General features: G+C 40.4%; 1 long non-coding RNA gene across 1 annotated transcript; it reads left to right on the plus strand.

The window, feature by feature from the left end:
* The first annotated feature begins 2,183 nt into the window (after positions 1-2,183).
* On the plus strand, positions 2,184-42,449 carry LOC110148710 (uncharacterized). The gene is made up of 3 exons (XR_011490523.1): positions 2,184-3,328; positions 35,664-35,744; positions 42,209-42,449. It is a non-coding gene; the product is annotated as an uncharacterized lncRNA (long non-coding RNA).
* Positions 42,450-72,089: the final 29,640 nt, after the last annotated feature.

Here is a 72,089-nt window from a genome sequence, read left to right on the forward strand (position 1 = left end):
CTAAAGGTAGCACAGATTGATATCTAAACTCTAGAACTCTCTCTCTTTCTGATGTTGGGGAGGAAGACATTTTCCTCTCCCCTTCTAGGTTCCTCTGACCAGGCTAAGAATTAAATTGACCTGAGACAGATTAACAGAAGAAAAATCACACAAAAGCTTAATGACTGGTAAACATGGGAGAGACCCAGAAGCACTGAGTAACTCACCAAAATGGCCAAAGTCCTCATCTCAAATAGTATCGTCAGCTGAAGATGTTACAGGATATTGTGGCTAGTGTTTTCCTCACAGTTGAGGAAGACGATTCATTTGGAGGTGGAAAAGCAAATGTTTGCTGGGTCCTGCGGAGACAGGTGGACACAGAATAGATGCTGGACTCTAGGCCCTGTTTCTCCCACAATGCCCAGCCCATGTTCTTGGCAGATCTCTGGTGGTAACTCCATTCTGTGAACAGGACCTCTAAATTCTTTTAAACAGTTAGCGGGAAGGCCAAGGTTCTCCCTGAGTCTTTGAGTCCTTGATTATTTTCATCTGGAAATAATTTGCATGCCAGAGAGACATTTTGTGGAGGTGAATTTTGCTCTCCTGCAGTACCATTTGGCTTCCCAGCTTCCCAGCATTTCTCAGTCTCCCCAGGAGGTAGATAGAGCCAAGGGACTGAGTTCTTTCATGGAATAGAAGGAGGGACATATGCTGCCTCCAAGCCTTGTTGAAAAAATATCCCATGTGCTTTATGTTCTGTCTTCTCTCCTCTTAGAAGCTGAATTGGCCTTTACAGTGATGGCCAGAGTGACTTGAAAAGCAATGTATTAAAGATGGTGGAGACTCATCCTGGATCCCTGAATAACTGAGAATCAGAGCCCTAGGCAACTTGGAATTGATGTCGAAAGCTCAGCCTCTGTGTACCAGTGCCAAATCAAATCTTGGAGACAGAGTTTTGAGTGAAATAGGAATAGCTTTATTGCTTTGCCAGGCAAAGGGGAACACAGCATGCTCCTGGCACTGAAAAACTGTGCGTCCTAACCTGGGAGGGTTTGGTGAGGAGTTTTACAGCAATGACTCAAGGGTGGGGTTGCTGATGAGGATTAGGGTGTGTGTAGGGTCTCAAGGTGTGAAGAGCTTCTCTGGTTCTTTTAAAATGAAATGAAGAATGCTAACATCTTCCATTTGTTGGGAGTTTTAGTTCTCTAAAGACCTAAAAGATGGTGTTATGTGTATTCCTTGAGGCACAACCAGGACCCTGCCCCAAAGTTGCACTGTTGGTTCTGGGCTTTCCCTGTCTGTCTCTGCATTCCTTCCATTCCCTGACTAGCAACTCTCTGAAAGGCTTCCATGCCCAGGAGCTTCACAGGTTCCTGCTCGGTTTCAGCAAAAACTATAGCACTCAGCCTTGGATTTTAGATTGTAATGATATTGTTTTTGGGGTTTTGTTTCAGTTCAGTTCAGTTCAGTTGCTCAGTCGTGTCTGACTCTTTGCGACCCCATGAATCACAGCACGCCAGGCCTCCCTGTCCATCACCAACTCCTGGAGTTTAAGTTCATCAAGTCAGTGATGCCATCCAGCCATCTCATTCTCTGTCATCCCCTTCTTCTCCTGCCCCCAATCCTTCCCAGCATCAGGGTCTTTTCCAATGAGTCAACTCTTCGCGTGAGGTGGCCAAAGTATTGGAGTTTCAGTTTTAGCATCAGTCCTTCCGATGAACACCCAGGACTGATCTCCTTTAGGATGGACTGGTTGGATCTCCTTGCAGTCCAAGGGACTCTCGAGTCTTCTCCAACACCACAGTTTAAAAGCATCAATTTTTCGGGGTTTTGTTTACCTACCTATAAACTTGACTGGAACCTGAATTTTTCTATTGAAATATTTGGCTGTAACTCTTCAAACTAATATTTCCAATTTTTCTCCCACTGTTGACTTGGAATCTTTGAGAACTAAAGCGGTCCCTTTTTTGAAGCCCTGCAAACTGAAGCTGAATAGCTGATATACATTTAAGAGAGATCACCACAATGTAACAGAGACTGGTTGATCACAGCCCTTAGCATGGGACTGTTGCTACGCACTATTACGTTCACACACCAGCCCCCCTTACCAGGCAACAGTTACTGTGTGGACCGTTAGTGGTCCTGCTCAGCTATTGGTTGGCACTGCAGTGGGCTCCTCCCCCAAGTGACCAACTGTCACTGAGTGACTGTTAGTGGTCCTGCTCTGCCATTGGTTAGCACTGCAGTGGGCCCCTCCCATGAGTGACCAACGGTCAGTGAGCAACTGTTCGTGGGGGATTCACCCACGGATTGAAAAAGTTGTGGCCGTCAGGTGGAGAGTGAGGTAAGAGGCAGATCCTGGGCCTCAGGTCAGCAGGTGATACGGGGGGGCCTCAGGTCAGCAGGCTGGAGGCTGTGCCTGCAGGGTTCCAGAGCCCTCATCAGGGCCCCCCGGCTGGTGAGGTCTAGGCCTTGAGGTGGCGGTGAACCTCTCCACTCTCCCCACCTCTGTGACCTAATGGCAGCAGCGGCCTCTGCCTGGGAGACAGTATATGGAACCTTCCTCCCACCCATGTTTGAGTGGCCTGAGGAGCCACAGGGCCAGCTGGGTCCTGGGCGCCCGACTTCCTCCGTGATGACCGCTGGACAAGGTCTGGGGACCTATCCCTAAGGGAGCCACCAACTGAGATCCATTTCCTCTTAGCCAGGATGGACCTTGGAGAGTGAGGGTTGAGCCTTGGGAGCTTGCCCTTCCTTGTCAGAACAGAGAAGATTTGTTTGGTGGCGATTTATAGGCACTGCGTTACCTGACCATGAAGTGACCTCAAGAACAAAGGGTCTGACACCAAGAAGTTTACAACAGCCAACCACACCCCTCCCTCACCTTTCCTAGGAAAGGGCTTTGTTGAAGGCTTTCAGGAGTTTGGGCCATCTCCTTCCATAGTCCTGCAATAAATCTTTCTCTGTTCCAAACTACAATGTTTTGATACTGTTTGACCTCACTGTGCCTTGGGTACACAAACTTGTGTTTTGGTAACAGTAGGTCATGTTTAGATGATCGTTCTGTCTGTTGCTAGAAAGTCCACCTGCACATCAATGATATCATCAGAGACATTGCAACCTGCAAAGCTGGCAGCTCTCAGGACTCAGACCCTGAGTTTATAATTGCTCCAGCTACTAGCATTTGTTTTTCTTTTGTCGCCATAGAAATGCCTTAGTAAATACCTGACTTCTTGCACAACATAGGACTAATTTTAAGAGTCCGGCAACATCACCACTTCCTGAGATGAGACACAACTGTTTAGCTGAATTGACCTATTCTTAGGACTGAGTAACTACTTCAAAAAAGGTATGGAGTAATGTATCAACTTAGCTTCTAAACCGTGAAACTTCCTGGAAAAGTTTCAAAGGCAGGACTGTAGTGGAACAGAATTTGGTGCCCCAAAATATGTCTCTTTAAAATATTTTAAGTTGGTTATTTTCTAAGAAACAGCAGATATGGGAAAAAATGTGAAAATCAAGTAGGGCTTAACCTTTTGTAAGAGATATTTACATAATTTCTGTAAGAGAAATACCCAGTTGTAAGGGTGTCTCCGGGGATGTACCAAGAAGAGGAGGATGACCAAATCTCTGAACACTCTCATGAATGGAGGAGGCAAAGACTTGATTCTGTGTAAGAACCTTAACCCCCCCCCCTTTTTTTTTAGAACCTTAACCCTTATTTACTGTGCTTCTGCTGGTAACCCCCTGCCCATGCCTGACCCTCCCATCTTCAACATCCTCTTTTTTCTTTAGCAAGGATGGTACTCCAGGTAAAGGCTTTAGCCATTTTGGCAAGTTACTCAGTTTTCCTGGGTCTCTCTCATCTTATTAAAATTTTGTTTGATTTTCTACTGTTAATGTGTCTCATGTCAATTTAATTTTTAGACCAACCAGAAGAACCTTAAAGTGTAGAAGAAATTTTCTTCCTCCCTGAAAAAAGATAAGCTGTTGTCTTAAAAATAATATTGTTTTCTCTTTTTATTATAAGTAATACATGAATTCATTCTTACTTTAAGACATTAAGTCAGGGAATTCTCTGATGATCTAGTGGTTAGGACTCCCTGCTTTCACTGCCAAGGGCATGTGTTCAATTCCTTGTTGGGGAGCTAAGATCCTGCAAGTCACACAGCAAGGCCAAAAAATAAGTAAATAAGGAATTTAAAAAAGAAAAAAGAATATTTTAAAAAAAGCAAAAAAAAAAAAAAAAATTAAAAAGACATTAAATCATTCACACCCCTGAAGAGCAGCTTCACTTCTAGTTCCTCCTATAAGCAGGTAGGTTGGGGGAGGTCCCCAGAGAAAAAGAACCAGGCATGGCTTTCTTGACATAAAAGAAGCCATTTTGAACTAAGTCATTTTGTGATCTAAGACTGGCCACAATGCTTACCCTTGGACAGGTCTCAGTAATCAATGATCTTAAGGGAACAAAGGAATGCAGAAACAGAGGAAAGGCAGTCAAACAATAGTGCAGTGATAAAGCAGAGTCTTAGTTCCTTATCAAGGGATAGACATAATAATATACCTTTGAGTTCTGCAGGCGCTATGGCCAGCCTGTCCCAAGTGGAGGGTGGAATGATGTTGTTCATCTTCCTGACTTGAATGAACTAAAGCTTGGACTCCTGGATGTTTGCCTCAGTTCTATGCTGACTTCTTTTCTGCTCAAGCCCCATCATGAATATGTACATACTCTTAGCTTAACACTTTCCCAATTTTGCTGTTCAGAGAGACACTGCTTTGGGAAAGATCCCTGGTGTTCTTACTTGCTGTAAGTAATAATAAATCCTTCCTTCTCCCAATCTTTGGCTTGGTTGATCTATTGTCTTAACACCTACTGTGAACCAGTTTTCAGGTAACACTACCCTTCTCCCTCAGGTAATTTTTTTTTTTTTCATTTTATTAGTTGGAGGCTAATTACTCTACAATATTGTAGTGGTTTTGCCATACATTGACATGAATCAGCCATGGATTTACATGTATTCCCCATCCCGATCCCCCCTCCCACCTTCCTCCCCATCCCATCCCTCTGGGTGTTCCCAGTGAACCAGCCCCGAGCACTTGTCTCATGCATCCAACCTGGGCTGGTGATCTATCACCCTTGATATACTATCTATACTATAGTATAGTATAGATATCTATACTATAGTATAGTATATCTATATAGTATAGATATAGACATATATACTATAGTATACTATCACCCGTGATAGTATACTTGTTTCAATGCTATTCTCTCAGAACATCCCACCCTCGCCTTCTCCCACAGAGTCCAAAAGTCTGTTCTGTACGTCTGTGTCTCTTTTTCTGTTTGCATATAGGGTTAGTTACCATCTTTTACAATTCCATATATATGTGTAAGTATACTGTATTGGTGTTTATCTTTCTGGCTTACTTCACTCTGTATAATGGGCTCCAGTTTCATCCATCTCATTAGAATGAATTCTTTTTAATGGCTGAGTAATATTCCGTGGTGTATATGTACCACAGCTTCCTCATCCATTCGTCTGCTGATGGGCATCTAGGTTGCTTCCATGTCCTGGTTATTATAAACAGTGCTGTGATGAACATTGGGGTGCACATGTCTCTTTCAGATCTGGTTTCCTTGGTGTGTATGCTCAGGAGTGGGATTGCTGGGTCATATGGAAGTTCTATTTCCAGTTTTTAAAGAAATATCCACACTGTTCTCCATAGTGGCTGTACTAGTTTGCATTCCCACCTACAGTGTAAGAGGGCTCCCTTTTCTCCACACCCTCTCCAGCATTTGTTGTTTGTAGACTTTTGGATAGCAGCCATCCTGACTGGCATGTAATGGTACCTCATTGTGGTTTTGATTTGCATTTCTCTGATAATGAGTGATGTTGAGCATCTTTTCATGTGTTTGTTAGCCATCTGTATGTCTTCTTTGGAGAAATGTCTGTTGAGTTCTTTGGCCCATTTTTTGATTGGATCATTTATTTTTCTGGAATTGAGCTGCAGGAGTTGCTTGTATATTTTTGAGATTAATCCTTTGTCTGTTGCTTCACTTACTATTATTTTCTCCCATTCTGAAGGCTGTCTTTTCACCTTGCGTATAGTTTCCTTTGTTGTACAAAAGCTTTTAAGTTTAATTAGGTCCCATTAATATCCATTTATGATAAAGACTCTCCAGAAAGCAGAAATAGAAGGAACATACCTCAACATAATAAAAGCTATATATGACAAACCCACAGCAAACATTATCCTCAATGGTGAAAAATTGAAAGCATTTCCCCTAAAATCAGGAACAAGACAAGGGTGCCCACTCTCACCACTACTATTCAACATAGTTTTGGAAGTGTTGGCCACAGCAATCAGAGCAGAAAAAGAAATAAAAGAATCCAGATAGGAAAAGAAGTGAAACTCTCACTGTTTGCAGATGACATGATCCTCTACATAGAAAACCCTAAAGAATCTACCAGAAAATTACTAGAGCTAATCAATGAATACAGTAATGTTGCAGGATATAAAATTAACACACAGAAACCCCTTGCATTTCTATACACTAACAATGAGAAAACAGAAAGAGAAATTAAGGAAACAATACCATTCACCACTGCAACAAAAAGAATAAAATACTTAGGAGTATATCTACCTAAATAAACAAAAGACCTCTACATAGAAAACTATAAAACACTGATGAAAGAAATCAAAGAGGACACAAATAGATGGAGAAATATACCATGTTCATGGATTGGAAGAATCAATATTGTCAAAATGACTATACTACCCAAAGCAATCTATAGATTCAAAGCAATCCCTATCAAGCTACCAATGGTATTCTTCACAGAACTAGAACAAATAATTTCACAACTTGTATGGAAATACAAAAAACCTCAAGTAGCCAAAGCAATCTTGAGAAAGAAGAATGGAACTGGAGGAATCAACCTGCCTGACTTCAGGCTCTACTACAAAGCCACAGTCATCAAGACAGTATGGTACTGGCACAAAGACAGAAATATAGATCAATGCAACAGAATAGAAAGCCCAGAGATAAATCCATGTACCTATGGACACCTTTTCTTTGGCAAAGGAGGCAAGGATATTCAATGGAAAAAAGACAACCTCTTTAACAAGTGGTGCTGGGAAAACAGGTCAACAACTTATGAAAGAATGAAACTAGAACACTTTCTAACACCATACACAAAGATAAACTCAAAATGAATTAAAGATCTAAATGTAAGACCAGAAACTATAAAACTCCTAGAGGAGAACATAGGCAAAACACTCTCTGAGATAAATCACAGCAGGATCCTCTATGACCCACCTCCCAGAATATTGGAAATAAAAGCAAAAATAAATAAACAGGTAATTCTTACTACTGTTTTCCTCAGAAGGAACCTGCCTAAGACCCCTAGGAGGAACTTGAGCTGCAGTGCTTGGGCCAGCAAAACAGAAGGGAGAGGAGGTGCCTGAGATGGGAACAGCCCTAGGCTTGCTAGCTATAAAAAGATTGCTTTTTTGCTTTTGGGGAGCAGTCATCTTTATTATGGCTGTTCTTTACTTACATTCTTTCCCCTAGAGTATACAATGTTGGAGAAACACAGGTAAATTCCCCTGATATTCATTATTTCTAGACTAGGTTTAACCACAGCCCTCTGGGTACAACTCAGAAGAAGTTTCTTAGCATCTCTGCATACCTGTTACATCATGGATTCCTGAGGCTGTTGGGGTCCTTCAATGGACCGGAACCTGGTGGTACAGAGTCAACGATAAGAAAGTGAAAGAGAGAAAGAGGCTGATATCCCTTGGCTTACGCAGAGGACCAATAAAGTCCTTGACACAGGACTTGCGTCGCTCACGAAGGCACCAGGTGCCCTCTCGAGGGGGTCTTAGAAGCCCGGGCAGAAAAGTGAGCACCACGGGTCTCCATGCTCCAGAGAGTCAGCCAGAAAAAGAGAGAGAGAGAGAGAAAGAGAGAGAGACACACACACACACAAAAGACCCGGGGACCTAAGCTTGATGAAGCAAAGGTGCTTTAATGAATTTTCTATGAGTATATATAGGCTGCAGTACAAGAAACTTCTTTCGGGAATGATAGAGTTCAGCAAACCAAACGTACTGCAACGGTTCCCAAGGGAACAAGGAATAATGTTAGTCACAAGGTCAGGAGACAATCCATATCTCAAGAAAGGGGAAGGGGACTAAGCAGTTTTGTCTTAAAGAGAATGTTTACTAAAGGAGACCCAAGCCTGCCTCACACAATGACCTCAGTCCCTGGGAGCAGCGTGCTGTTCCGCTTGAAGAGGGACAGAGGACTCATGGGAGACAGCACGTAGGAATCCTCCCGTCAAACATTCCCCGACATGAGGCTACACTTGGTGGAGATTTAGCAAACATCTGGTCTTTTCTAGAGAACCTGAAAGATGTGGGTACCAGATATTATGTATTCTAATATCAAATGGTAAATTCATCCTGATTTTTTTTTTTTAATTCCAAGGGTAGGACAGAGACACCTTAATTGTAATTCTTATTACACTGAGTATTTGCTAAGAATACTCAATGAATTGCAGTATACTTTTTTTCCCACAAGATGGTATACATTGGGCATCTCAGTTTCATGGTCACTAACCGACTGGGGCAGAGGGTAAAGGGATCTTTAAGCACTCATTCTTTTTTTTTTTTCTCCATTTATTTTTATTAGTTGGAGGCTAATTACTTTACATCATTGCAGTGGTTTTTGTCATACATTGAAATGAATTAGCCATGGATTTACATGTATTCCCCATCCCGGTCCCCCCTCCCACCTCCCTCTCCACCCGATCCCTCTGGGTCTTCCCAGTGCACCAGGCCCAAGCACTTGTCTCATGCACCCAACCTGGGCTGGTGATCTGTTTTCCCCTAGATAATATACATGTTTCGATGCTGTTCTCTTGAAACATCCCACCCTCGCCTTCTCCCAGAGTCCACAAGTCTGTTCTATACAACTGAGTCTCTTTTTCTGTTTTGCATATAGGGTTATCGTTACTGTCTTTTTAATAACATATTTATGTGTTAGTATACTGTAACAGTCTTTATCTTTCTGGCTTACTTCGCTCTGTATAATGGGCTCCAGTTTCATCCATCTCATTAGAACTGATTCAAATGAATTCTTTTTAATGGCTGAGTAATATTCCATGGTGTATATGTACCACAGCTTCCTCATCCATTCGTCTGCTGATGGGCATCTAGGTTGCTTCCATGTCCTGGCTATTATAAACAGTGCTGCGATGAACATTGGGGTGCACGTGTCTCTTTCAGATCTGGTTTCCTCGGTGTGTATGCCCAGAAGTGGGATTGCTGGGTCATATAGCAGTTCTATTTCCAGCTTTTTAAGAAATCTCCACACTGTTTTCCATAGTGGCTGTACTAGTTTGCATTCCCACCAACAGTGTCAGAGGGTTCCCTCTTCTCCACACCCTCTCCAGCATTTATTGCTTGTAGACTTTTGGATAGCAGCCATCCTGACTGGCGTAAGCACTCATTCTTGTCTGTTCCGTGACACTTATATTGACCCCTGCCTAATCCAGGCACTCTTCTAAGTGCTGGGCATGTTACCCAAGAAACTAGGTGCACGACATTGTGGGTGTCGAGCCAAAAGACATAAACCAAAATACGAGAGGAGGAAGGATTTATAATTTGCAGCAAGTAGGAGAACACTGGGGGCCTTTTCCAAAGCTAGTGTCTTCCTGAACAGCAAAATTGGGGAAGTTTTAAGCTAAGGGTACATGCATGTTAATGATGGGACTTGAGCAGAGGAGAATTCAGCATTGAACTGGGGCAAAGGTCCAGGAGTCCAGACTTTCATTGACTGAAGTCAGGAAGGTGAAAAAAGTTCAGTATCACCATCCCTAAAGTTCAAGTTGATCTAGTGGTGGCGTGTTTGAGGGGTGTTTAAATTCTGCAAAACAGCTAGTCTTTACACCTGAAACAGAACAGGGAGTCTTTGCAAAGGATCTGTTATCTTCACTGTTACTTCTCTGGCCTGATGATAATTTGTTTGTTGTTTCCTTAAGATCATTATTACTTAAAAAAAACCATTGATTACTGAGTCCTGTTCCAGGGAAAGCATTGTAGTCAGGATTAGATCACAAAATGGCTTAATAAAAAATGGCATTTCTTATGTTAAGAAAGCTATGCCTGGTTCTCTTTCTCCTATCCTCTACCCAAGTGGACCCCAACCTTTTTGGCATCAGGGATCAGTTTCATAAAAAATAATTTTTTCACAGACCTGTGTGTGGGGGAGATGGTTTCAGGACTGATTCAAGTGGATTACATTTATTGTGTACTTTGCTTCTATTATTATTGCATTGTAATATATAAGGAAATAATTATACAACTCACCATAATGTAGAATCAGTGAGAGCCCTGAGCTTGTTTTCCTGCAGCTAGAGTGGTTGTAAATGTAGATGAAGCTTCACTCATTTGCCCCTGCTCACCTGCTATGCAGCCCTTTCCTAACGGGCCATGGATGGGCACCAGTCTGTGGCCTGGGGATTGGGGACCCCTGCTCTACCCTGTCTACTTATAGGCATACAACAGTGAATGAGATGGACAAGGGTACCCTGATGGAGCTTACATTCTAGCTGAGGGAGAAGACAGATAATAGGCCAGGAAAATAAATAGGGTAATTATACAATGTGGTCAGTGTTATGAAGGAAGTAAATGTGATAGAGAGTGAGTAACAACTGAATTGAGACTGAAGGATGAGGAAGAGCCCCACTCTGGGAAGAACTAGGGCAGAGAATTGCCAGGGTAATGGCCTTCAATTGGAAATAATCATTTGTTGATGATCAGGTACAAAAGGAGCCAGTGTGACAGGAGTCAGATTACAGCTGTCAAAGAATTTGTTTTTTTGTTTTTACTTAAAAATACACAGCATGAGAGTTGTGAATTTTGGGAATTCCCTGGCAATCTAGTAGTAAGGACTCCATGCTTTCATTGTTGAGGGTCCTGGTTGGGGAATTAAAATCACGCAAGCCATATGGAACACCAAAAAAAAAAAAAAAAAAAAAAAGTTTTATTCCAGGTCTTACTGAGGACTATAGTCCAGGAGACAGCCTTTTAGTAGCTCCAAAAGGAGAAGGTAGAGACTGAGAAGTTAGTTTGTATATAATTTCTGGCTAGGAAATATGTGTGGTCAAACATATATCTTTGTGAAAGGTTACTGCTGTTCTCAAAACCAGCTCTCTCCAGTTAATGATTTTAATGCTTTTCTCTGTATGAGAAAATACAAGAGTCTGGGTTTATTGAAATTGTTCTTGATGTATACCTCAATCTAAAGAGTCTACTTTTCCAAAACACAGGATAACTCATCCTGTCATCATCTAAATTTCCTCTTAGTGCAGTGTTGGTCAGTGACTGTAGTTGTTTGGGACTTAATCCTTGTAGAACTGGGTGGTGAGCAATGCTCTGAGTTGTTCTTTGTTTATAGTTTTATTCTAAGAACAATGGAAAGCTATTGAAGGGCGAATGCATTGGTGCTAAGTTACTTCCATTGTGTCTGACTGATTGAGACCCTATGGACTGTAGCCCACTAGGCTCCTCTGTCCATGGGATTCTCCAGGCAAGAATACTGGAGTGGGTTGCAGTGCCCTCCTCCAGGGGATCTTCCTGACCCAGGGATCGAACCCAGGTCTCTTTTGTCTCCTGCATTGGCGGGTGGGTTCCTTACCACTAGTGCCACCTGGGAAACCAATGAAGTCTTCTGGAATGACTGGGTTTTTTAAACTCCCTTTATATGTTTCCCTTCATACAGACTGAAACCACAATCACAGAAAACTAGCCAATCTGATCACATGGACCACAGCCTTGTTTAACTCAATGAAACTAGGCCATGCCATGTAGGGCCACCCAAGATGGACGGGTCATGGTGGAGAGGTCTGAGGGAATGTGGTCCACAGGAGAAGGGAATGGCAAACCACTTCAGTATTCTTGCCTTGAGAACCCCATGAACAGTACAAAAAGAGAAGAAGATAGGACACTGAAAGTTGAACTCCCCAGGTCGATAGGTGCCCATTATGCTACTGGAGATCAGTGGAGAACTAACTCCAGAAAGAATGATGAGATGGAGCCAAAGCAAAAACGACACCCAGTTGTGGACGTGGCTGGTGATGAAAGCAAGGTCTGATGCTGTAAAGTGCAATATTGCATAGGAAACTGTAATGTTAGGTCCATGAATCAAGGCAAATTGGAAGTGATCAAACAGGAGATGGCAAGAGTGAACGTCAACATGTTAGGAATCAGTGAACTAAAATGGACTGGAATGGGTGAATTTAACTCAGATGACCATTATATCTACTATTGTGGGCAAGAATCCCTTAGAAGAAATGGAGTAGCCATCATAGTTAACAAAGAGTCCAAAATGCAGTACTTGGATGCAATCTCAAAAATGACAGAATGATCTCTGTTCGTTTTCAAGGCAAACCATTCAATATCATGGTAATCAAGTCTATGTCCCAACTAGTAATGCTGAAGAAGCTGAAGTTGAATGGTTCTATGAAGACCTACAAGACCTTTTAGAACTAATACCCCAAAATGATATTCTTTTCATTATAGGGGACTGGAATGCAAAAGTAGGAAGTCAAGAAACACCTGGAGTAACAGGAAAATTTGACCTTGGAGTACAGTATAAAACAGCTCAAAGGCTAATAGAGTTCTGCCAAGAGAATGCACTGGTCATAGCAAACACTCTCTTCCAACAACACAAGAGAGGACTCTACACATAGACATCACCAGATGGTCAACACCGAGATCAGATTGATTATATTCTTTGCAGCCAAAGATGGAGAAGCTCTATACAGTCAGCAAAAACAAGACCAGCAGCTGACTGTGGCTCAGATCTGCCGCTGCTGCTAAGTTGCTTCAGTTATGTCTGACTCTGTGCAACCCCATAGATGGCAGCCCACCAGGCTCCCCCGTCTCTGGGATTCGCCAGGCAAGAACATTGGAGTGGGTTGCCATTTCCTTCACCAATGCATGAAAGTGAAAAGTGAAAGTGAAGTCGCTGAGTCCTGTCCGACTCTTTGTGACCCCATGGACTGCAGCCCACCAGGCTCCTCTGTCCATGGGATTTTCCAGGCAAGAGTACTGGAGTGGGATGCCATTGCTTTCTTCGGTGGCTCAGATCATGAACTCTTTATTGCCAAATTCAGACTTAAATTGAAGAAAGTAGGGAAAACCAGTAGGCCATTCAGGTATGACCTAAATCAAATCCCTAATGATTATACAGTGGAAGTGAGAAATAGATTTAAGGGACTAGATCTGATAGAGTGCCTGATGAACTATGGGCAGAGGTTCGTGACATTGTACAGGAGACAGGGAGCAAGACCATCCCCAAGAAAAAGAAATGCAAAAAAGCAAAATGGCTGCCTGAGGAGGCCTTACAAATAGCTGTGAAAAGAAGAGAAGCAAAAAGCAAAGGAGAAAAGGAAAGATATACCCATTTGAATGCAGAGTTTCAAAGAACAGCAAGGAGAGATAAGAAAGCCTTCCTCAGTGATTATTGCAAAGAAATAGAGGAAAACAATAGAATGGGAAAGACTAGAGGTCTCTTCAAGAAAATTAGAGATACCAAGGGAACATTTCATGCAAAAATAAGCACAATAAAGGACAGAAATAGTATGTACCTAACAGAAGCATAAGAATTAAGAAGAGGTGGCAAGAATACACAGAAGAACTGTGCAAGAAAGATCTTCACAACTCAGATAATCACAATGGTGTGCTCACTCACCTAGAGCCAGACATCCTGGAATGTGAAGTCAAGTGGGCCTTAGGAAGCATCACGATGAACAAAGCTGGTGGAGGTGATGGAATTCCAGTTGAGCTATTTCAAATCCTAAAAGATGATGTTGTGAAAGAGCTGCACTCAATATGCCAGCAAATTTGGAAAACTCAGCAGTGGCCACAGGACTAGAAAAGTTCAGTTTTCATTCTAATCCCAAAGAAAGGCAATGCCAAAGAATGCTCAAACTATCACAGAATTGCACTCATCTCACATGCTAGTAAATTAATGCTCAAAATTCTCCAAGCCAGGCTTCAGCAATATGTGAACCGTGAACTTCCAGATGTTCAAGTTGGTTTTAGAAAAGGCAGAGGAACCAGAGATCAAATTTCTAACATCTGCTGGATCACTGAAAAAGCAAGAGAGTTCCAGAAGAACATCAATTTCTGCTTTACTGACTATGCCAAAGCCTTTGACTGTGTGGATCACAACAAACTGTGGAAAATTCTTCAAGAGGTGGGAATAGCAGACCACCTGACCTGCCTCTTGAGAAATCTGTATGTAGGTCAGGAAGCAATAGTTAGAACTGGACATGGAACAACAGACTGGTTCCAAATAGGAAAAGGAGTACATCAAGGCTGTACATTGTCACCCTGCTTATTTAACTTATATGCAGAGTACATCATGAGAAACGCTGGGCTGGAGGAAGCACAAGCTGGAATCAAGATTGCTGGTAGAAATATCAATAACCTCAGATATGCAGACCACTCTTATGGGAGAAAGTGAAGAAGAACTAAAGAGCTTCTTGATTAAAGTGAAAGAGGAGAGTGAAAAAGTTGGCTTAAAGCTCAACATTCAGAAAACAAAGATCATGGCATCCAGTTCCATCACTTCATGGCAAATAGATGGGGAAACAGTGGCAGACTTTATTTTTTGGGGGCTTCAAAATAACCACAGATGGTGACTGCAACCATGAAATAAAAAGACGCTTACTCCTTGGAAGAAAAGTTATGACCTACCTAGACAGCATATTAAAAAGCAGAGACATTACTTTGCCAACAAAGGTCTGTCTAATCAAGGCTATGGCTTTTCCAGTGGTCATGTATGGATGTGAGATTTGGACCATAAAGCTGAATGCCAAAGAATTGATGCTTTTGAACTGTGGTGTTGGAGAAGACTCTTTGAGAGTCCCTTGGACGGCAAGGAGATCCAACCAGTCCATATTAAAGGAAATCAGTGCTGAATGTTCATTGGAAGGACTGATGTTGAAGCTGAAACTTCAATACTTTGGCCACCTGATGCAAAGAACTCATTTGAAAAGACCCTGATGCTGGTAAAGATTGAAGGTGGGAGGAGAAGGGGAAGACAGAAGATGAGGTGGTTATATGGCATCACCGACTCAATGAACATGAGTTTGAGTAAACTCCGGAAGTTGGTGATGGACAGGGAGGCCTGGCGTGCTACAGTCCATGGAGTCACAAAGAGTCAGACATGACTGAGTGACTGAACTGAACTTCACCGAAGAACTTATGTTTCTGGATGAAAAGCCTTAGAGGTCATCTTCTGCTACTAGCTGATTTTTTTTTTTAAGGCAATTTCACCCAGTATTTTGTTCCTATTTCATTATTCAGTGTCATTCTCACTGTTGTGAAGTAACATTTCTTCAGTTCCTGTTGAAGACTGTACAACTGTAAGACACAAGTCTTGTGGCCAGATCATAAACAAGTAGGACTTTCCATTAGCCCAGGGAACCCAAAACCCAACATCTGTCTTATGTTCTTAGATATAAAACACATTTGAAAACCTAAAATATAAAACCTAAATGGCAGCTAAGTAGAAAAGGGGTTGCAAGGAGCTCTGGTAGGAATGGTCGGAGAATTCTCTATCTACCCAATGACCTCCTAGCTGAAGACCAATGGGTTCCATGCAAACAGCAGGGGTGGAGACTCTGCCCTTTCAATTCCACTCTTCAAAACCATGGGCATCTTTTCTTTCTGGGTCCCAGCTCTGTGAGAAAGTCCTGTGTATGTGTGAAGAGAGTTGAAGCACCACAGGAGAATTTGGGCCTGGGGGCCCCAAGGGTGAGGTGTTTTTTTCTGAATTTCTTTTCCAGACTTTGAGGTTCCCTGGGCTACTGGAAAGTCCTAGTTGTTTATGATCTGGCCACAGGACTTGTGTCACCAAGTCTTATAGTCTCCAACAGGAACTGAAGAAATATTACTTCACAATAATGAGAATGACAGTGAATAATGAAATAGGAGCAAAATACTGGATGAAATTACCTAAAAAAAAAAAAGAAAATCAGCTAGTAGTGCAAAGATGACCTCTAAGGCTTTTGATCTAGAAACATATAAAGGGAGTTTAAAAAACCCAGTCATCCCAGAAGATTTCATAGACTATTTTCTCACACACAGTTTGATACAAATGAACTTAAATATAAAGTAACTTCCTTTACTGCAGTAAATTTGCAGCAGTGTAAGCAGAGCTTTTAGGATGAGGATATGATTAATTCATGTTTCTCTAATGTGCCCTTGACATGCTATCCAATTTCTTCATAATGTGATTTTTTATTTTATAAATTTCAAAATAATAATAAACAAGGATAGACTTAATCTTTTAAGAAACCTATGATTTATAGAGTATTGAAAATAGAAGTGGAATGTTAGCCATATTTTCTTTGTTGTCTCATTCTTTTTTCTTTAAAGGAAAGTAGATTGAGAGTCAATCCTTTTATTATAAACTAATAAAGTAGAAATTCTTATATATGTATGTGTGTGTGTATATATATATACATATATATACATATATGTATATATATACATATATATCTATATATCTATCTGTAGATAGATAGGTACACATATCTGTATTTCCCCAACTGTTTTTTTCTTAATTGTGATGAAGTATATGTAACATAAAGTTTAATACTTTAGCTATTTTAAATTGGTATATTTTAGTGGCATTCATACTGTTGTGCAAAAATCACCACCATCTAGCCCCAGCTGGGTTTTTACTTTGTTTTGTTATACACTAAGGAAATTATAATGATTTTCAATAAAATTAGAAAGCGTGAAACTATTCGCACTGCTATGGTATTTGGGACAGGTATTAAAGTTGGATCTTATTTTCCAGGTACTTAAACCTCCAGAGTGTCTAGTAAAACCATTTATTTAAAACCTACCTCTTCTAGGCAGCTCCTAAAAAAGAAATACAAATGACAAAGCAAAATAAAACATATCAACTCTACCAGTATTTAAAGAAAGGCAAAAAATAAAAACTTCCACTACCAAAAAACCAAACAAATCCTGATTATTTTCACATAATATTTTCACAAAGAGGGTAAAACAAGAAAACCCAGTGTTTGCAAGGTAATGGGGGAGTAATGTATTTTTGTAGAATGTGGTTTGACTGTATGTATCAGATTTTTAAATGAATGTACCAGCAATTCTATTCGGAAATAATTCTAAAGAGTCAATCACACATATGTGCTGAATTTTATGCATAAAGATGTTCACTGTAGTATTATTTATTAAAATAAAAATCAAAGACAAAATGATCTTTTGTTAATCAATATCAGATTAGGTTAAGAATATTATGATACATTCACACAACAGAATGCCTTGTGATCATTATAAATGGACAGCAAAGATCTATTATACATTGTTGCATCAAAGAGGCTGTTACTGATGGCATACATAGTATGATTTCATTTATATAAAAATGCATATTTATGTGTGCATGTATAAGTGTGTTTGTGTAGATAGACAAGGATAGATAGGTGCCTGAAAGAATCTTCAGGAGAATGTTAAGTGTGGTTGGTTAGATTTACTTCCTTTTGGGTACTATTGTCTATTAAGTGATTTAAAAATTATTATTATTATTGTTCTGAGAGTTTTCCTTTTTACTGTAAGAAAAACAAAATTTTCTGCTTTGGAGAAAAATGTAAATAGATCAGTTAAAAAATAAGTAGGATAGGGAGTTCCCTGGTGGCCCAGTGGTTAGGATTCTGGACTTTCACTGCTGTCTGTGACTTGGGTTCAGTTCCTGTTTGGGAAACTGAGATCCCACAAACTGTATGGTACAGTCAGAAGACAAGCTAGCAAATAAACAAATAAATGCAAATAGTAAAAAAAAAAAAAAAAAAAAAACAAACCCCAAAACCCAAAGAGTATAAAAAGAGAATAATAGGTATAGCTCTACCATTAGTGGTAAAGAACCTGCCTGCCAATGCAGGAGACATAAGAGATGCAGGTTCAATCCCTGGGTCAGAAAGATACCCTGGAGGAGGGCATGGCAACCCATTCCACTGTTCTTGCCTGGAGAACCCCGTGGACAGAGGAGCTTGGTGGGCTACAGCGCATGGGATTGCAAAAAGTCAGACACAACTGATTATTTAGACAAAATGGGCTATTCCTCAAAATATAAACTATTGCAACTTATCCAATATGAAATAGATAATTTTAATGCCCCTGTAAGTATTAAGGAAGTTGAATTTATAAGTTAAGAACTCTCAAGAAAGAAATCTTTAAGTTCAGATTGTTTTACTAGTGAATTCTACCAATTTGAAGAATTAATATGAATTCTGTGTGATTTCTTCCACAAAATAGAACAGAAAGAAACATTTCACAATTCTTTTCATGAAGCTAGTATTATTACTTTACACCAGAACCAAAGAGAATACAAAGAAAACCACAGGATATACCCCTCAAGAATACTGATGAAAAATTCACTCACAAAATATTAGTAAACAGAATTTAGCAGTATATACTAAGACTTATGGAATTTATCAGAGAAGGCAATGTCACCCCACTCCAGTACTCTTGCCTGGAAAATCCCATGGACAGAGGAGCCTGGTAGGCTGCAGTCCATGGGGTCGCGAAGAGTCGGACATGGCTGAGCGACTTCACTTTCACTTTTCACTTTTATTCATTGGAGAAGGAAACGGCAACCCACTCCTGGAGAATCCCAGGGATGGGGTCGCACAGAGTTGAATACGACTGAAGTGACTTAGCAGCAGCAGTAGCAATGGAATTTATCCCAGAGATGCAAGGCTGGTTCAATATTTGAAAATCAGTCAAATGTTGTTTACCATGTTAGCAGGCAAGAAAAATCATGCAATTGTATAAATTGTATAAATTGATGTAGAAAAGAGCTTTTCATAAAAATGAATTTAACATGCATTCATGATAAAAACTCTCAGTGAAACAGGAATAGAAGAGAACTTTCTTAATTCTAAGAACATCTTAAACCTATAGCCAATGTTATATTTATTTATTTTTTTATATGTATATATTTTATTGTAGTGAAAAACATAACATTACCTTTATCTTCAAAACCATTTTTTTTGGTTTTATTTTTTTGCTTAACAATCATTCTATAGTCTTTATTTCCAAAAGTTTTTCTCCACTAGATATTTAAAATTACTATTTTTGTATATATTTTTTCCATTTATTTTTATTAGTTGGAGGCTAATTACTTTACAGTATTGTAGTGGTTTTTGCCATACATTGACATGAATCAGCCATGGATTTACATGTATTCCCCATCCTGATTCCCCCTCCCACCTCCCTCTCCACCCGATCCCTCTGGGTCTTCCCAATGCACCAGCCCTGAGCACTTGTCTCATGCATCCAACCTGGGCTGGTGATCTGTTTCACCCTTGATAGTATACTTGTTCCAATGCTATTCTCTTAGAACACCCCACCCTCGCCTTCTCCCAAAGTCTGTTCTGTACATCTGTGTCTCTTTTTCTGTTTGCATTTGGGTTATCATTACCATCTTTCTAAATTCCATATATATGCATTAGTATACTGTAACAGTCTTTATCTTTCTGGCTTACTTCGCTCTGTATAATGGGCTCCAGTTTCATCCATCTCATTAGAACTGATTCAAATGAATTCTTTTTAATGGCTGAGTAATATTCCATGGTGTATATGTACCATAGCTTCCTCATCCATTCGTCTGCTGATGGGCATCTAGGTTGCTTCCATGTCCTGGCTATTATAAACAGCGCTGCGATGAACATTGGGGTGCACGTGTCTCTTTCAGATCTGGTTTCCTTGGTGTATATGCCCAGAAGTGGGATTGCTGGGTCATATAGCAGTTCTATTTCCAGTTTTTTAAGAAATCTCCACACTGTTCTCCACAGCGGCTGTACTAATTTGCATTCCCACCAACAGTGTCAGAGGGTTCCCTTTTCTCCACACCCTCTCCAGCATTTATTGCTTGTAGACTTTTGGATAGCAGCCATCCTGACTGGCGTGTAATGGTACCTCATTGTGGTTTTGATTTGCATTTCTCTGATAATGAGTGATGTTGAGCATCTTTTCATGTGTTTGTTAGCCATCTGTATGTCTTCTTTGGAGAAATGTCTGTTTAGTTCTTTGGCCCATTTTTTGATTGGGTCATTTATTTTTCTGGAATTGAGCTGCAGGAGTTGCTTGTATATTTTTGAGATTAATCCTTTGTCTGTTGCTTCACTTACTATTATTTTCTCTCATTTTGAAGGCTGTCTTTTCACCTTGCATACAGTTTCCTTTGTTGTGCAAAAGCTTTTAAGTTTCATTAGGTCCCATCTGTTTATTTTTGCTTTTATTTCCAATATTCTGGGAGGTGGGTCATAGAGGATCCTGCTGTGATTTATGTCAGAGAGTGTTTTGCTTATGTTCTCCTCTAGGAGTTTTATAGTTTCTGGTCTTACATTTAGATCTTTAATGCATTTTGAGTTTACTTTTGTGTATGGTGTTAGAAAGTGTTCTAGTTTCATTCTTTCACAAGTGGTTGACCAGTTTTCCCAGCACCACTTTTAAAGAGGTTGTCTTTTTTCCATTGTATATCCTTGCCTCCTTTGTCGAAGATAAGGTGTCCATAGGTTCGTGGATTTATCTCTGGGCTTTCTATTCTGTTGCATTGATCTATATTTCTGTCTTTGTGCCAGTGCCGTACTGTCTTGATGGCTGCGGCTTTGTAGTAGAGCCTGAAGTCAGGCAGGTCGATTCCTCCTGTTCCCTTCTTCTTTCTCAAGATTGCTTTGGCTATTCAAGATTTTTTGTATTTCCATACAAGTTGTGAAATTATTTGTTCTAGTTCTGTGAAGAATACTGTTGGTAGCTTGATAGGGATTGCATTAAATCTATAGATTGCTTTGGGTAGTATAGTCATTTTGACAATATTGATTCTTCCAATCCATGGACACGATATATTTCTCCATCTGTGTCCTCTTTGATTTCTTTCATCAGTGTTTTATAGTTTTCTATGTAGAGGTCTTTTGTTTCTTTAGGTAGATATACTCCTAAGTATTTTATTCTTTTTGTTGTAATGGTGAATGGTATTGTTTCCTTAATTTCTCTTTCTGTTTTCTCATTGTTAGTGTATAGAAATTCAAGGGGTTTCTGTGTGTTAATTTTATATCCTGCAACTTTGCTATATTCATTGATTAGCTCTAGTAATTTTCTGGTAGAGTCTTTAGGGTTTTCTATGTAGAGGATCATGTCATCTGCAAATAGTGAGAGTTTCACTTCTTCTTTTCCTATCTGGATTCCTTTTATTTCTTTTTCTGCTCTGATTGCTGTGGCCAACACTTCCAAAACTATGTTGAATAGTAGTGGTGAGAGTGGGCACCCTTGTCTTGTTCCTGATTTTAGGGGAAATGCTTTCAATTTTTCACCATTGAGGATAATGTTTGCTGTGGGTTTGTCATATATAGCTTTTATTATGTTGAGGTATGTTCCGTCTATTCCTGCTTTCTGGAGAGTTTTTTTTTTTTTTTATCATAAATGGATGTTGAATTTTGTCAAAGTATTTTTCTGCATCTATTGAGATAATCATATGGTTTTTATCTTTCAATTTGTTAATGTGGTGTATTACATTGATTGATTTGCAGATATTAAAGAATCCTTGCATACCTGGGATAAAGCCCATTTGGTCATGATGTATGATCTTTTTAATATGTTGTTGGATTCTGTTTGCTAGAATTTTGTTAAGGATTTTTGCCTCTATGTTCATCAGTGATATTGGCCTGTAGTTTTCTTTTTTTGTGGCATCTTTGTCTGGTTTTGGAATTAGGGTGATGGTGGCCTCATAGAATGAGTTTAGAAGTTTACCTTCTTCTGCAATTTTCTGGAAGAATTTGAGTAAGATAGGTGTTAGCTCTTCTCTAAATTTTTGGTAGAATTCAGCTGTGAAGCCATCTGGTCCTGTGCTTTTGTTTGCTGGAAGATTTCTGATTACAGTTTTGATTTCCTTGCTTGTGGTGGATCTGTTAAGATCTTCTATTTCTTTCTGGTTCAGTTTTGGAAAGTTATATTTTTTTAAGAATTTTTCCATTTCTTCCAAGTTGTCCATTTTATTGGCAAAAAGCTGCTGTAGTAGTCTCTTATGATCCTTTGTATTTCAGTGTTGTCTGTTGTGATCTCTCCATTTTCATTTCTAATTTTGTTTATTTGGTTCTCCTCTCTTTGTTTCTTAATGAGTCTTGCTAATGGTTTGTCAATTTTGTTTATTTTTTTTGAAAAAACCAGCTTTTAGATTTGTTGATTTTTGCTATGGTCTCTTTAGTTTCTTTTGTATTTATTTCTGCCCTAATTTTTAAGATTTCTTTCCTTCTACTAACCCTGGGGTTCTTCATTTCTTCCTTCTCTAGTTGCTTTAGGTGTAGAGTTAGGCTATTTATTTGACTTTTTTCTTGTTTCTTGAGGTAAGCCTGTATTGCTATGAACCTTCTCCTTAGCACTGCTTTTACAGTGTCCCATGTATTTTGATTTCTTTTATGATTTGTTGGTTATTCAGAAGTGTGTTATTTAGCCTCCATATGTTTGAATTTTTAATAATTTTTTTTTCCTGTAATTGAGATCTAATCTTACTGCACTGTGGTCAGAAAAGATGACTGGAATGATTTCAATTTTTTTGAATTTACCAAGGCTAGATTTATGGCCCAGGATATGATCTATTCTGGAGAAGTTTCCGTGTGTACTTGAGAAAAAGGTGAAATTGATTGTTTTGGGGCAAAATGTCCTATAGATATCAATTAGGTCTAGCTGGTCCATTGTGTCATTTAAAGTTTGTGTTTCCTTGTTAATTTTCTGTTTAGTTGATCTATCCATAGTTGTGAGTGGGGTATTAAAGTCTCCCAGTATTTTTGTGTTACTGTTAATTTCCACTTTCATATTCGTTAGCATTTGCCTTACATATTGTGGCGCTTCTATGTTGGGTGCATATATATTTATAATTGTTATATCTTCTTCTTGGATTGATCCTTTGATCATTATGTAGTGTCCTTCTTTGTCTCTTTTCACAGCCTTTATTTTAAAGTCTATTTTATCTGATATGAGTATTGCGACTCCTGCTTTCTTTTGGTCTCCGTTTGTGTGAAATACTTTTTTCCAGCCCTTCACTTTCAGTCTGTATGTGTCCCTTATTTTGAGGTGGGTCTCTTGTAGACAGCATATATAGGGGTCTTGTTTTTGTATCCATTCAGCCAATCTTTGCTTTTGGTTGGGGCATTCAACCCATTTACATTTAAGGTAATTATTGATAGGTATGGTCCCGTTGCCATTTACTTTGTTGTTTTGGGTTCACGTTTATACAACCTTTCTGTGTTTCCTGTCTAGAGAAGATCCTTTAGCATTTGTTGAAGAGCTGGTTTGGTGGTGCTGAATTCTCTCAGCTTTTGCTTATCTGTAAAGCTATTGAATTCTCCTTCATATCTGAATGAGAACCTTGCTGGGTACAGTAATCTAGGTTGTAGATTATTCTCTTTCATTTCTTTAAGTATGTCCTGCCATTCCCTTCTGGCCTGAAGGGTTTCTATTGATAGATCAGCTGTTATCCTAATGGGAATCCCTTTGTGTGTTATTTGTTGCTTCTCCCTTGCTGCTTTTAATATTTGTTCTTTGAATTTGACCTTTGTTAATTTGATTAGTATGTGTCTTGGGGTGTTTTGCTTTGGGTTTATCCTGTTTGGGACTCTCTGGGTTTCTTGGACCTGTGTAACTATTTCCTTCCCCATTTTAGGGAAGTTTTCAGCTATTATATCCTAGAGTAACTTCTCATGGCCTTTCTTTTTGTCTTCTTCTGCAACTCCTATGATTCGAATGTTGGGGCGTTTCACATTGTCCCAGAGGTCCCTGAGGTTGTCCTCATTTCTTTTGATTCTTTTTTCTTTTTTCCTCTCTGCTTCATTTATTTGCACCATTTTATCTTCTACCTCACTTATCCTATCTTCTGCCTCTGTTGTTCTACTGTTGGTTCCCTCCAGAGTGTTTTTGATCTCATTTATTGCATTATTCATTTTTAATTGACTCTTTTATTTCTTCTAGGTCCTTATTAAACATTTCTTGCATCTTCTCTTTGTCTCCAGGCTATTTATCTGTAACTCTATTTCATTTTCAAGATTTTGGATCATTTTTATTACCATTATTCTAAATTCTTTTTCAGGTAGATTCCCTATCTCCTCCTCTTTTGTTTGACTTGGTGGGCATTTTTCATGTTCCTTTACCTGCTGGGTATTTCTCTGCCTTTTCATCTTGTTTTGATTGCTGTGTCTGGAGCGGGCTTTCTGTATTCTGGTGGTCTGTGGTTCCTTTTTATTGTGAAGGTTTCTCCCAGTGGGTGGGGTTGGATTATTGGCCTGTCAAGGTTTCCTGGTTAGGGAAGATTGTGTTGGTGTTCTGGTGCGTGGAACTGGATTTCTTCTCTCTGGAGTGCAGTGGAGTGTCCAGTAGTGAGTTTTGAGATGGGTCTATGGGTTAGGTGTGACTTTGGGCAGCCTGAATGTTGATGCTCAGGGCTATGTTCCTGCGTTGCTGGAGAATTTGCGTGGTATGTCTTGCTCTGGAACTTATTGGCTCTTGGGTGGTGGTTGGTTTCAGTGTAGGTATGGAGGCTTTTGGATGATCTCTTATTACTTAATGTTCCCTGTAGTCAGGAGATTTCTGGTGTTCTCAGCTTTTTGGCTTAAGTCTCCTGCCTCTGGATTTCAGTCTTATTCTTCCGGTAGTCTCAAGACTTCTCCAACTATACAGCACTGGTAATAAAACTTCTAGGTTAATGGTGAAAAGATTCTCCATAGTAGGGACACCCAGAGAGGTTCACAGAGTTACATGAAGAAGAGAAGGGAGATAGAGATGAGCAGGAGGAGAAAAGGGGGTACTCAAGAGGAGAGAGACAGATCTACGCAGTACTCTGTTCCCAGAGTGTTCTCCGTAGCCCAGACACCCACAGAGATTCACAGAATTGGACTGAGAAGAGAAGAGGGAGGGAGGAAATAGAGGTGTCTGGGGGAGAAAAAGGAGAGTCAAAAGGGGGAGAGAGTAATCAACACACTCCTGAGTAAAAATGGGTACTGAAGGTTGTATTCTTAAATGTCCAAAATTGATATCAAATACTGAAAAACAAAGATTAACAATCTAGAGTAGAGGTTAGATTCTTAAAAATACAATATTAAAAATAAAAACACAAAAAATTTAAGAAATATATATGAAATTCGGTTTAAAAATAGGGCCTCTTTTTTGTTTTTTGCAAGGTTATAGTGAAATGAAAATGAAAATTAAGGAGTAATAGAGGACTTTAAAAGAAAATAAGAGAAAAAAAATTTTTAAATTAAAAAAATAGTAAAAATACATGAAAATGAAAATGAAAGTTAAGGAATAATAGAGGAGTAATGGGGAGTTTTAAAAGAAAATAAAAGAAAAAATAAAAAAAAATAAAAAAAATTTTTTTATAGTAAAAATATATCTAGGAATTTCTCTGGAACTTTTGTGGGCAGTGTGGGTTCGGTTCAGTTTCAGATAACTCCTTGCTCCAGCTTACACTTCTCAATATCTATAGGCCCCTTCCAATGTAGTCGGTGTTACCTACAGGGATTTTAATCTGTTGCAGTGGTCACTCCTGAAGCGGTTCCCTTTGTTTATTTGGCTTCTGTTTGCTGGTCTCTTCAGTGTCTAATTTCCACCGTGACACAGGCGGGCGGAGGTGGTCTCTTGTTTAGGTTCGCTGGTTCAGTGGTGCTGCGGGGAGGGAGGGGCGCTGCAGACAAATGTCACTGGCCTGTGTGGGGAGCACCCGCAGTGTTCCGGCCACACTGGGTTTGCTCCGCTCACGGCGTGTGCTTTCCCCGTGTACCCTGCTCAGGCTCCCGGCTGCTCTATATGGAGCGGGCCCTGCGTTGCGTGAGGTTCCAGTTTTCGGGTCCTCCACAAAAGCGCGGACTCGGTTGGGCCTGCATTTTGTGCTTTCCCCGCCCGAGCAGCTCAGGCGGCCAGGAGCCTGACGGGCGCACTCTCCCCGGGTGCGGTGCGCCTTCTCCCCTCCCCGTCCCAGCCTCAGTTTCCGCGCGCTGGTTGGGTGCGCCTTGTGTCTCTTCTGGGGACCTGGCCTCTAGCCGCGACCCTTCTGGCGGATGTCAGCCATCCAGAATCTCAGGAAGTCTTTGGTTAGAAACTGGAGGCCTGTTTGCAGTTTGGTAGGGGGTGCCTGTCCCTGGGGCTGAGTTTCCCCCTTTCCCCTCCCTCCTGCCTCCTGCCTCAGGCGGGGACAGGTCGGTCCGCCACCGGCGAGCTCCTCTCTGGAATTGCTCAGTTCTCCCTTTGTTCTGTGAACGGCCCGCAGTGTGTTCAGGCGCAGGTTAATTTTCTCTCTCCCTTGCTATCCCACAGTTTAAGTTGCAATCTCATGTTAGCTCCCTCCGATTGCCCTCAGGGTATTCAGGCCCGATCCTTGCCCTAAGCAATACCGCCTGCTCCTCTCCGTTCCGCCCCCACTTGCTGGTGGCAGATGCGGGCGTCTGGGGTACTTTTCTGCTGGGAGTTGCTTTTAGGCATGTAATCTGTGGGTTTTATTAATTTTTCCTCCCAGTTAGGTTGCCCTCCAAGATTCGAAAACTTCCCCCAGACCCGCCAGTGAGAGGGTTTCCTGGTGTTTGGAAACTTCCTCTATTACGACTCCCTTTCCGGGACGGGTCTCCGTCCCTAACTCTATTGTCTCTCTTTTTATCTTTTATATTTTGTCCTACCTCCTTTCGAAGACGATGGGCTGCTTTTATGGGCACCTGATGTCCTCTGTAAGCGGTCAGAAGTTGTTTTGTGAAGTTTGCTCAGTGTTCAGATGTTCTTTCGATGAATTTGTAGGGGAAAAAGTGGTCTCACCGTCCTATTCCTTGGCCATCTTAGCTTCTCCCAATGTTATATTTAATGGTGAAAAAATTTGTGCTTTTAGTTTGCTAGGACTTCCATAATAAAGTACAATAGACTGGGTAACATAAAGAACAGAAATTAATTTTCTTGTAATTCTGGAGGCTAGAAGTACAAGATCAAGGGGTCAGCAGTGTAGTTTCTTCTGAGGCCTTTCTCCTAAGCTTAGAAATGGCTGTCTTTTTCTGATGTCTCACATGGTCTTCTTTCTATAAATCTGTGTCCTAATCTCTGTTTTTGAGGACTGGCATCATACTGGATTAGGGCCTACCCTAATGACTTCATTTTTTTTCTTTTCCATTTATTTTTATTAGTTGGAGGCTAATTACTTTACAATATTGTAGTGGTTTTTGTCATACATTGACATGAATCAGCCACGGATTTACATGTATTCCCCGTCCCGATCCCCCCTCCCACCTCCCTCTCCACCCGATTCCTCTGGGTCTTCCCAGTGCACCAGGCCCGAGCACTTGTCTCATGCATCCAGCCTGGGCTGGTGATCTGTTTCACCCTAGATAATATACATATTTCAATGCTGTTCTCTTGAAACATCCCACCCTCGCCTTCTCCCACAGAGTCCAAAAGTCTGTTCTGTACATCTGTGTCTCTTTTTCTGTTTTGCATATAGGGTTATCATTACCATCTTTCTAAATTCCATATATATGCATTAGTATACTGTAATGGTCTTTATCTTTCTGGCTGACTTCACTCTGTATAATGGGCTCCAGTTTCATCCATCTCATTAGAACTGATTCAAATGATAATGACTTCATTTTTACTTGCTAACCTCTTTAAAGACTTACTCTCCAAATACTGTCATATTCCGAGGTACTGGGGGTTAGGGCATCAAGGTGTGAATTTTCAACCCACAATCCGCCCTAATATCAGGAACAAGGCAAAGATACCCCCATTCATCTCTCTTGTTCAGTTGTAATCCTAGATGTTACAGCCAGGGGCAGTAGGGCAAGAAAAGGAAATAAATGGCATACAGATTCAAAAGAAGAAATTAAACTGTCCCTACTTGCAGATAATGTGATTTTCTAGGTAGGAAATCTCAAGAAATCAACCAGAAAGTTTCAGCAAAGTCACAGGATACAAAATAAACATACCAAACTCAATTGTATTTTTGTATACCAGCAAGGAACATGTAGATACTGAAATTAAGAATTAAGGGAGCACTTGGGAGTTCCCTAGTGGCCCAGTGGTAAGGACCAGGTTCAATCCCTGGCTGGGGGACTAAGATCCTGCAAGCAAAGTGGCATGGCCAAAGAAAAAGGAAGCAAGAGAGAAAGGGAAAAAAAAAATTCAAGTGGTTTTTTTGGTAGCTATAGGCAAGATTATTCCAAAATGAGAAAAGTTAAAAGAATTAGAATAGCAAACACATTTTTGAAATACAGTGGGAGTAATCAGTCTACCCAATTTCAAGACATGAAAATCAGAGTTATCAAAATCAAGACTGTGCAGTACTGGTGGAAAGACAGACAATTGATTAATGGAATAGAATAGAGAACCTAGAAATAAGACATACATAAATATGCCTGTCCAATTCTGACCAATTGCAAAAGCAGTTCAAAGGAGGAAAGGTAGCCTTTTCAACACATGGTTCTGGAGAGTTTAGTTATCCATAGACAAAAAAAAATGAGCCTTGACCTAAGTCTTACACCTTATAAAAAATTAACTCAAGAGGGAGTTCCCTGGTGGTTTAGTGGTTAGGATTTGGTGTTTTCACTGCTGCATGGCTAAAAAAAATCCAAAAAACAAACCAAACCCACCCCCCCCAACAAAACCATAAAATTCAAAATAGATTAGACTTAAGTGTAAAACTTGGGGCTTTCCCACCTGAGTGAAAGTCGCTCAGTCATGTCTGACTCTTTGTGACTATACAGTCCATGGAATTCTCCAGGCCAGAATACTGGGGTGGGTAGCCTTTCCCTTCTCCAGGGGATCTTCCCAACCCAGGGATCAAACCCAGGTCTCCCACACGGCAGGCGGATTCTTTACCAGCTGAGCCCCCAGGGAAGCCAATGGTAAAGAGTCTGCCTGCCAGTGCAGGAGATGTAAGAGGCGGTTCCGTTCCTGGGTCAGGAAGGTCCCCTGGAGGAGGAAATGACAATCCACTTCAGTATTCTCTCCTGGAAAATCCCATGGACAGAGGAGCCTGGCGAGTTATAGTCCAAAGGGTCACAAAGTGTTGTACATGACTGAGTGCACACATAAGAGTAGAAGATAACATAACATTTTTAGAAAAATTTAGGAGAAACTCTTTAGGATCAAGCGTTAGGCAAAGGGTTCTTAGACTTGACATTAAAAACACAATTGATAGATTGGACTCTATCAAAATTAAACTTTTCTTCTACAGAAGACTCTGTTAAGGTAATGAAAAGACAAGCTCACAGTGGAGAAAATATTTACAGATCATATATCCTAAGAAGAACTAGTATCTAGAAACATGAACTCTCAAAATTCAACTCTACTATTCAAATAGTAGAAAACCAATTAGAACAGGGACAAAAATACACAGAGACATTTTACCAAAGACATACAACTGGCAACTAAACACATGCAAAGATGCTCAAGAGCATTAGCTGTCAGGAAAGTGCAAATTAAAATCACAAGGAGGTATCATTACATGCTGATCAGAAAGGCGAAAAAAAAAAATAGTGGCAATGCTAACTGTTGGCAAGGATGGGGAGAAACTGGATCTTATACAGTGTGGTTGGGAATTTGAAATACTCCAGGGGCTTCCTTGGTGGCTCAGTGGTAAGGAATCTGCGTGCCAATGTGGGAGACGCAGCAGGTGTGGTTCCTGACGAGGGAAGATCTCACATGCCTTGGAGCAACTAAGCCCATGCGCCACAGCTATTGAGCCTGCGCTCCAGAGGTCGGGTGCTGCAACTACTGACGCCCCTGCACCCTAGAACCTGTGCTCCGCAACGAGAGAAGCCACCACAATGAGAAGCCTGCGCGTGGCAACTGGAGAGTAGCCCAGGCAGCAACAATGACCCAGCACAGCCAAAAATCAATAAATAAAATTATTTTTTAAAAGAGAAAAAAAATATTGCAAAATATTTTTTGCAATATACTGGAAATAGCTTAGCAGTTTCTCACAAAACTGAACATGCAACTACCATACAACCCAGCAATTGCACTTCTGGGCATTTATCCTGGAGAAATGAAGACTTAAAAAACCTGAACATGAATGTTTATAGCAGCTGCATTAGTAATAGCCGAAACCGGGAAACAGTCCAGATGTCCTCTGACAGCTCAATGATTAAACAGGGATGCAGCCACACCATGGAGTACTACTTAGCAAAAAGAGGGAACTACTGTAGTGGGCATTCCCTGGTGTTCCGGTGGTTAGGACTCTGAGCTTTCACTGCCATGGGCCCAGGTTCCATCCCTGGTTGGGGAACTAAGATCACACAGGCTGTATGGGAAGGACCAAAAAGGGGCTGGGGGTGGGGAAAGAGAGAGAACTATAGATAGAACAGCTGGATGAATCCCTAGAGAATTAAATCCAAAGTGGTTATATACTCTATAAATTCTATTTACACAACATTCTGTAATGACAAACTTATAGAAATGGAAAATAGATTAATGGCAGCTGGGAGGAAGGGGAGTAGATGTGGCTATATAAAACCACCGTTAGGGATCCTTGTGGTGATATCACAGAGCTGTTCTGTGTCAATGGTGATGTCTCATTGTCAGCATCCTGGTTATGATGCTGTAGTATAGTTTTCCATGTTGTAACCACTGAGGGAAACTGGGTGAAGGCTACACAGAATCTCTGTATCATTTCTTGCAGCTGCCTGTAAACTTATAGTGATCTCTCAAAAAAAAAAAAAAAAAAAAAAAGACACCATCTGCTTGCTCCCTTTCCTGGCATTTACCTTGACCTGTTGGGGAGGCTTTATTCTTGTTCTCTTCCTGTGCCTCAAGAGCTGTGTCAGGTCACCAGAAAGAGTTTCTGATGACGCCTCCAAATGTGTCAGAGGCCTGCCCTTTGTCAGTCATTGTGGGAAGCAGTGCAAACATTTCCGTGGCAGATTTCCGTGACTGTCAGTGGTTAAAATTGGCATCAGGGACATGAGCGAATTACAGCATGAATTCCCATGGGAAAATCCTTGAAGGGAAATATGAGGGTCTGGAGCTCTCTGTTATGATCCCTAAAACCTGAGAGGAAGTGAGTGGGGAAGAAGTTGATAAACAACTCTAAGGAGATTGGCAGCATTTTCTAGCCTTGCCTTGCCTTTCTCACCTTCTCCCTTGCCCTGCCCCCACTGGAGGATACACCTGTGTTTCAACGGTTGTCCCCAAAACCCATCTTTTCAGCTTGCTCTTGGATTTTTTCTTGTATAGAGTTTGCCTTTTTTTTTTTTTTTTTTCTTTTTCTATCAGTCTTTGAATTTTTAGAGTTAAGGACTGTGTGCATGTGTATGTGTGTCTATCTTATCAGTTTTAATGAGCAGAGGGGGAAAACAGTGCCAAAATGTTGTGCTAAATGTTTGTTATCTAATTTGCTCAGCAGGGTAGATACTCTGTTCCCCATTTTCTTCATGAGGAAAGTAAGGCTTAGACAGGTTAATGTGGCTTCTCTAAAGGTCAGATAAACGTGTAAATGTCAGAGACAGTGTAATAACACAGGTCTACCTGGCTTCAATTCCCTGTCTGTCTGTCTACCTATCTGTCTATCCATCCATTCATCTCAGTAAAAATTTACATGTTATATTTGCTGAACTGTCACTTTCACATGAATGGCATGTTAATTCTGAATTGATTTATTAAGTATTCTCTAAGGTGGCAAAATAGGAGTTTTAAAGTAAATTTCCAGTTCAGATAAATGTTAAAAAAAAAAACTGCTTTAGAGTCTTAAGTCGTCTCTTTGATGAGGATTGGCCAAATGAAATTCCTCTACTGATTTGCTTATGTCACTTACACTGATATGCTGTAAATCTTAGAATTCTAGTGGAATACACTCAAGTTCCATAAAATGAAGTTCTAGTTTACAGATAAGGATCCTAAGTCCTAGAGTGATTAACTTGCTTAACATAACGCAGTGAAAGAGTCAGGATTAAAAGCCCTATCAAGTGTCCCAGCCCAGGGCTCTTTCTAGTTTATAGCGTATGGCCATCAAAAGAATACTGGGTTTACTGTCCATGCTTCTACCTCTTTTCATGGGAAAAAGCCTTACCTAGTGTCTAAGGTCACATTCTCTGAAATTACCTGGGTCCAGCTCCAGGATATGTAACACGAAGCAAACTGTTACCTCCTCAAGGCCTGTTTCCTCCTCTGTAAACTGGAACAATAATAGTACCAGCCTCGAACTATGAGAAGTAAATGAAATATTGCCTCTAAGTGCTTAGAACAGAGCCTGGCATACAGTAAACCCCAGACAAGCTTTCACTAGCACTTGAGCAAGGGGTTTGAGAGGATGCCATAAAAAGAGGCCAGGAGTTCATGGAGATGTTTTCTTTCTGAGGTTGGAGCCAGGTGTCTACCTGTGTCCTGCTGCCTCTGACACGTGCTGGCTGTCTGACCTTTGGAGAAGTTACCTAACCTGTCTGAGCTTTAATTTCCTCATCTAGAAAATGGGAGAAATAGTACCTACTTTGCCAAGAGGATTAAATAGGAAATGTAAAATGCTTGGCAGAACATAATGGCACTCGAGTTCCTTTTTCCCTTTTGTTTATTGAGATAGCTATGTAACTTTTGGTCTGAAGTGCTGTCTACTGACTGCCAGGAGATTACAGGGTTCAGTCACTAAGAATGTGGGCATAATTTAATCTGGAACAAAAGTAACCCTGAAACTCACTTGTTTAGCCTAGAGTTAGACAAATGTAGAGGAACAAGTTTTATGTCAACTGTGCTTTTAGAACATAGGTGATATCCGTCTCATAATTCATGTATTGTTTATTGTTTTAAACCTTCAAGAGAACCAGTTGCAGCCTCCTGGAAAATGTCAGGCTGTAGAGAAAAGGTTAGAACTTTGGGCTCAGAAAAGCTTAGGCAGGATGGCTAGGGTGCTGTGTGCTAGCTGAACACAGACCTTGAAGAGGGGCTGTGAAGATGAAGCTGTATATAATGTGAAAAAGTAATAATAGCTGATATTTATTGAACATTTATTATGTGCTACATATTGTTGCAATTAACTCGTTTAATTGTCACAACCACCCTATGAGGTGGGTGCAGTCACCACCGTTTTGTGGATTGAAAACTCAGGCACCGATAATTTATGTTACCTGCCCAAGGTTACACAGCTGGTTATGATGTCTGAATTTAAATCTAAGCACGTGGTTCTGAACCCCCAAGCAATTAGCTGCCAAGCTCTATTGCTACCTTGGCATATAATAGATAATAAATAAGTAAAATACTAGTTTCCTACATTTTCACCTAAGATAGGCTTATTGAATTGCAAATCATTTTCAAAGTAGGGGAAAATTAGAACTTCACTGTTGGTCTGGTGGTTAAGACTCGGTACTTCCACTGCAGGGGCCGCAGTTTCGAACCCTCACTGGAGAACTAAGATCCTACATGCCCTGTGCTACTACCAAAAAAGAAAAGACAAAGTAGGAGAGAATAATGTCTCCCTGTATCAGAAGGGGCAAATCCAGGAAATAGTGAATTAAAAATGAGTGTAATTTCTTCAATTTAATGATGCAATAGTAAACTCTAGGAGTACAGTAGAATTTTAAACTAGTACTTAATGAAATACATATTTTTAATATTTTTATGGAAAAATTTAAAGCCAAAGCCACTGGAGAAGGAATGATTGAAAAAAGCAGAACAGATTTTAAAAAGTCATAGGAAAGCGAATGAATATTTATTGAGCATCTGCTATATCCCAAGCACTACACTGGATGACTTACCAAGCCAGTTTTGTTTAAAATTCATAACATTTTCTGAGAGACAGAGATTGTCCTGGTGTCTGATGAAGCTGCAGTTCACGGAGGCGCAGAAGCTCACAGGTGCAGCGAGTGTTGGAACCAAGATTCAAACCAGTCCCAGCAGAGTCCTCAGCTGATGTCACATGGGCACCTTCCTCAGAACTCTCAAGATTCACAGGTCATGAAGTGTCTTTGACTGGAATTCAGGGCCTTTGCAGGGCCTGTTCCCAGAAACCCTTGTCCTCCAGTGCAGCTGTTGAACAGATGGGTGTGAGTGGATCCTCTCCTTGGCTCTGAACCGGGATAACCCCTCTGCTTGCTGCTCCTCTCCGCCCACAACACCGATGTCCCACTGCTTTCGGGCCATGTTGGCGTCTATTTATATGCGCTGCCAAGGAGGCTCGGACCACTTCATTGCAAGGCACCCTAAGCTTTTGCTTTTGGATCATGGGGGAGGGATAATTACCTTTTTATTTTTCCTTGCCAACCCTGAAGGACCCTAGTCTTGAGCCCCAGGGAGCAGGGGCTGGGAAGAAAAATGGAAAGAATGGGTTGATTAAAATGTCTGTAACTGGGACCTGTGTATCATGCACAATAACACAAGAGTGGATTTGAGGCATGAAGAGGCCCCAGCAGCGCATTTCTGAAAGTCTAGGGACAGGTGAGGAGTGTCAGGTGAGCCAAGAGGACTCAGGTGTGACCACATGGGGTTCACACCCTGGAAGGGGGGGCAAGGGGCGTGGTCTCGAGTTGAGTGTGAAGGACCTACACCAGGAAGTGGAGTAGACTCAAAGGAGCAGTTTTGATACTGTCACACTGATCCTATTTCTACTCCCAGGCTGGTATGATGGAGAAAACATGGGTTAGGTTGTGTTATGGGAATACCCTTAATCTCCAGAGACATAATTTATGACCTCTTCATTTAAGGGAGGAATCAGTCTCACAGATATTAATTAAGCAGTCACACATATGTGTGACTGTGATGAGTCCCATGAAGACCCCGCTGGTTATAAAGAGGGATCTGACCTGGGGGGTGAGAATAATAAGGAAAGGCTTCCCTGGGGATGTGATGGGGGGTGGGGAGAGGGTGTTGCAAAGATCCTGAAGCAGATGTGAACAGGTCAAATAAATTACAAACTGTGGGAAGGGAAGAAGAAGACTCACAGGATGTTTCTTCACTGATTTGCATTAAAATATTTAGTTTTTATTTATTTATTTGGCTGTGCCAGGTCTTCACTGCGGCACGTGGGAGTTGCAGCATGCAAACTCTTGTGACCTCTTAGTTTTAGCTTGTGGGATCTAGTTCCTTGACCAGGGATTAAATCAGGGCCCCCTGTATTGGGAGTGCAGAGTCCTAGCCACTGGACCATCAGGGAAGTTCCTCTGATTTGCATTTTAAAACACAGAATTGCATTTGTGAAAGCAGAAGCTAGTTTTCAAAGGGCCTATCTTGTACGGGTGATTGACTTCGCCTTTCAGGGTATGTGGACTGAGGGCATCCAGTACCCTGGACTCTCTTTATGCCTTAGTCACTGACAAGTTGCATGATTTTAAGTAGGTTTCATAACTTCCATTTTTGTACATGCTGAGGAGGGCAGAGAGCGGAGTGGGGTTGGTCTGTTGATCTCTGTAATTCCTCCTGGTGCTTAAAAAAAAATCTAATAGCAGCTTTTCAAGAGCCCTCTGTTATTCACTTTTAGAGAAAGTGCTCGTTCCTTTCACTTCATAATTCCTCATAAATGTCCAACCTTTCCCTTTGACTCTCAGAAGAGGCCTTGGGAGAACAGAGTTTATTTTGCCATCATGTAAGATTTCATTATTTTCTTGAACACATTCATTACTTTGTGCCTGGTCTAGGTGTTGAGAAGAATAGGATGTGTCATCACCCCCACCAGATATCCTTAGTCCACTGTCAGCTCCGAAGACAAACATTACCAGGTAATTGTGGTATAAAGTGATAAGTGCGTTGCTAGGGATATAGAGAAAGTGTTAAAGGAGAATAGAGGAAGGTCATCTAATGCACATGTAAGAGTAACAGAGCTGGTTACACCTGGAAATAAAAAAAAGTAGGTGTGCTCAGCGGGTGTTTAATAAATGGATATAGCTGAACAAATGAATGAATTGTGTTGCTGTGATTCTAACTTCAGATGGTTCGATGGCTGATTCCAGAGACCCTTTTATTGCTCTTTCATGCCATAAAAGAAAAAATAATAATATCAGTTGCAATTGTTCTGATTACAAAGAGCTACTGGGCACTGTGCACAATCACATGGGTATGTTTAACTGCACTTTATTTTTTCCCTCAACTTTTCATTAGGTGATTGTTTCTACCATTAGTCTTTCTTCCCAGAGACGAGAAAGACTGCCTTTGGCCATTTTCATTGTATTGTGTTAAATCTTAGGGGAAAAAAAATGAGTTCAGTGTATATAACACAAGAGACAGGTGGGAGACTAACATCTGGGGTAGAGAAATTCAATAACAGTTTCCTCCCTGAGGGTGGGAGCAGGTGGGGATGGGGGGAGGGTGGTGTTGTGAGTCTGTGAAATGGTACGCTCAATGCTTAGCTATGGAGGGAGCAGGGTTGAAAGAGCAGAGTTTCTCCCCCCTCTTTAATTTGTGTTGAAAACTCAATGATGATTTAAAAAAAAAAAAAGGGATTGGAAGCCCTAAGTGCAAAGCATGAGCTTCAGAAGAAAAATGTTACTTTTATGCTGCCCATTAAAACATTTACCTGCTCCATATGCTCCAGCACTTACCAGAGAAAGGGGAATTTGCCCAATGAAAATGGAAAGCTCGTTTCTGAAAAATTGTTTTCCATAAATCTTGCAAATTACTGTGCTTAAATATTCTAGGTTGTAGCCAGAGTTACCCCTGGGGAGTGATTATCAGGGAAATAACCATGAACAGCAACAAGACCCTGCACAGATCTGACGAGCATATGACCTTTTGTGCAGGAGACATTTGCCCGTGTTGCCAGGAGCTCTGTAATTAATGGGGCACCGGAGAGCCTTCCTCTCTACGAGCCAATAATTAGTCCTCCTGGAGACACACATTCCGAACCATATCCAGGGTGTCATGTTCTGAATGCTGTTTGCTGAGCGGAATCCAATGAATGTGTGAGGGGCTAAGCTGTCTAAACCCCAATACCCCACCCCTCTTGAGGTCTTGGCTTTTCCCCCAGAGTGGTCCCACTTGAGGAAAACTAGGGTGATCAAGCAATACTTAGTTTCTACTTTCCTTTTGTGGGGGAGATACCTGATTTCGGTATATCATGAATATCAAATATATCAAATGTTTTTGAACCCACAGGTTGTTTTGCTTCCATTTTACTTGTGTGTTTTGGGTGGTTGGTGTGCGATGGAGAACACTACCACCCATAGTCAGGGGAGGTGGAGACCTACTCTCAGGTTTGCAGTGCATGGTTGTACAGGTTGTGCCCTGCACAAGGATGCCAGCTGAAGGGCCTAGAGGGGGCCTGAAATCTAGCACGTGTCTTTGGATACATTAGCATCCAGCCATCCTTAATTCTCTTTTTTTTCTCATCCTTAATTCTTAACTACACACCATATTGTTTTGCTTTTGTTTGTGTTGTGGCTGTGCCCCATGGCATGCAGGATCTTGTTTTCCTCAACCAGGGATCGAATTCGTGCTGCCTGCGGAGCCTTAACCTCCCCCACTGGACCAGAAGGGAATTCCTCTACAAACCATATTGAATTTACAAACTAATAGTGTACTGGGCTTTCATGTCCTGGCAGTCAGTTTTATAATTAACCAGCTAGCGGTCATTGAAACCTTGGGAGCATATGACAGTTGAAGCATACCTTTTCAAACCAAAAATTAAGTTTGATACTAGGATATTGTCTGTGATCAGTATTTACTGGATAAAGAATCATTTAATCTGGTACACCATATTATGCTTTCCTTCTCCCATTCAATATGAAAGTCTAATATTGAAATAAACAGATGGGATTGTTTATTCATAATCTCAGCATTAGAGTTAACTTTTGGTTAAAAACACGTTTTGAATACTAGTTGGCAAATTATGAAGCTTCAGTGAAATTAGCAACAATATTTGGCAGTCAAGTGATGTTGACTTATCTTCCAGGGAACCCATTAAGTTCTGGTTCACCTGAAGCCTGCATGGTAACTGATGGTTTAACACTCATCAGTGTGTGCAATTTTGCTGAATCAGTCTTCCCAGGCCAATGCTGTGTCCTTGGTAACGGTGCGTTGGAAGCATTGCAGGCTTTAGAAGCAGAATTTTTTTTTTTTGTGGCCATGCTATGCAGCTTGTGGGATCTTAGTTCCCCATCTAGGAATCAAACCCGTGCCTCCTGCATTGGAAGCATGGATGCTTAACCACTGAACCCCCAGAGAAGCCTCCGGAGGGAGAACCTTAACCTCAGCCCTTTCCAGCTGAAGGAACTTCAGCATGTTAGCTTCTGAGCGTCAACTTATTCATTTGTCAAGTGCCTTCTTCCCACAGATGTTGGAATTAAGTAGAATAGGTGAAGCATCCAGTGTGGAGCCTGGAACAACGTCACAGGTTCTCAGTAAATGCTAGTCTCCGCCTTTTCCCTTTAAATCAATCTTCAATGATTTCTGTATTAGTTTCCTAAGACTGCCTTAACCAAGTGCCACAAGTTGGGTAGACAACAGAAATTTATTTTCACTGTTCTAGAGGGCAGAAGTTAAGAACGAGATGTTGCAGGGCCATACTCCCCCTGGAGCCTCTAGGGAAGAATCCTTCTGTCTCTTGTAGATTCTGGGGACCTCAGACGCTCCTTGGCTTGTGACAGCAAAATGCCATGTCATCACAGTTTTTCCTCTGTGTCTTCACAAGATGTTCTCTCCGTGTGTCCATGTCCAAATTCCCTTCTTCTATAAGGACACCAGTCATATTGGATCAGGGCCCATCCTGATAACCTCATCTTAACTTGACTGCATCTGCAAAGACCCTATTTCCAAGTAAGGTCACATTCCCAGGTACCTGGGGTTAGGGTGTCCATGTCTCTTTGAAGAACACAATTCAACCTGTAACAATTTCCTATCATCTGTAGGAAAATAATAATCATCTAGTAACTTTAGAATTTCTAGAAGGCTTTTATTATCTCTGTCGAGGGAGATAGATAGGGCTTAATATTTTTTGTAGAAGGGGATACTCCCATTAAAACTAGAGTTGTTTTGTTATAAGAGGTGAAGATATCAATTTATGTTTGGTGCAAAATTCCCTGGTTTTGCTAATTCACCAGGAGATACAATTCTTAAAAAAATTTATTTAAGATTTTTACCACAACCATATTTCCATGTTGCAACATAGTTTTTGTAATTTTCACAATGTTTCCTGGTTGTTGTATATAAGTCTCTAGCCAAGAGTGTCTTGGCTGAATCTAGTTTTCAACTGATGTCTTTTAGCTATATGTTTAACTATACAATACTGCCAGACCAGTCTTCCCAAATTAGTGCTGTGTTCTTGACGATTCTGTGATGTAAACAATGTATGTTCTAGCGTTAGACAGACTGGAAGTCATGTCTCAGTCCTACGTCTTTCTAGCTGTGTGAACTTGACATATTAAAAGAAAGTGGCAGAACAATATGTAAAATAAACATATATTTATATTTATGGGAAATATGGTGCTGGTATCTGCTCAGAAAAAGATCTAGAAGGACTCACACAAAAACCATTAAGCAGGATAAGACCTAAGAAGTGGGGATGAAAATGAATGAGGGTGTGAAGACATTTCACATTTTACTAAGTGTTCAGTTCAGTTCAGTCACTCAGTCGTGTCCGACTCTTTGTGACCCCATGAATCACTGCACGCCAGGCCTCCCTGTCCATCACCAACTCCTGGAGTTTACTCAAACTCATGTCCATCGAGTCGGTGATGCCATCCAGCCATCTCATCCCTGGTCGTTCCCTTCTCCTGCCCCCAATCCCTCCCAGCATCAGGGTCTTTTCCAATGAGTCAACTCTTCGCATGAGGTGGCCAAAGTACTGGAGTTTCAGCTTCAGCATCAATCCTTCCAATGAACGATCAGGACTGATCTCTTTAGGATGGACTGGTTGGATCTCCTTGCAGTCCAAGGGACTCTCGAGAGTCTTCTCCAACACCACAGTTCAAAAGCATCAATTTTTCGGTGTTCAGCTTTCTTCACGGTCCAACTCTCACATCCATACATGACCGTTAGTATTAAAATCTTTTCTTCAACAAGCATATATTTTTCCTAGTTTTTAAAGAACCAATTCAAAATAAAAAAACACCTATTTTAAAAGCAGGAAAATAGGTGCTTTATTTGGAAACTAAGGGAATCTGACAGTTTAAATTTACCTACACCAGTTCCTCTCTATTACTTACCAACTGGAAAAGATAATTATGGTATGGAGAAAATACAATTTGAGAAAAGAAATAGAAAAGAAAAAACTTTTTTCTTCTTACTATTGTCTCTAATTGTAATTTCTTTTTTAAAAATTTTTATTTTTTAATTTTTAAAAACTATACTACTTTTTCTGACATGTACACACTACTATATTTATTTATTTTGGGCTGTGTTGGGTCTTCGTTTTTGCATGTGGAGGAGGAATGGCAACCCACTCTAGTATTCTTGCCTGGAAAACCCTGTAGACAGAGGAGCCTGATGGGCTACAGTCCATGCGATCCCCAAGAGCTGGACACGACTGAGTGACTAACCGTCAGTTTCTCTAGTTGTGGAGAGTGGGGGTTGTTCTCTCGTTGCAGCGCACGGGCTTCCCATTGCGGTGGCGTCTCTTGCTGTGTGTGCAGCACTGGCTTCGGTAGTTGTGGCACGTGGGCTCATTGCCTGTGGCTTGCGGGTCCTAGAGCACGGGCTCCATGTTGTGTGGCACCTGGGCTTAGTTGCTCCACTGCGTGTGGAATTTTCCCAGGCCAGGGATCGAACCTGTGTCCCTTGCATGGGCAGGTGAATTCTTATCCACTGAGCCACCAGGGAAGTCCTCTAATTGTAATTTCTTTCTAACCCATAATAGTTCCTTCAGGAATCTGGATCTCTTTAATTGTCTTCCTTTACCAGAAAAAAATTTAAGAAATAAATACATTCTTTTATTACAATTGTCACAGGAGTATTTGGAATTTTTGCTTTTGTTGTTGCTGATGTTGTTTTAAAATAGGTTTTATTTTTCAGCTGAAACCTGATTTTGCATTGTAAGCAAATGTTCTTACTTTTCTAGACGGAATTATCCCCAATCTAAAACATTCTGGGAGGAATATATTCATTAATGTTTTCAAAGTGGGACTTCTGTGGTGGCCCAGTGGTAAAAAATCTCTCTTGCAACATGGGGCAACTAACTCCATGCATTGCAACTAAGACCTGACATGAATAAAAACAAGAAAAGAAAATTTCAAAATGATTTTAAGTATCCTCCAAATAATAGTAGCAATGGCTCCTCAGTTATTTTTTTCTCCAGTTCCCTTCAACAAATTCTGTTTTTTCAAATAGCATATAGCTCAGCATTACATTTGTTACCATTAATAGCAGCTTTTGAAAAAGCCGTGTATACTGGTTTTGAAAGATGAGGATTCTTCCACTTGTCTTGCCATTCAGACAAATACTTATTAAAAAAAACTAGATGATGTAGCTAAGAGAGGAAATTATTTAAAAAATGTAATTTCCTTATTTCATTTTCTTCAGTATCATTCTAATGTTATCATTCATTTAATTTCCAGTAGACTTATAGAAAAAGTCTTAGTAAGAGATTATTCCTTTTTGATTTATGTTTTTTGAAAGGCTAAAAAAGTTTTCATGAAACTTTTTTTGAGTCTGAAAATGACTGGGTCTGAAAAATTATATTTGATTTATAGCTATGTATTAATATGAGTTATTAAGATATGTTTTCAGTAAATATAGAAAGTTTCATCATCAATTATTGACAGTTCAGAAAAGATTGGTTAATATTAGTTGAATGCTTGACAGAAAAGAAAACCTGATTCTACTCCAAAGTGTAAAACAAGAACTAAGATCAAGTTGAGAGGTCACAGAGGATATTTCGAAACCATTCATACGTCACCACTGAGCACAAAGATGATTTAAATGACCTTATGTACATATATGGTAGCACCTTGATTGGGTAATGCTTCTGCCAGTTCTCATTGCTCTATAACCCTATCGTCATTATCATCAACTTTTTTTCATTAAGAATTTATTAGTCAGCTATGTATACGTACATGATAACATGCATAGTTGGTACCCAGAGAAGTCCGTATACAGCAACACAGATTGTGGCTATTGGTAAAACATTTGACATTGTGCCTTTCATGAATTATGTAGCATACATTTGGCTACTCTCTGAGTTTACAGATAAAATATGATATCCTGTTGGTTCTGTGTGACTTCAGTGGATTGAAAGTTGTTGACTGGTTCTCAGGTCTTCTGAATCCTTTGTGACAGCAAGTCCCTAACCTGGCCCATGGGAGCTCAAGAAATGCTCAAGAAAAGCAGCAGGGAGACAAAAGTATCAAGGGAATAAATTTAATGCTGGGGCCACATGCTACAACATCAACTTGAGTACTTGTTTTGTTTAGAAAGAAGCAAAATAAAAGCATGTTTTTCTCTGTAACTGACATGGCTTTGGGATTTGAAAAAGCAGAATAATTAAATTTTCATTTGAAAATCTTTTAAAATACAGTGGGATAAAAATACCATTTCTTTTTGTATAAGAAAGCTGAGACATTGAAAAATTGAGGAATAGAATTCCAAGGAAAATAATGAAATTTCAACATTAGGAAATCCAGTAATACAATTCACATATTAATCAATTGAAGAAGAATAATCAAATGATGACCTTGTTAGATGCTGAAGAGACACTTGATAGAATTCAATATGCATTCCTTATTTTAAAAGAAACTATTAATAAGCTTTGATAAAGGCAGAAACTACTGTGAATATCCTAATAATGAGACATTATGAGATGCTCATTAAAGATGGGAATGGGAAAGGAATTCTACCAGCATCATGTTATTTGGTCTCTAACTACATTCAGAAGCATATTCCAAATGAATTGAAAATCCAAATATAAAAAATTTACATAAAAATACTAATAGAGAGTATAGGAAGTTTTGTTTTTAAAAATAATCTTTGGGCTGGAGATGGCCTTCCAAATAAGTCTCAAACAGCAAAAGCCACAAATAAAAGATTGACAAATCTGTCCTCAGAAATATCTTTTTAAGCTTCAATTTAATGAGTGATGCATAAACAAAGCTACACATTAAGCAGCAGAGAGAGAGAGGGGCCATGTTTTCATAGAATCACAGGAGAACCATAACATATAAAGAATTCCTTCGAATCCCAAGAAAAAGTAAATGAAGAGAAAAATGGGCAAATGCAGCACCATTTATACATAAATAAAGGTAAATGGCCAAGAAACATGAAAGGTAACCTCACAAAAGGAGTCTGGAAAATACAAGTAAAAACAATGGTAGTATGTTATTTTCATCCCCTCAAGTAAATGAAAATATGCTCTGACATTCAATTGATGGGAGTGTTCGTGTTATAACTATCTATGGAGAGCAATTTGGCAGTGTCTTTCAAAACAGTAATGCCATACACTCTGATTCAGTGATATATGCATTGTGTATGTAAATATTTATTGCACCATTGTTTGCATTAATGAAAATAGCCCAACTGGGAAATAGTAGATCATTTTATGGTACACTCTGTCTATAAAAGAGAGTGAGGTAACTTTAGCTATACTGACATGGAAGAAGTTTCTGACTTAACATTAAGCAAGTTTCGGAACAATATGTTTGGTACAGTCCAACACATAATGATTAACACATGTTTCAACACATGTAAACAAAACTGAGAACACCTATGTGTGCAAAATAAACACATGTGCACAGAAAAAAGCCTGGAAAATCATACTGCAAAAAGTTTTCCAACGTTGCCTGCTGCTGCTGCTGCTAAGTCGCTTCAGTCGTGTCTGACTCTGTGCGACCCCATAGACCGCAGCCCACCAGGCTCCCCTGTCCCTGGGATTCTCCAGGCAAGAACACTGGAGTGGGTTGCCATTTCCTTCTCCAATGCATGAAAGTGAAAGTGAAGTCTCTCAGTCGTGTCCGACTCTTCGCGACCCCATGGACTGCAGTCCACCAGACTCCTCCGTCCATGGGATTTTCCAGGCAAGAGTACTGGAGTGGGGTGCCACTGCCTTCTCGGAATCTTGCCTGAGCAAGTAATAATATGATGGGGATGAGTCCCACCCCTTAAGCCCCCATGGGGGATGAATAGAGAGATGAATAGAGATTTTGGCTTTTTATTCTATCTCTGTAATGTTAGAATTTTGTTAAGGCAAAATTCATATTTGTAGTGTAAAATATTAATTACTAAAGGAGGGAAATGTAGTTTATACAGTGTAGAGATCGTTGCTGTTTTCTTAAGCAGACATTAGAATCAACCAAGGTGTATGAAATTATTTATGACATTTTATCCATCAGGCTGATGCTGGGAAAGATTGAGGGCAGGAGGAGAAGGGGACGACAGAAGATGAGATGGCTGGATGGCATCACCTACTCAATGGACATGGGTTTGGGTGGACTCCGGGAGTTGGTGATTGATGGACAGGGAGGCCTGGCATGCTGCGGTTCATCGGGTTGCAAAGCGTCGGGCATGACTGAGACTGAACTGAACTGAACTGAACTGATTCATCAGGCCGGAAAAAAATGTTTCCATAGTAGGCAGGGGAGTTATTTTCTCACTGATGACATATTTATTTTCTTTAAACATCAATGAACACAATTTAGAGGAGCCTGGCATGTTACAGTCCGTAAGGTCGCAAAGAGTTAGATATGACTGAAGCGACTTAGCACGCAAGGTAATTTGCTACTTACTTGGAAAAGCTGCCTTCAACCCTGACTGCTGAAAAGGAAATTTGAGGATAAGTAGAACTCAGTTAAATGCAAGGTTTTTCAAATTGGAAATTAAGTATTAAAAAAAAACCCAGAACTTTTGAAGGCCTTGTTAATTGGTTGAAGTCTGTTGCTGAGTATGACAGTGAACTTTTCAACACCAGACGTTGAATCCCTCCTGCCTTCCATCTCTTCCTTCTCCTCCTCTCCTTTCTTCCTTTCTCCCTCTTTTCAATAGTTTTGTTTGTGGGCAGGCCAGGAAAGAAGGGCAGGGAACTTATAGTATGTAATGTAATGATGTCGCAGACAGTTGGGCATGACTTTTAGTGACTGAATGACAACCTCAATGCAGTGATGTGGAGTGGACATGGACCTGTCAGAGGCTGGTCTCACAATATACTGCATATTTTTGATTTTCTAAGTACCCTTAGGTGCATTCCAACAACTCAGTCTATCTCCAGGCAGCCAGCCAGGAAGTAAATGGAAGAATCTGAGGCTAGGTCACAAGGAAAGCGCCAGGCTAAGGGAGAGCCCATGGAGTGTTTCCAGCTAATCAAATGCCAAACTTCAGATAGGGGGTGAAGTGCAGCTGAGGCATGGCAACAGGAGGCCTGGCAAAACAGTATTTGGAATCAGGGGAGTTGCAGAAACTCCATGCTTATGGATTACCCAGAAAGATTCTTTTCTGAGACTATTTCAAAAGAGACATTTTGAATTATTTCTCCAGAAGACATTTTGATTCATCAGAATTAGAGGATTCCCAAATGTGAGAAGGAGCATATCTGTGTCTTCCCAAAGGCCAGAACACTTTCCTGATGATTAGCAAGTCAGTTAACAATGTTTTGTACAAGCCAGTATAATATTTTGTACGAGTGAAATCCTTCCTTTCTTAAGGTAGGTAGTTCACTGTTTCCAATGCTGAGTTTCTTGTTATTTCTTATGTTTCTTTGTAGGTTACAAGCTCCCAATAACAGGGAGACAGGCCATCATCTAGTGTTCCTTGCACTGTTTTGTTCAATAGCACTCGAACATTCATCTCTTTCCTAACTCAAGCTTTATAACACCTCTGTCTCAGTGTGTCTGCTCCCCGGGGCACCCTATTTCCCATACATACAGGATTCTGAAAGTCAGTTTATTACTCTTAGTAGAATCTATTTATAATCCCTCAGGGCTGACAGAGATGTTGAGATATTGTTAGAACAATATTGAGGTGTACATCTTGCTCCTCTATTGTGAAGTTTTTGCTACAGGTCAACCATTTGCTCAACTACACATTGATGGCCTTTGGTATCAATCATAGGTCAATTAGCTGGCTTTGGCCACTTCAGCATTTCTAGCACTGCACGTGATGTTGGTTACTATTCCCTTGGCTCCTAGGGGAGGATGTGTTCTGGAATCTGAAACTACAAGGTGTTTCAAAACTCTCTCTTATCTCACCTGTGGCTGCATTAAAAAAAAAAAATTGTTTGTTTTATTTCAAATTACGTCACTGTGACCTAGGGCTCAAACTTTTGTCTTTTTTCTTTCATGTTTGACTGTCATATATTTCTCAGGTCTTCTTGCTTAAAATGCTAAGAAATCCCCAAATCTCTTGATATTCCTAATTTTGCACACATTCCTAAAGCATTAGGCTCCCACTTTTTCTTTTAATGAAACTTCAGTGTTACTTTTTTAAAATTTTTAATTGGAGGATAATTGCTTTGCAGTGTTGGGTTGATTTCTGCCGTACAATATGATTCAGCCATAAGTATACATGGGCTTCCCAGGTGGTTCAGACAGTAAAGGATCTACCTGAACTGCAGGAGACCTGGGTTTGACCCCTGGATTGGGAATGGCTACCCATTCCAGTATTCTTGCCTAGAGAATCCCATGGACAGAAGAACCTGGTGGGCTACAGTCTATGGGGTCGCAGAGAGTCGGACACGACTGAGCAACTAGCACTTATTGTCACTTATCTCCCCTCTGCTTTTGTCATTATATGAATAACTCCATAGCCAAGTCACTAAAAAAAATTTATTTATTTGTCTGCACCAGGTCTTAGCTGTGCAGTTCCCTGATCAGGGATGGAAACTGGGCCTCCCCACATTGGGAGCACAGAGTCTTAGTCTCTGGACCCCCTGGGAAGTCCCTGGGCTCCCACTTTTGTTCCAACTGTTATCAGTTTTGAGATCCTCGGATTCATCCTAAAAGGATCCTTGTCTCAGTAAACAGGGAAGAGAATTCTAGCAGATGAGCCTTGATTGGGCTGAAATCTCCTGCTTCGATAGAATGTGCTTCTGATGTACTGAAACTTTGGAGTGCATGTGAGAGATTGACATTTGGTTTCCTTTACCATGAAAGTGTAGGCTTCCCTCGTAGCTCAGACAGTAAAGCTCCACCTGCAGTGTAGGGGACCTAGGTTCAACCCCTGAGTTGGGAAGGTCCCCTGGAGAAGGAAATGGCAACCCATTCCAGTATCCTTGCCTGGAAAGTTCCAAGGACAGAGGAACCTGGCAGGCTACAGTCCATGGGGTTGCAAAGAGTCGGACATGACTGAGTGACTAACACTCACATACACACACACACTCCAAGAAAGTGTAGGAGGCACAAGGGCTGCCTGAATGTGGGCTGCTATGACTGTCTCTGTGATCAGATACGCTTTGTTGAGTAGAACAGAAGGCTCTGACCCATCACCTACTTCCTTCTTGGCTTTGAAAGTCACAGGTAAGGCTGAGTCAAGCTAAAATGCACTCCACTTTGTTGGTCAGAATTCAGTTACACTGGGTAAGACATAAACTAGTTTCAATAACAGACAATAAGATTCATCAGAAACCACACAAGGTCAGAAACAAAAAGTCTAGTTACCCATCAGAGATGACAACCTATAACTGCACAAAAACTTTTACATAGGTGTTCATGGCAGCATTATTGATAATAGTCCCAAAGTGGAAATGACCCAAAATATATCTGTCAGCTGAGGACAGGATAAGAAAAATGTGGTCATCCACACAACAGATATTATACAGCAATAAAAAGGAATGAGGGACCAGTGCAGGCTACAATGTAGATGAGCCTTGGATAGGTTATGTGCTACATGAAAGAAGGCAGACATAAAGGTCACCATTGTCTGATTCCATTTACATGAAATGTCCAGAATAGGCAAACCCACAGAGACAGAAAAAAGACCAGTGGTTGCTCAGGGTCAGGGGTTGGGGCAAATGAGGAGTGACTGCTCATGGGTTTGCGGTCTCTTGTAAGAAAATGTTCTTGAATTAACTTATAGTGATGTTTCTATAACCATGTTGTTTCTATAACCATATCCTTAAAAATGTTTATTTCTTTAAATCAAATGGATTATATCTCAACAAAACTGTTTTTATTTTTAAAGAAAGTAACAGATCACTTGGAAGGAATCAGTGAAAATACAGTGTTGGCAGCAGACACTTAGATCTGTGTGGCAACCGGGAAGCCTCACGTGAACTGCGTTTCCTTCCTGGCAACATCCCCCGCCTACCACCTCCAAACTTATCTTCCTCATATCCTGTGTTTCTTACATCAGAACTATTACTCAGAACTCTCACTGATTCCCCATTGCCTAAAGTATTCTTGGTCTCAAACCCACGTGTCCAACCTTGAGTCCTACATGAATCTTTTGATTGCCTGGTTCTCCTCTCCTCCTGCCAAACCCTCCCCAGTATTCCTGTTGGCTGACACCATTCTGACGGCTTGGAATATTACCTTACTGGCCTTTACTTTTTCTCTTCTTCAAACATAACCTAGTACAAACCCCACCATCTTCACTGAACACCCAAATCACCACAAGCATTCCTTTCTTCGACTCCCCTCTCTTCATTGTCTGCCTCTGTCACTTTTCAGAGTACACATACAGTGCCTGTGCAAAAATGAAAGTGTCATATTTCCTTGTATATATCCTCTTCTCACCTTCCCTGCTACTGGGATGAATGAGCTTGGGTTTTGAAGGATCCCTGATCCCCTTCCCAACTCATCACACAATCAAATGATAATCTCTAATATGTTAAAGAGCTTTGGAGGACAAAAAGTGAAGCGGCCTTTATTCTTTTGGCTGCGCTGTGTGGTATGTGGGATCTTAGTTCCCTGACCAGGGATCAAACCTGCACCCTGGAAGTGTAGTGTCTTAACCACTGGACCACCAGGGAAGTCCCAATATGGTCTTTAAAAAATATTGTTTCCCTATGACTTTGCTGTACACTTGAATACAACATTACAAATTAGCTATATTTCAATTAAAAATTTTCATTTTCCTATTGCTGACAGAAATACATTTAAGACTAGAGCATTTGGGATATAAAAATATAGAAGAAAATAAAAATTTGTCCTTAATTTGCCTGCCTTTCCAAAGGTAGCAGAAAAATTAGCATTTTCTTATACTAACATTGTATACACACACATACAACCATGTAGTAATTTTATTTTATTTATTTTAGTAATTTTAAAACTCAGATGAGGAGATGAGCAGAAAGGCAATTTTCTAATGATTGAATCCAACCTTCTCTGTCAGCTCTGACTTTTGCTGACGGAGGAAAAACATTGTTTTTTGGTTAAATATTCACTTAGATTTACGGATCTCCTTGTCCTTTACTCCTGCTCTTTGCTCATCCTTCCAGTTTCTGCACTTGGCTGGGCTGGTGAAAGGATGATCTTTACAAAACCAAAGGATGGTCTCCCTGCTCCACCCTCCCCGCCCCAAGTCTCCCAGTTTAAGACCTTCAGTAGCTCCCACGGGCCACCAGAAAAAGTTGTAAATCCTTCGCAAGCCTTATAGGACCTTCAGTCTCCCTTGAATCTCACCTCTTACTGCTTTTTCTAATGCATTAGAATATTTACTTTTACCTAGACATAACAAATGCTTTCAAACCTTTGGTTCACTCTGCTTCCTCTGCATAGCACACCTTTTGCAGCTTTCATCACCAAGCGAATAAATATCCTTTGCAATACCCAATTTAAATGTGCCTTCTCTGCATAATCTTGCTTGGCTCATTCATGCTGAACTAATCTTTCCCTTAATCTACTCTCTTAGCACTGGGTATCTCTACCTCTACTGCTGCATTTATTACTCTGCGTCAGAACTTGTTAGTTCGTTCCTTCCTCTGAAATGTGAACTTATTCAGATTTACTTATATTCTTTTTTTTTTCTTTTTTGGCTTCCAAAGTGGAATATTATTTCCAGACCACTGAAGGTGCTAAATAATGGTTGACAATAAAGTGAAATAATATTTCTTTAAGCATTTGTATTAGCTGATTTAAGGTTAACAGAATAGGTAAGAAATACAGGAAATAGTGTGGGATGCCTGGGTGAGGAAAAGAAGGCTATGTTGCTTGATAGGGGGTTATTTACAAGCTGGTAATGAAAAAATAACTGTCCTTTTATGATTCCTCACTGAACCTGGACTGAGAAAGTCACCAAATCTCCACACAGATGTGACTGACAAAGAACTGTTAACCACATACTCTAGAGAACTTATTCTAAAGCAAGAGCATGGCATTCCAAATAGTTACATACATTTATCTTAAAATAAAAAATGTACCAGTGTTCATTGACAGATGAGAAAGATGAACAAAGCTTGGTATATGCATGCAGTGAAATATTACTTAGCCTTAACTTGGGAAAAACTGTCACAAGCTACAGCACGGATGAACCTTGAGGACACTATGCTAAGTGAAATAAGACTTTCCCAAAAAAGACAGTCACCATGTGATTCCATTTCAATGAGTTACCTAGAGAAGTCAGACTCATAGAGACTGCAGAATGGTGGTTGCCGGGGACCAGTGGGTAAAGGAAAGTGGGAGTTATCAGTTTACAGAGCTTTGGTTCTGGAGATGGACAGTGGAGATGCTTGTATAACCATGCAAATGTACTTTAATCCACTGAACTGTGTGCTAAACATGGGCTAAAATGGTAAATTTTATGTATGTATTGTTTTACCATAACTAAAAATTTAAAAAGATTAGAAAATGTAAGAGGATATATGATCCATTGTTTTGTCTACTGGAGGGGAGAATTCTAGATTTTTGTAAAGCTTGAAGCTGAAAGAATTTAGGAACCCTTTTTATAGAAAAAAAAATGACCAATAAACAATAAGGTGGAAAAGCAAATATTTACTTAGAATGAGGACGTGAAGGGGTTGTGTAAGGGAGGGTTCCTAAGGAAGCTTAAACTTCCTCAGCTTCTATGAGGGTCTGCTTCTGTTGATCGTCTAAGTTCTGTATGTCTTCTGACTGTCCCGTGTGCCTTGACCACACGGCAGCTGGGCTGTGCTGAGGAAGGCTTTCCTGTGGGGTGTACAGGTGGCCTGGAGGATCCCCCACCTTTACTGTGCTCATTAATGGCTAGATATGGATGAGATTCAAGTCAATACAATCATCAGCTTCCTCTTCATTTTCCTGAGACAAGTCGTGGAGCCTTCAGTCCAGTGTAGACCTGTTTTATCTCTGTATCCCAGTGCACCAAGACTTCAGTAAAAATAGCTGGGCTACTCTACGTGTATGAGGCTAGTGCTTTTACACGTGTTCCTTTGGGCGTTTTTTCCTAGCAAGGTCGGTGTTTTGTTTGCTTGTTTTCCGCCATGCCACAGGGCTTGCAGGATCTTAGTTCTTCGACCAAGGATGGAACCCTGGGCCCTTGCAGTGAAAGCACAGAGTCCAGACCATTGGACCATCAGGGGATTCCCATGGTCAATGTGTTTAAAGTTGGTTGATTGTCAGTCTTATGGCTCTAGAGTAGGGACAATAAATGCAAACGTAAAAACCAAGCATTGTTTTTTAGTTTTTTAGTTAATGCCTTCTGGGGAGAAAAAGCAACGCCGAGTGGGTATGGAGTATGTGACAGGCTCCCTCTGGAAGCAGGGGTCTTGTCCTGGGCACCTTTGGGGGCTGCAGCTACCCCGCCCAGCGTGGCCCACCCTCTTCCCTGGAGCCCCCAGCCTGCCTGGTGACAGCCCACATCAGCGCCTTAGGAGTCAGCTGCCTTCCAGATCTGCTGGGTTCTCGTTCAGTTGCAAAGAGTTTCCTGGAAAATGACAAAGTCAAAAATGCAGAAGGAGAATTCCTCTGGGAGAGTTTCTGGGGAAAAAACGAAACCCCTTTTTCTTACAAAGTCTGAACTGTGGAACTCTCCCCTGCCTCTGACTCATGTTTAATTGTAGCTTAATGGCCGTTCTTAAAAAATATTGTTCTGTTACAGTTATTTTTAGGTTCTGTTTAAACCATGAGACATAAGGAATGAGAAATAATTATTTTGAAATAATAAGAAAGGTCATGATGTAATTTTTATATTTAATTCAAGGAACATGGCAAGAAATGAAATAGAGTGGATTGAGTTAAAGTGGTATTTCAAAAATCAGATTTTCTAAATTATCCTTGGTCCCAGCTACTCTGAGTTGTAGATGAATAAATCCCTCAACTAATGAATGGTAAGGCTAGAAGTCTGAGCTCTTGAAAAGAAATGACTGTTTTATCTAATTATAGGAGCAATGCATATACATTAGAACATTTCTGTCTACAGAAAAAAAATGAAAAAAGAATTCCAAAGAAAAATACCCTATAATTTTACATTTCAGATATAATCTCCATAGACTCTTGGGTTAATGTTTCAGTGTATTTTCCTTTAGGGTTTAATATAGACAATAATTTTTTTCTAAAAATGTGCAATTTGGAGATTTAGAGAATATGCTAAATAGACTCTGCATTTAAGAATCTAACATTCAGAGTTGTGAATATTTTTAGCAATCTATGACATGTAGAAACACAATTTTGCTGACAGGTTGGTGAGCAGGAATGAGTCAACTGGCTGGTGAGTCACAAAGTGGCTGCCAGTTGCCCCCATCTCAATTTGGCTTTTCTGTTCTCTGTGGGAGAAGAGCAACTAACTGTCTAGTTAGTTGCTTCAGTCATGTCCAAGTCTTTGTGACCCTATGGACTCTAGCCCAGCAGGCTTCTCTGTCCGTGGGATTCTCCAGGCAAGAATACTAGAGTGGGTTGCCATGCCCTCCTCCAGGGGATCTTCCTGACCCAGGGATTGAACCTGTATCTCCTGTGTCTCCTGCACTGGTAGGCAGGCTCTTTACCACTAGCACGCCACCTGGGAAGCCCAACATTGCTTAGTATCTCCCAATACACACTCTCCCCTTCTTCGTTGGTTGGCTGTTTTGTTGTTCAACTAAAAGAAGACAGTACTAATTTCCTTTGTAAATATGTGACTCAGTTTTGGCCAATGAAATGTAAACAGAAGTATACACAACTCCTGAGAAGTATTGTTTTTCCGTTTCTCCTGAGTGGAATACAGTTGCTAGGGTTGGAGCTCAGCAGCCACCTTAAACCCTAAGGATAGGCACCTCAATTTACAGAAAGCTGACTAAGAAAGTATGCTGGTCACTGCATTTTGTGGAGCCACTGTACTGGTTTTGGGCTGCCCACCCCCAGATGTCTTCTCTAGGAAAGAGAGATACATTTCTGTCTTAAGCCAATGTAAAAAAGTTTTTTTTTGTTTGTTTTTGTATTCAGCTAAACTTAATCATAATGGACACAGGCTTGTTTACTATCATTTACCTAGCGTGGGAATATGTGGGAATATGAAGAAGAAGTGACCTCATTGTGGAGAACAGAGCCAGAAGGCATTCTGGTCTTGATTTAATGTCTATTCTTGTCTATTCCTGCCTTATGTCGTCTCCTGAGACTTAGGGCCTGCAAACATAGCTCATAAAAAAAGGGCCTTGCTCTGTGTTTCTGTGGTGAGATGGGCTTGGAGTGGGGTAAGGAGTCCCTCCAGCCTCACGTGAAGGCCAGGACTGGCCAGGGAGGAGTAGATAGAAGACAAGAACAGCCACAAGGAAAGGCATCCTCCACAGAGGGGGTGATTTATGTGATTATTCTTTAGGAGTGTGCAGGGACACCCAGGGTTCTCTGAGACCCTTTCAGAGAGTCTATGAGGTCCAAACTGTTGTCACAATACTACTAATATGTAGTAGCAGTAGTAGGCTTCCCCGGCGGCCCAGCAGTAAGGACTCTGCTGCAGGAGACGTGGGTTTGATCTCTGGGTCGGGAAGATCCCCTGGAGGAGGGTATGACAACCTACTCTGGCATTCTTGCTTGGAAAATTCCATGGACAGCGGAGCCTGGCGGGCTGAAGTCCATGACCATATGTAAAAGAGTCAGACACAACTGGAACGACTTAGCATGCACTGATATGTCGCATACCTTTTCTAAAATCTCTGACAACTGCTGTTTTGGATTGCCCTAAAGAGAGCTTGTCTCAGCCACACTGACTCGCATCCGGGTACTTTTATGGCAGCCCTGGCAAACAAGTACAGTGGCTTTTTCTGACACCCTGGAGAGGCCTGCAGGGGCGATGAAGGAGGCAGGTCTGCTCATCACAGAGCCTCTGTCCACCCCTCAGGGCTTCTTTACTTCACCCCTCCCGATGGCTGCGACTCCTCCTCATTTGAAAAATTTAAGTTGTCCGTTCTCCAGAGTTTGAAAAAAGTTCTAAAAAATTAAATGGACAGAACTTAAAGGAGTTATTTTGCTGTGTGTTGTGCTCAGTAGCTCAGGTGTCCAGGTGTTTGTGGTCTCATGGAACATAGCCTGCCAGGCTGCTCTGTCCATGGGGTCTTCCAGGCAAGAGTACTGGAGTGGGTTGCCATGCCCTACTCCAGAGAAAGGAGTTATTTTATGTGAGAGTAAATAGGGCCTGAAGAGGAACTCTCCACCTCCCTCAGTTTACAGATGAGGTGCTGTAACTGTCCCGGACTGGGCTGTGGTAACTGACCAGAGCATCGCTTCCTAGTGAAGAGGCAGAATAGAAGCTGTGCTATTGAGCGCCTCACACCAATCTGGATGTTTACAAGTCCTCCAGGCCCCCAAGGAGGGATTTGAAGTCTGTCTGGGGTAGAAGAAGAAGCCAGAATCCTGGGTATACTTTTTTCTGTCCATCCCCATTGCCCCCATCTCTTCCCACAGTTCCTCCCAACTGGAATAAATGAGGATGGGAAAGATGGAAAGGATGGAATGTCCCATCCTTCCCAGAAGGGCAGGGAGCCCCAGGGCTGAATCAGTGTCATCAACACTCTTAGTTTGCCTGGGATTCAGGAGTTCGCTCCTAAAACTGGGACAGTCTTGGGCAAGCTGGGATTGAGGGAGTTAACCTGGGCTTAGCTCTCTCAGGCCCACAGGCTTTCATTTAACACACTGAGAGGAACCCTGTGATGTGTCACATTGAACCTGGGTTTGTGGTTTTCTGAAGATACTGACGAAATCTTCTTTTTAGCTTTGTTGTTCTCAGGCAGGGGAATTCCCATCTCCCTAAGTGGCATTTGGAGATGATTGGTAGCATTTTTAAAAATTGCACCCCTATCTGCAGCATGCTGTTGGAATTTAGTGAGGTGGGGAAATGCCCGTGATAGTCCCCACGATGAATCATTGTCTCACATAAAAGGCAAGTGATGACCCATGATTGCCAGAGCAGGATTGCCTAGACTTGTATTTCAAGCTCGGAGTGTTGCTAAAGAGGCTGAACCCCTTTTCCCTCTTGCTCTGGGGCTTTAAGTCTCAGTGACATTCCCTGGGATTAGGACACTTCTGGAGCTTATAATTTAAAGAAGGAAATTACATGTAGAGGTAGACTTTTTGCAAAATATTACCTCCTTACAAAACAAAGTCTCTATGATTAGTGAAAAAGGGATCTGGAGCATGAACTAGACATCTCCCAGAGGCCAAAAGCCTAGGACAGGAACAAAGTGAACTACTAGAAAGTAAAGATGAAGCAGAATGAATCTCTTAGCCATTGGGTTCAAGGGTCATAACCAACTCCTCCATGAGGAGGGACTAGAGATTGAGTCCAGAAACTTCCCTGTAATCCTTACAGATCATTGTATAACTATGTACACAGTGTTCATTATAGTGCAAATCCATTTGTCATCCTCATAAAATTCCAACTTAGGGAAAACATTCCGATATTGTAACAGAAGGCTGCTTGGACAGGGCAAGCCTTAGCATCAAGATTTCAAAGGTTACCAGTGCGGAGAAAGGGCTTCCCTGGTGGCTCAGTGGGTAAAGAATCTGCCTGCAATGCAGGAGATGCAGGAGACACGGATTTGATTCCTGGATTGGGAAAATTCCCTGGAGTAGGGCACGGCAACCCACTTCAGTAGTCTTGCCTGGAGAATTCTAATGGACAGCGGAGCCTGGTGGGCTACCGTCCATGGGGTCGCACACAGTCAGACATGACTGAGTGAGCACACAGCGGGGAGAGGGAAGAAGAAGGGAGAAAGATAGGGGTAGGGTTAAGAGGTGCAGACTATTATGTATAAAATAGATTAGCTGGGAGGATGTATTGTACAGCACAGGGGATATAGCCAATATTTTATAATAACTACATATGGAACACAAACTTTACAGATTGTGAATCACTATGTTATATGCTTGAAACTTACATAAATATTGTATGTCAACTATACCTCAATTTAAAACATTTTAAAAAAGGATTCTGAAGCTCAGAGTGGCAAAAATGGGTAAGAATCACCCCTGTTAGAATGGTGTCTTCCTGAGGGATTTATTTTTCCCTGCTTGGGACTCTCTGTAGTATAGAAATAGAAGAGACCCTGCAACAAAGCCAGCTCAAAATAATTTCCAGTTTACACAGAGGCTGTTTTTGGCTTGTCATGTGATTATTATAATACTGACTTGATAATCTTTTTGGAATATTTTTATCCATGAACTCTCTAATATTTATTGAACACCTGCTGCAAACCCCTTCTAGCCTGTTTTCTTTTACTACAGAGGCAGGAAAGTTAGACTTGTTGCCCAGACTCACTGGTGATTGGGATTTTAGGTTCTACCAAGCCCAACCACATGGCTGGTTTTCCTGGGGCAGCTGGGTTATGTCCATTGCCCTGGCATAATTATTAGTTCATTCTCATGGGTCTCACTGGGACTTGAGGTGGGCAACTCTGTCCCTGGGCAGAAGCATCACCTTTCTCAGGTGATGTGGCAGTTTCTGATGTGTTATAGGTGTTGAGTGACAGGCAGCGGGGGCAGTGCTGTTTCTGCTGCATCTGCCCTGTCGAGTGGTTGGGCATTTCCCCAGGTGCTCTATTTCTGCCCCTGTAGCATCTAAACCCATTTCCCTGGGAAATGTCCAAATGTTCCCCAACAGTCTTGGACAAATGCCTGGTTTTCTTGGGAAGTCTGTCAGGTTCCTACTAGATTTTATCTATATCGTAAATTCCAATATGCACAAATTTCTACTTCTTTTTATCTTTGAAATTGGGATGCTTCTTACAATCAATGACATATTATAGTCATAGTGTAATTAGTTGCGTTATATCTTAGTGTTTTACATAATAATGACATGCCTTACAAATAGTAGCATCTTACTTAACTTTAAGGAAAAACTCTAACAGACACCATATCGTCTATTTTGGTCTGCTTGGGCTGCCATAACAAGACATCATAAACTGGGTGGCCTAAATAACAGCTTATTTCTCACAGTTTTGGAGGCTGGAAATCCAAGATAAAAATTTAGGTGACTTGGTTTCTGGTGAAAAAGTTCTTCCTGGCTTGCAGACAACTGCCATCTAGCTGTGCTCTCATTTGACCCATCTCATGTGTGTGTCCAAAGAGAGACAGAGACAGATAAAAAGATGGGGAGAGGGGAGAGGAGAGAGAATGAGATTGCACTTGCGCAGGATAGTAAGCAGTTCTGAGTGTTCTCTGGTGTCTCTTTTCACAAAGGACACTAATCCTCACCCTTAAGACCTTATTTACCCTTAATCACTTCTTTACAGGCCTTATCTTCAAATACAGCCATGCTTGTGGGTTAGGGCTTCAACACATGAATTTTGAGGGGACACAAACACGGAGCCCATTTGTTGTTCAGTCACTCAGTTATTTTGCAACCCCCCAGGGACTGCAGCACGCCAGGCTTCCCTGTCCATCACCAACTCCCGAAACTTGCTCAAACTCATGTCCATTGAGTCGGTGATGCCATCTAACCATCTCTTCCTCTGTTGTCCCCTTCTTGTCCTGCCTTCAATCTTTCCTGGCATAAAGGTCTTTTCTAATGAGTTGGCTCTTTGAATCAGGTGGCCAAAATATTGGAGATTCAGGTTCAGCATCAGTTTTTTCATTGAATATTCAGGGTTGATTTCCTTTAGAGTTGAATGGTTTGATCTTGCAGTTCAAGAGACTCTCAAGAGTCTTCTCCAACACCACATTTCAAAAGCATCAATTCTTCGGCACTCATGGTCCCACTCTCACATCCATACATGACTACTGGAAGAACCATAGCTTTGACTAGATGGATTTGTTGGGAAAGTAATGTCTCTGCATTTTAATATGCTGTCTAGGTTGGTCATAGCTTTTCTTCCAAGGAGCAAGCATCTTTTAATTTCATGGCTGCAGTCACCATCTGCAGTGATTTTGGAGTCCCCCAGAATAAAGTCTGCCACTGTTTCCACTGTTTCCCCATCTATTTTCCATGAAGTGATGGGACCGGATGACCTGATCTTAGTTTTTTGAATGTTGAGTTTTAAGCCAACTTTTCCACTCTCCTCTTTCACTTTCATCAAGAGGCTCTTTAGTTCCTCTTCGCTTTCTGCCATAAGGGTGGTGTCATCTGCATATCTGAGGTTGTTGATATTTCTCCCAGTAATTTTGATTCCTGGTTATGCTTCATCCAGCCTGGCATTTTCATAAGTTAAATAAGCAGAGTGACAATATATAGCCTTGACGCACTCCTTTCCCAATTTTGAACCAGTCCATTGTTCCATGTCTGGTTCTAACTGTTTCTTCTTGACTTGCATACAGGTCTCCAGTACCCTTGCCTGGAAAATCCCATCGACCGAGGAGCCTGGTAGGCTACAGTCCAAGGGGTCACAAAGAGTCGGACATGACTGAGCGACTTCACTTCACTTCACTTCTAAGAAGGCCGATGAGATGGTCTGGGATTCCCATCTCCTGAAGAATTTTCCAGTTTGTTGTGATCCATATAGTCAAGGGCTTTATTGTAGTCAATGAAGCCAAAGTAGATGTTTTTCTGGAACTCTTTTGCTTTTTTTATGATCCAGTGAATGTTAACAATTTGATCTCTGGTTCCTCTGCCTTTTCTAAATCCAGCTTGAACATCTGGAAGTTCTCAGTTCATGTACTGTTGAAGCCTAGCTTGGAGAATTTTCAGCATTACTTTGCTAGCATATGAAATGAGTGGAATTTTGTGATAGTTTGAACATTCTTTGGCATTGCCTTTCTTTAGGATTGGAATGAAAACTGACCATTTCTAGTCCTGTGGCGACTGCTTGAGTTTTCCAAATTTGCTGGCATATTGATTGCAGCACTTTCACAGGATCATCTTTTAGGATTTGAAATAGCTCGTCTGGAATTCCATCACCTCCACTAGCTTTATTCATGGTGATGCTTCCTAAGGCCCATGGAATTGACTTCACATTGCAGGATGTCTGGCTCTAGGTTAGTGATCACACCATCATGGTTATCTGAGTCATTAAGATCCTTCTTGTATGCTTAAATCAGGTAGAGTAGATTATATTGTTAGTAACTGAGCATCCTGAACAATATAGAATGCAAATGAAGAAGGAACCTAAGATAAGATGGCTGGAATTAATGTAATTAAGTCCTTGGTCACCTTTTTCCTTTTTATTCTACCTGGTTTTAAAAAAAGGTTGTGTGAATCATGGCTTTCCAGCAGAGAACAAGGGGTATTTTGCAATGCCTGATAGTTTCTTAAAAACTTGTATATCCTATCCCCTTTCAGAGTGGCCTAAGCTTTTCTCTGTCACTTACCTTCCTCACTTTTATTATACTTGAATTTCTTCCCATTTCTCCCCTTTTTAAATCATAAAAGAAACTCTTAGAAGACCTAATTGTAAAGTAGCATTGTGGGCTTCTAAAAAATTTGTTTTTCCACAGTGTGGTCCAGGACCAAGCAGATATGTGTAAATCAAGTCATTCTGCAATATCCTTATCATCACCACCCTTATCATCATCAATGTTATCACCAAAAGTACATAAGTGTGCATGTGACTATTGAAGTTAGTTTCTGTTAGCAATCCTTACTGTTCCTTTTCTTGACATATCTCTTGAATTTGACTCTTTCTGTCTAGACTGGTGCTATCCTGGCTGGGATCTCGAGGTCTCTCACTGGCTAATTGCAACATTCTCCCTGCATCTAGCTTTGTGCTTGCCTTTCCAGTCAACTCTCCTTACAATAATCATGGTCTCTCAGGTATCTTAGGAGTCTTGGGTCTTGGAAGTTGTGGCTGAGCAAAGCAGGGACTGAGATGCTTCTGGGAAGAGGTATTAGACATTTTCCTTACCTAGGCATTCATTTATATGTATTGTTTTACTCAAGGGCTGAACAAATTCTCACAAGAAAACCAAACCAAACCAAAAGTGAACCTTGTCCAGCCTTGTCAGGAGGTTCTGACATATATCAGATTGTAAGAAAGGTACTGGTGCACACACACGGATACACATACACACAATATGCACACACTGAATTAGAATTCATGATAGGAAATCTGGTACAGTGAGACATCCTGAGATCAAGGACTAAGCATTTAATTTGGATAATGGCTCCACCTGCAAGCTTTACCTGGTGATATGTATGAGTTCCTGGGGGAAAGAACTGAGTGCATTATTTAGGGTAAAACTAGACCATGGTAATAAAGAGGTTCACAACAAACAAGTAGGTTAAAAGAAGATAGAAGTTTATCTCTTTGTTAGCCACAGTCCAAGGTGAGCTCTGCTCCATAAATTCATTCAGGGATTCAGGTACCCCAGTTTACTCTTCTCTCTCCTAAATCCTGAATTCCAATTACATGATTGGAACTGAGTCACAACCAGTCAATATTTTAATTGGAGGGCAGATGAGACTGAGTGGAGAGAATACATTATAATACTCTAAGGCCTGGACCTGAAAGTGGCATATATCATTTATGCCCAAATTCCACTGGCGAGAAGTCATATGGCTTCACCTGCCTGTAAGGAGGGCTGGGAAATGTAATCCCTAGCTGGGGGCTATATATATGCACCTATAACTGTGTTATTGTGGCAGATGGAGAGGTTGGGCTTTGGGGGACAACTCTGATACATTGGGTAAATAAGAACACGTAGGATTATAATGTCTTGGGATCTGGGTGGTTTTGCCATTGGACAACTTTGCACGGAACTTTCTGTCTCTTTGGAGGGGACCTCCTGGTTCTAGTGTCCAGGACCGAGGTGGCTGTGATTACAGCAGGTCTGTTTTTATGGTCCTGGAGTCTTCCTTTGAAGAATACGTGTGGGCTCCTTCACCGTCAGTCGTGGTGGTAGTAAGCTGGAGGGTTTTTGGAAATATACAAGAAGAGGAACTCTGGGAAAAGACTGGACTTCCTGTTACTCAATCAGTGACTACTTAGAATATTAAGACCTGGGATAATTATTCAAATGTGGCCTCATTTATACTCTTAGGCAAATGAAGCCTGGGAATTCCATTCACAGACTTATGTTATTATTAGTTTGCATGGGAAAAACCTTGCTGTCTACCCTTGCTGCCAGGATCAAGTGCAAACTCTTTCACATAATATCCAAGGCTTCTTACCTTCTCAAGACTCATTCCTACCACCTCTTCACACCTAATCTTTCCTTACCACCCTCCAAGCCCTGGCTGGAGTGTATTAATTCCACTCCTCCAGGTGTGACAAGTATTTTCATGCCGCTGTGCCTTTGCTCTTACTGTTTCAGGTGCCTGGAATGCCCTTCCTGTCCTGGACTAGTCTTACTCATCCTTTAAGCCTCATAGTAACTAGTGATAATGATGACAGCTAACAGTTAAGCACTTGTTATATGCCTGTCACTGTTCTAAGCACTTTACATGGTTTGAAGTGAAGTGAAAGTTGCTCAGTCATGTCCAACTCTTTGTGACCCCATGTACTGTACAGTCCATGGAATTCTTTAGGCCAGAATACTGGAGTCGGTAGCCGTTCCTTTCTCCAGCTAGCCAACCCAGGGATAAAACCCAAGTCTCCAGTGTTGCAGGTGGATTCTTTACCATCTGAGTCACCAGGGAAGCCCAAGAATACTGGAGTGGGTGGCCTACCTCTTCTCCAGCAGATTTTCCCAACCCAGGAATCGAACTGGGGTCTCCTGCATTGCAGGAGGATTCTTTGCCAGCTGAGCTACCAGGGAAGGCCTTTTTACATTTTAAATGGTTTAATCTCTTTTAATCTTCACAACAGATAAAAGTTCTAATATTATCCTTATTTTACCACTGAAGAAACAAGGGCATATGGAAGTCACTTAGAGGAGTTCCCTCAAATCAGTGCAGATGGTGACTGCAGCCATGAAATTAAAAGATGCTTGCTTCTTGGAAGAAAAGTTATGACCAACCTAGACAGCATATTAAAAAGCAGAGATATTACTTTTCCAACAAAGGTCCATCTAGTCAAAGCTAATGTTTTTCCAGTAGTCATGTATGGATGTGAGAGTTGGACCATAAAGAAAGCTGAGCGCTGAAGAATTGATGCTTTTGAACTCTGGTGTTGGAGAAGACTCTTTGAGAGTCCCTTGGACTGCAAGGAGATCCAACCAGTCCATCCTTTCAGTCCTGAATATTCATTGGAAGGACTGATGCTGAAGCTGAAACTCCAATACTTTGGCTGCATGATGCGAAGAACTGACTCACTGGAAAAGACCCTGATGCTGGGAAAGATTGAGGGCAGGAGGAGAAGGGGACGACAGAGGATGAGGTGGCTGGATGGCATCACCGACTCAATGAACATGAGTTTGGGTGGACTCCAGGAGTTGGTGATGGACAGGGAGGCCTGGCGTGCTGCGGTCCATAGGGTTGCAAAGAGTCAGACACGACTGAGCGACTGGACTGAACTGAACTAGAGGAGTTCCCTGGTGGCCCAGTGCTTAGGACTCGATGCTTTTAGTGCTGTGGCTAGGTTCAGTTCCAGGTCGGGGAACTAAGATCCCGCAAGCTAGGTGGGGGTGGAGGTGGGGAGGAAGAAGTCACTTAGAAAATGAGTGTCAGAGCCAAAATTTGAACCCAGGAGATGACTCCAGAATTGAATTCATGACCAATATGTTGCATGAAGTCTCCCCATCCCTGAGCCCACACCAGCCAACCTTTTCCGTGCTTCCATGAACCAAAACTGGATTAAAGGTATTTGTTTTCTATCTTTGCAGTCTGCTTGTTGGGATACTCTAACATTTAGTAGAAGTCAACAAATGTGTGATGGTTAATTTTAGGTGTTAACTAGGCTGGCCTATAGTACCAGTTATTCAATCAAAGACTAATCTAGGTGTTGCTGTGAAGGCATTTTGTAGATACGATTAACATGGACAATTCATTGACTTTATTTTTTTCTTCCAGTTTTATTGTGATATAATTGACATAAAACACTGCGTAAGTTTAAGGTGGATAAATGTAATTAACACTGCTGTTTGCATCCTAAACTTTTTTCTCTTCTTTCAGTTTTATTGAGATATAATTGACATATAGGACTATATAAGTATTTGTCTTTGTCTGACTTATTTCACTTAGTGTAATACCCCTCTAGATCCATCCATGTTGTCGAAAATGACAAGATTTCATTCTTTTTTTATGGCTGAGTAACTCCATTGTATGTATATACCATCTTTTCTTTAATCCATCCATCGGGGTATTTCGGTTGCTTCCATAATTTGGCTATTGTAAATAATGCTGCTATGAACATAAGAATGCAGATACCTTTTCTAATTAGTAGCTTTGTTTTCTTTGGATAAATACCCAGGAATGGAATTACTGGTTCATATGGCTATTTTTTAACTTTTTGAAGGAATGTCCATACTGTTTTCCATAGTGGCTGCACCCATTCACACTCCCACCAACAGTATATGAGGGTTCCATTTTCTCCAAATCCTGGCCAACACTTGTTATTTGTTGTCTTTTTGATCATAACCATTCTGACAGGTATGAGGTGATATTTCATTGTGGTTTTAATTTGCATTTCCCTGATGGTTAGTGATGTGGAGCATATTTTCATGTTTACAATCAGTTGACTTTTAGGATATTTTCCTTGATATCTGTATGGGCCTAATTTAATAAGATGAAAGTCTTTAAGAGTAAAACTGGTGATTCCATGAGGACTGTAGTGAATTTCTAGCCTATTGGCTTGCTCTCTCGATTTCTGACTTGCCTGGCCAGTCCCCACAATTTTGTCAGTCAAGCCTTTGCGATAAATCTCTGTAGCATTCTGACTGATAAAGTGTGCTGCATTTAATGATGTAGGCTGGTTTATAAAATGTTAATATCATCATTGTTTCTTCAATTATAAATCTACTCTTGACCTCCTCTGTGATATGTTTTAGTATTTTTCAGGATTCCAAAGTTTTTAATATGATTACATTTGGGCAAGCTTTGAGTTTTCTCCTGGATCACATGTTCTACAAGAATTAGGGGGTTCTTTTGCATCATCCTCAAAACCCCAAACTAATTGTCCTTTCAATAGAAATAAATTTTAACTATGAGGCAAATGGGGCTTAAAGCTTCAGGGCCACTCCCTTATATGGACTGTTCCAGGCTCTGAGAGATTCCTAGTAATGTGTTCACATGAAACTCTGTTTTTCATAAAGCTTAAAAGAGGAAGCTATTGAAAGAAGTGAATTTGGAAAGAGATTTTGCAATATTTTAATACTTTTGAGAAATTACAGATTTGATTTGGATCTACATAAAGGATGTCTACTTTAGTCATATTAAATATTTTTATTAAAGAAAAAAGAGAATTATGAGAAAAATAAATGGAATGTGAAACAAAGAGTGATTAAGAGGAGTGGCAAAATCAGTAGAAAGTTTTCAGATATCAAGGAGTGGAACTGTAATAAAAAGTTTCAAATCATGTCTAAGGTGGTAGTACACTGGGAAGAAGAAGTAAATTTTGAATAAAAAGTGAATAAGGACTTAGATCATTTGATAATAACTGATGAAGAAGAGCAAATCACATGAACACATTAGGAAAAGATTTACATTTTTTGTTTATCTGATATCATATAAAATTCCTAATATGGATATTGCTGACAAACTACTTAATGAAATGTCAGTGAGTCAGTTAGTATTTAAGACTAGCTACTGCTCAAGAAAACCTGAAATGCCCTGAAATTTTACATCTTATTTATAGAGAAGGAAATGGCAACCCACTCCAGTATTCATGCCTGGAAAATCCCATGGACAGAGGAGCCTGGTAGGCTACAGTCAGTCCAGGGGGTCGCAAAGAGTCGGACATGACTGAGCGACTTCACTTTATGAAAGAAAGTGGTTTGAGGTGCTTTTGATGTTAACAATTCTAAACATTTTACATGGCTTCAATAATGAGCTGTGAAGCTGAAAGAAATCTTTCTAAGCTCTTAATAATAAAAACACATTTTTATCAGTTATAGTGGAGGAAGAACTGAATTATCTTTTTATTCTTTCTACAGAAAGTTTTAATAAAATCTTATGATAATGAAGAGGCAAAGGATATGTAACCAAAAAAATATGTAACAAAAAAATGTATTTTAGAAGTGTGTCAGGGGAATTCTTTGGTGGCCTAGTGGTTAGGACACAGTGCTTTCACTGCCTGGAGCCCGGGTTTGATCCCTGGTTGGGGAACTAAAGTCCTACAAGCTATGTGGCATGGCCAAAAATTTTTAATCAATTAGTAAATTATTTCCATAATTTTGGTGATTATGGTTTTGAACTGATTTAAAATATTTACAATTTTTTGAGATTTCTTTTTTGGTACCAAATAGATATTATTTTCATATTAGTAATATTTTAATTTTAAAATTCTTTTTCTTATAGAAGATTCTCCAAATGTAAACCCACTGGGCTTCCTAAAACTTGCTTTTCAACTTTCATTACCTTTTCCCCTCTCTTATCTTTTGCCTTTTCCTCTCCAAAAACTAGAGATTAAATTTCCGGGGTTCCAGAGAGTAAGATGACACGCAGAGAGACACAAGATAACCTCACAGCACGCTTAGTTCAAGCATGCCTCTCAGTAGAATGACAAATTACTACATGTCCTGAATCTTTGGAGCTGCTTGAATGTAACTAGCACCTCAAATGTTGAATTAGTAAATTACAAGAATTTAGCATAGAGGCTTTGCTCTTGAGGAAAGTTACCTGGACTTCGAAAAGGTCATCAGTTGTAGTCAGTCTAAGGCTAATTTTAGATTTTGGGATCTCTCAAAGACCCTTATTTTGTGATTTGGATGCCAGCTTTCAAATGTCTTACCTCAAAGAAGAAAGGGCCTTTTATCCTTTGAAGCTGGAAAATACACGTCAAATAGATGTGACAGGGGCCAGCTATTTTTCAGTTGGTCAATAATTCCCCCTTCCAGAGAGAACCTCTTGAGAATAGGGAATTATTTATAATGTTGGGAAGATCCCCTGGAGAAAGAAATGGCAACCACTCCAGTATTCTTGTCTGGGAAATCCCATGGAGAGAGAAGCCTGGTGGGCTACAGTCCATGGGATTGCAAAAGAGTCGGATGTGATTCAGGGACTAAACAACAGAAACAGCAACAGCAAATCTACTCGAGCGAGCAGACACGGTCCAGTCATGGGTGCCGAGGTGTCTAGGAAGAGTTTTACCTCATTGGTGGAACAGGTAAGGTCAAAGATGGCCATCTCCTCTGTGAAGAAATGTTCAAGTTCTTCCTGTGGAATATCTTTGTCTTTAAACTTAGAGATGGGGAGTGGGCATGGAGAAGAAACTTCCCTGTAGATTGCTTGCTGTCGGTGAGAAATGTTAAGAGCAGACACCTGGGCTCTTGGCAAGGACCTTGACGGTAATGTAGCTGGCTTTACTTCTTTTAATTGTTAGAGGTCCCTCACACTTTCTGCTTTGCTTTGGGAGCTCGTGGCTCAGAGAAGGCAGGCATGCATCCCTGATAAATGGCAGTGATATAAGACACCAGGAATACTATGGAAATTTCTCCATCAGCATGTGAAGGTCGGTCCAAGATGACACAAGTTAACCTCATCTTCTGTTTCTCCTGTGTGTTTACTTTGCAAGGAGGTCAGAATGCACTACTTGCTGTTCAAGAAAAGCAGAACTGTGCTCAGAACTGCTCATGATCTGTAATTTTGCTCCTGGGGTTTCTTGGCCTGGAATGCTCTTTCTTCCCATTTGCATGTGCCAAATTTTTCTTTTCATAATTTGATCCTCTCAACCAAATCATTTCTGTTCCTTCTATGGGATCGCCTCTTCTGTTGAGTCCTTATATCAGCACCTCATTTACATTTTGAGTAAGGCACTTCCTTTCTTTTGCCCACACAGACATGGCCCAGACATGACACACGAGAGGTATTTGCATAAGTGAGTGACATTCATTGGCAGTGCTTTAGGTTTGAACTATCTACCTGCCCAGCTTGGAAAATTTCCTTTGATGAAAAGTTACTACTATTCAAGGGCAGTTGATCATCACTGAGACCTTTCACTTTTACTTTAAAGTGAAAATTACTTTTCTGACCTCAGGGAAAAGCCATATTTCATCTCTAAGGTGTTATGACCCTACCTTGTCCCAAAAAAATTGCTTTCAGGACCAGCATGTTTTTTTTAGACAAAATGTGCCTTAAAACACCCCAGATTTTCTAAATAGCCAAAGAGAAAAGAATCACTTTCCTAATTTCAGATCTTCTTGGAAATTTCACACTACCAACCTTGCATTTCCATTTTACAGTTATTGTATTAGAACTGAAACATTTAAAAGTTATGGTTTGGGGATTCCTGTTGGTTCAGTGCTCCCAGTGCAGGCCAGAGAATCTGTTCTCCCAATGTAGGGGTCCCGGGTTCAATATCTGGTCAGGGAACTAGAGCCCATATGCTGCAACTAAAGATCTTGCATGCTGCAACTAAGAGCTGTCACAGCCAATTACGCAAATATTAAATAAATAAAAGTTATGTCTTGGGACTTCCCTGGTAGTCCAGTAGTTAAGACTCCACACTTCCACCGCTGGGGGCATGAGTTCGCACCTTGGTGAAGGAACTAAGATCCCTCATACCACAGGGCGTCACCAAAAAAAAAAAAAAAAAAAAGTTAACAGTTATAAACCTAGGTTCTTAACCCAAATGTATGAATTTCAAATTCTTTTATCGTCCACTAGATGTCACTCTCTACCCAGTGAATTTCAGAGTAAGCCTTATGGTGAGTTAATTAGAAAAGAAAACTCTTTGGAAAAGAGTTTGTGAAGTGGTTGCAAAACATATTTTCAATTACTTTCAAATAGGACATTTCCCCCCACAGTCTGCAAAAGGCATTCATTATTTCTTTGGTAAAAAGAAGCCCTTTAAAACTCATTAGAGGAAAGAGAAGTGAAGTTGGTGGCTGTCTTCTCTTTTCAGCCCTGTGGCTTGGGGATTTGTACAGGTGTGCAGCTGGGCTGAAATCTGACTTGCTCTGAAATGATTTCCCCAGAAAAGAACTGAACTGAAGACGTGTCTGCATTTGAATCTGTTTCTAGAGATGCAGGGAATTCCCCCACCCAGACCTCTCAACATCCACTGAGAAAAAGACCCTTAGAGTGTAAAAGAAGCGTGATTTAGTTTCATTTTTGGGATTTAAATACTATTTTCAATCATAAAATGTACGTGTGGCTCTTTTATTTGGATGGCCAAGGTGAAGGAAACTGAAAGAATTAACTTTGTGTAAAGGACATTCTCCTTTTTTTCTTTCCTTTTTATTTAAAAAAATTGAACTATAATTGACTTATGATAAGAAGTTCTTTACGTTCAGATTTTGAGGCTGAAACAGTGTTGCATGGGTGGTTGGTACATCCCCCTTTATTCCAGAAGGCTGACTGTAGGAAAATTCTCCCTAACTGGGTAACAAGGTAAGTTAGTGTGGTACTGCTTTGTTTAAATTCTCTCATGAATATTACACCACAGGTGCCCCCTAAATCACAAAACTTCTTTACAGCTTCAAAACTGCCAAGGGAAATAGGGAGCATATTGGTGGTTTGCTGGTGATATTGGCTTTGGGTGTATGAACTGGCCAGGATTCCAGAACTGTATTTCATTTTAAGTAATGTAAGCTTTTTACATTTTTTTGGGCCACGAACCATGTGGGATGTTAGTTCCCTGACCAAGGATCCAACCTGCAGTTGAAGCATGTAGTCTAAACTACTGGACTGCCAGGGAAGTCCCAACTTAAACATTTTAGATATTAAAGTAATTCACATCCCCATCATTTCTGAAACAACAATATTCCCCAAATGACAAAAATGAAGTATAGGCCTGAAATTTCAAGTGTGAACTGACTTGCTCTCTATTTCCTAGAAATCTGTGGGTAAATACACATAGAGCACATCCAGCAAAGATTTGCAGCACATTTGAGTGATATTTGCCATCATTTTGCCAGAACCCTGGGCTCTGATTTGCATACATACACACAAAAAATGTTGGGAGGTTTTACCAAAGATATCATGCTTATTGAATTTTTATGTTTATGTGCTTGGAATTTAATAGAATACTCAACTAGTTCTTAGTCTTGGGTGTGACTGGGTGACTTGTGACTGTCCTCAAACCGTTATTTATAGTCCATAGTTTGACCTTGTTCGGCTGGTATGTCAGAATGTGACATACTCAATTTTCATGTGTACGTGTCTGTGCGTGATAATGTTTTGAGGCAATTCTTGGTTTGGGTTTCAATGAGACTGGGTTTGAATCACACCTAAAATTTTCCTTTCCAAATTCCAACTTTCCATAACTTGAGATTCCTCAAAGCAGGAGAAATGCATAAGGTAAATTGGATTCAATCATTCTACAAATATTTAGAAAGGGATTACTATCTCTTAATAAAGAGTTTTATCTTGTCATAAAAGTAGTAGTAGGAATTTGGAAAGTAGAGATAGGCACACAGAAGTATATGTACATATACCCCATCTATAGTTCTACCATCCAGAGATTTCAATATTCTTATTTTGGTGGTTTTTTGATATTTGGTTGATGTATTTCTAGTTTTGTTATCTATTTGTCTAAACTGTAATCATGTTGCGCATGACATTTTGTAAACTTCCTCTTTCTCATTTTTCCTTATTATTAAATATTCTTCTACCACATAATTTTTTATTGAATTATAGTTGATTTACAATACTGTGCTAGTGTCAGGTGTACCACAAAATTCAGTTTTATATATATATATTTATATATATATATAAAATTTTTAAAAATTCTTTTCCATTATAGGTTATTATATAGATATTGAATATAATTCCCTGTGCTATAGAGTAAATACTTGTTGTTTATCTATTTCACATAGGATAGTGTGTATCTGTTAATCCCATACTGCCAGTTTACTCCTTCCCCCACTCCTACCCTTCCCACAAGCTTGTTTTCTATGTCTGTGAGTCTGTTTCTGTTTTTCAAATGAATTCATTTGTACATTTTTTTTAGATTCCACATATAAGTGATATAATATTTGTCTTTGTCTGAGTTCACTTAGTATGATAATCTCTAGGTCTAGCTAATGCAAACAGCAGTATTTCTTTCTTTTTTATGGCTGCATAGTATTCCATTGAATATATGTACCACATCTTTATCCATTGATCTGTTGATGGACATTTAGGTTGTTTCCATGTTTTGGTTATTGTTCTACAACATACTTTTTGATGGCATAAAGGTGTTTTTGTCATTCTTAGGGTTGGACAATCTCATAGCTTTCGCATCATATATATTCATGGTTAGCTCTTTAGGACAAAACTGTAAGTGGAAGTGTTAGGGTCAATAGCATGAATATTTTTAGGACTCTTCCATCTTGCAAATTACCTTATCTTTAAAGAAGCCAATTTACATTTATTACTACCAGTGGTACACAGAAATTCCTGGCTCTTTGCACTGTTGCCTTAGAAGTGTTTTTATTATGATTTCTAATGCTTTCCCCTCCTTTGTTAGTAAAAAGCAAGCAGGTGTGCTTAACACTGGCCTTAAAATAAATGTATTAGCATATTAGTAAAGAAAATTTTATATTAGATTAAAGCAAGAGCAAATAAACAATAAAAATAATAGTGTTACATCTCTGACTCCGTGCATTTATTACAGCGTAACAGTTTCATTTTAATTACTGGTGATAAATACTTCATGCTCTACTAATAAACATTGTGCAGTATATCTTCAAAAATGCAATAAAATCTTCGTTGGGTGAGAATTCACTACTGTTTTTGGCCTCTAAATCTGTGTTGAAAAGAAGGATAAAACTGCCATCTTTCCTGGTGAGAATTATTGGGAAGACTGATAAGGAAGTGAAACTTAGCAAGGTCCTGAAATAATTATAGCTGTCAGGAGGAAATTGAGAAAACACACCTTCACATTAATGGAGCACTAATATGAGGTCAGATCAGTGCTTTTTAAAACAAAGCATTAAACACAGTGCTTAAGAGATAAATGGAAAAGCTAAAGAAGCAGACAGTTTAGAAATAAAACCATTTTAGTGCATGGCTACATTTGAAAATGTATTGTTGAGTAGATAAGTTAGCCATGAACTTGTACTTTGGGAGCTTTGACCTATTATTCTCAGTAAAGTTGGCAAAATTGGGCCATAATACATCAAGTAAGAAAATATCTAGGTTCTAATCTTCATTCTTGCTGATTCTGGGGATATTCATGGGAATTAAGAAGAAATTCCTTCTTATTCCTTTTTTGAAATTTTCTTACTCTTCTCTTTTTCCTAGCTCATACTGGGAGAAATCAAAATGGAAAGAGCTTTTTGTGTGTTTTTTTTTTTTTCCTGATTTACAAAAAGAACACATACTCACTGTGAAAAACATTATACAATGTAAAAAATATAAAAAATAAAGGAAAAAAATCACTAAAAGTCCCACTACCCAAATATGGTTTCTGCTAGCATTTAATAAACATCATTCCAGACAGCTGAGTTTCTTCTCTTAAAAGACATGAAATTTTATACAAACGAAATATTTATTTCAACCATATTTTGAGGTCCAAATATATAGATCCACAGCCTCATTTTAATGGCTATTTGATATTCTGTTGTAGAGACTGGAATTGTTGTTTTGTTGTTTAGCTGTTAAGTTGTGTCTGACTCTCTGTGACCCCGTGGACTGTAGCCCTCCAGGCTTCTCTATCCATGAGATTTTCCAAGCAAGAATACTGGAGTGGGTTGCCATGCCATCCTCCAGGGGATCTTCCTTACTCTTGGATCGAAACTGCATCTCTTGGGTCTCCTGCATTGGCAGGTGGATTCTTTACCATTAGCACAGAGATGTGCAGTAGATAGTTTTAATTTATTATCTTAGCATTTGAATTTTTAAAAATTATAAGAAAGACACATACTTTCAAAATGTTTTTTCTTGAAATTGCAAAAGCACATAAAATTCTCATTTATTTTCTCTTTTCTCCAGTTAATGCCATC

The sequence above is a fragment of the Odocoileus virginianus genome, chromosome 12, assembly GCF_023699985.2.
Source record: "Odocoileus virginianus isolate 20LAN1187 ecotype Illinois chromosome 12, Ovbor_1.2, whole genome shotgun sequence".
Lineage (NCBI taxonomy): Eukaryota > Metazoa > Chordata > Mammalia > Artiodactyla > Cervidae > Odocoileus > Odocoileus virginianus.